Below are 72,089 nucleotides of genomic sequence, written 5' to 3'. Positions count from 1 at the left end.
GTTGATTTCTGAGAAAATTAAAGGATTTTTCAGACGATAAGGCGCACTTAAAATCCACATACGGTCCCATCATAACGTGTTTACAAATGTATTTGTCGCAGAGTGTCACAAAGTGGACGAGCACAAAAGAGACCAACTTGTATTTGAGTTGCTGAATGGTTCCGAGACACTTGAAGGACCCGTTCACCATGATGGCCAAACGCGTGCAGAGCGCCTCACATTCCTCCATGCTGTTAAAGGCACAGCGACCGTTACGTTCCAAAATACTCCCAAATACACATTCAGACGTGTGGTGCACCTGTGTGAGGTGAGGACGACAGCTCTTTTCTCCTGGATCACGCTCACGATGGAGCTCCAGAGGAAGCGCCTGGACAGCGGGTCCATGCCTGTTGTGGGTTCATCCTGACGTGGAGAACAAAAAAAATACATTTTGCTTACGTTATTGGGAGGGTCAGTTTGGGTTTGGGACTCACCAGCAGGACCAGAGCGGGACAGCCGATCATGGCGATAGCTGTTGACAGTTTCCTGCGGTTCCCTCCGCTGTAGGTGCCGGCGCTTTGGCCCGCGTACTCGGACAGACCCAGCTTCTGGATGGCCCACTCCGCAATCTGCAAACAGGCGGTTTCACACTCCTGCATGTAAGTCTTAAGTACGTGGTCCTGCTCCTCCTCACCCTGCTGATCTCCACCTCTGGCACCCCGCGGAGGCGAGCGTAGAGGTGAAGGTGTTCTCTTCCAGTCAGCAGTTCATCGATGGCGTCGAACTGCGGGCAGTAGCCCATGTTTTGGTGGACGTCCAGGATGTTGGTCAAAATGCTGACAAGAGGACAATTGTTGTTATTCTACACCAAAACATCATCCATGTATTATGGGCCTGCTCCAATGCAAGCGCCCATTCACTCAAACGTTATTATAGTTCTTCTATGTCAGGGGTCGGCAACCCCGCATGCGGCTCTTTGATCACTCTGATGCGGCTCAGCTGAATACTTGCCGACCCCCCCGATTTTCCCCGGGAGACTTCCGGATTTCAGTGCCTCAAGCGGAAAACTCCCGGGACAAATATTCTCCGATTTTCACCCTTACAATAATAATAAGGGCGTGCCATGATGGTACAGCATTTAGCGCCCTCTACAACCTTTACAAACAGCGTGCCAGCCCAGCCTCTTGTTATATGCATTTTCTACTTGCACACGTAAGTGACAGCAAGGCATACTTGGCCAACAGCCACACAGGTTACACTGACGGTAGCAAAATAAAACAACTTTAACACTCTTACTAATAATGCGCCACACTTTGAACCAAAACCAAACAAAAATGACAAACACATTTCGGGAGAACATCTGCACCTTAACACAACATAAACACAACAGAACAAATACCCAGAATCCCATGCAGCCCTGACTCTTCCGGGCTACATTATACACCCCTGCTACCACCAAACCCCGCCCCCACCCCAACCCTGCTCCCTCACACATCAACCCCCCCTCTGTGCGTCGGTTGAGGTGGGCGGGGTTTGGTAGCTGGGGTGTATAATGTAGCCCGGAAGAGTTAGGGCTGCATGGGATTCTGGGTATTTGTTCTGTTGTGTTGCAGATGTTCTCCCGAAATGTGTTTTGTCATTCTTGTTTGGTGTGGGTTCACAGTGTGGCGCATTATTAGTAAGAGTGTTAAAGTTTTTTTTTTACCGCGACCGTCAGTGTAACCTGTGTGGTTGTTGACCAAGTATGCCTTGCTGTCACTTACGTGAGCAAGCAGAAGCCCCATACAATGCGTGGCTGGGCCGGCACGCTGGTTGTAGTAGGCGCTAAATGCTGTACCATCACAGTACGTTCGAGAGAATATTTACCTAGTTACTCTGAAATCCGTAGTCTGCCGGAAAAATCGGGAGGAATGACAAATATGACGCTGTCAAGCACCATTCATATAAAACTTGCGGGCCGCATGTCTGAGAGCCTTGGTTTATACATAGCACAAAGCAAAAAAAAAACTTTGTATGCAGTGTTATTTCATTTTAAATTTCAAAAGATTTATGTGGCTCCCATTGTTTTCTTTAATTTGTGCCTGCTGGGTGAGAAGTACAAACCCCGTTTCCATATGAGTTGGGAAATTGTGTTAGATGTGAATATAAACGGAATACAATGATTTGAAAAATCATTTTCAACCCATATTCAGTTGAATATGCTACAAAGACAACATATTTGATGTTCAAACTGATAAACTTTTTTTTTTGTTGCAAATAATCATTAACTTTAGAATTGGATGCCAGCAACACGTGACAAAGAAGTTGTGAAAGGTGGCAATAAATACTGATAAAGTTGAGGAATGCTCATCAAACACTTATTTGGAACATCCCACAGGTGAACAGGCTAATTGGGAACAGGTGGGTGCCATGATTGGGTATAAAAGTAGATTCCATGAAATGCTCAGTCATTCACAAACAAGGATGGGGCGAGGGTCACCGCTTTGTCAACAAATGCATGAGCAAATTGTTGAACAGTTTAAGAAAAACCTTTCTCAACCAGCTATTGCAAGGAATTTAGGGATTTCACCATCGGTCCGTAATATCATCAATGGGTTCAGAGAATCTGGAGAAATCACTGCACGTAAGCAGCTAAGCCCGTGACCTTCCATCCCTCAGGCTGTACTGCATCAACAGGCGACATCAGTGTGTAAAGGATATCACCACATGGGCTCAGAAGCACTTCAGAAACCCACTGTCAGTAACTACAGTTGGTCACTACATCTGTAAGTGCAAGTTAAAACTCTCCTATGCAAGGCGAAAACCGTTTATCAACAACACCCAGAAACGCCGTCAGCTTCGCTGGGCCTGAGCTCATCTAAGATGGACTGATACAAAGTGAAAAAGTGTTTTGTAGTCTGATGAGTCCAGATTTCCAAATTGTTTTTGGAAACTGTGGATGTCGTGTCCTCCGGACCAAAGAGGAAAAGAACCATGCGGATTGTTCTAGGCGCAAAGTGTAAAAGCCAGCATGTGTGATGGTATGGGGGTGTATTAGTGCCCAAGACATGGGTAACTTACACATCTGTGAAGGCGCCATTAATGCTGAAAGGTACATACAGGTTTTGGAGCAACATATGTTGCCATCCAAGCAACGTTGCCCCTGCTTATTTCAGCAAGACAATGCCAAGTCACATGTTACATCAACGTGGTTTCATGGTAAAAGAGTGCGGGTACTAGACTGGCCTACCTGTAGTCCAGACCTGTCTCCCATTGAAAATGTGTGGCGCATTATGAAGCCTAAAATAGCACAACGGAGACCCCCGGACTGTTGAACAACTTAAGCTGTACATCAAGCAAGAATGGGAAAGAATTCCACCTGAGAAGCTTCAAAAATGTGTTTCCTCAGTTCCCAAACGTTTACTGAGTGTTGTTAAAAGGAAAGGCCATGTAACACAGTGGTGAACATGCCCTTTCCCAACTACTTTGTCACGTTTTGCTGGCATCAAATTCTAAAGTTAATGATTATTTGCAAAAAAAAAAATGTTTATCAGTTTGAACATCAAATATGTGGTCTTTGTAGCATATTCAACTAAATATGGGTTGAAAATGATTTGCAAATCATTGTATTCCGTTTATATTTACATCTAACACAATTTCCCAACTCATATGGAAACGGGGTTTGTAAAAGTTGGCCTTTGTATGTGAACTGCTACCCGGCGACACCTCTGTGTGTCGCCAAAGTATCTCCAGCATGTAGAGACGTACATGTGGCAGCAAGCGCACATTTCCACGTCAACGTCAGTCTCGACGCATCTCAACTTTGCCATGAAAAAGGGCGTACGGCAGGTTTTTGTGTGTAAGTAAGCTTTTTTACGCAGTATAATCAACCTGTTTTGAGCCAAGGCACATTTTTTGCGTTGAAAAAATGCGGAGGCACACCACCAGCAGAAATCATTAAAAAACGAAACTCAGTTGACAGTAAAAAGTCGTTGTCGCAATTGTTGGATATGACTTTAAAGCATAAACCAAGCATGCATCACTATAGCTCTTGTCTCAAAGTAGATGTACTGTCACTGTACGAAAGCCTATTGTGTGTCTTTAACCAGTTTTGTAATGTTCCTGTGTCTTAGGTCAATCTGTGACGTCATTTCCCCTTTAAAGCACGTCTTTGTCAGAATAGCCGGTTTCAATCAATGGTGGCAGCCAGCCTTGTGTGCGTTGACGACTAAATGTAAGTTTTGTCACATACTGTTACAGCATTTGAACTGAATGTCGTGCCTTGCTACTTCTGCAAATGTTTGGTGCATCGTGTGCTAAGTTCAGTTGTGTTTGGGTCAATTGAGAGATAATTAGTCTCGTTGACGGCGTTTACATTCACGTGTAGTTTATTTAACGTCATTGCAACTGCGATGGCGGAGTTTGGCCGATAGAGACCACATAATCGCCATGTATGGCTCTGAAGCTTAGAAACTTGTTTGAAGTTCATGCATAGTTAAATGCAGTATATATGTTGTTATTATGCACACCTTTATATTATATTATCTTATGTTATATTATGTATGCATATCCATGTATATTGCTGCATATTAATGACTATATAATTGGATTGTAATTTTTCCTCTTTTCTCTATTTGTTTACACCACACTAAATACCACACACACACACACACACACACACACACACACACACACACACAACCACACACATTCACATCTACCTTTCAGCAATAAAGATGATTAAAGGATTCTCTGGCCGGAATCTGTCCATTGTGTCCCAACTCTAAAAGAACTACTATCCCTTCCTTACATCGGTCCTTCGAGCCGGATAGAGTTCCACCATCAGACACTATGGAGTCATCACCTGCTGATCACCAGCCCTCTGTCAGGCCAAAGAGAGACATTCGACTACCACAGCATTTGGCCCCTTACGATGTCACCCTCCTTCCCTCTCAACTGCCTGCTGCCCAAATCTCCTCACTACCAGTAGGACAACACGGTGAAGCAAGGCCAACCAGAGCTAGGAGTGCGTCAGAGTACCAGTCATCTGCTTCATCACGTCGATCCTCTCGGCGATCGCATGGGCTTCAACTGCTCCAAAATATTCCGGATGTTCAAACAGCTGCCCTAGAGGAGCAAATTAAAGGTTTGGAGCTTGCTGACCTACAGCAAGAAATAGAGGAGGAAAGGAAAGCTGACTTGGAGGCGAAGAGATTGGATGCACAAGCCAAAGAAGGACAAAGACTACAAGAGGATGCTCACCTTGCCAAGGAGAATATGGCAAGGGAAATGGAACGGCGCAGACGTTTAAAGAAACTGGAAAAAGACTTACACATTGCCCGTATTGTCAAGTCTTTCCTGTCGGAGTCTGAAGATGATGCAATGTCAACGACGTCAGCTCTGCCCTCTGCTGACATGCTTCAGCTCCCATCAATAACTCCAATGAAATCCGCTGCCACTATCCCGATTACACAGCCATTGACAACGATTCCCATTCCTGTCCAAGGTGCACAAACTTGTGTCCCCACTTTAGTAGCCCCCACTACACCTCCTGTCTCTGTCACCTTGCCTGCATCTGTGTCTTTCACAGGTCAACATATGCCAGTCTTTCCCACATCTAGTTATGCATCAACAATGACACATGCATCCGCAGTGCCACAAACCATGCAAACTTCTGTGCCACAACCACCAGTTCCAGCTGGTGCACCTCCTCCTGCTGGGCAGTATGTTCAATACACATTACCATCTGCTACTCCAGCCCCGGCAGCACCACCCTGGTCCTACCCAGGCATCGAGACGCTGATCGCTACATCCTATGGCATTCCCAAACCAGTACTTCCAAGGTTTGAGAGTGGCCGGGAAAGTGATTTCGCCCTACTCAAGATGGCGCTAGAGAACTTGATGAATAGTCATCCTCACCTCAGCGAGCAATATAAATATCAAGTTCTACTAAATCAGCTCAAACTCCCTAACGCTCTGCAGTTAGCCAAGTCATTCATGTATGACCCAAAACCGTACACGGCTGCGCTAGGGGCTCTACAAGACAAATATGGCCAGCCCAGACAACTAGTACAGAGTGAACTAGGAGCTATTCTTAACTCACCAGCCATCAGAGTGGGGGATGCAGAAGCTTTCGACACCTTCGCTCTCTCAGTTCAGACCTTAGTTGGTATGCTGCGGACTTTAGAGGGACCCCTTGGATACGAGCTCAAATGTGGTTCTCACGTTGACCGCCTCATAAGTAAAATGCCCCCTGCTCACCGAGATGGATTTATGGAATACTGTCTTTGTCAAGGCATTCTACAGCCAGGTACCAACCAAACTTACACCCTGCCCGACCTGGCATCCTGGCTCCAAGTTAAAGCTCAAGCTAAGCGCCTGGCCAGCCGATTCACTCACCTCTACAACCCGGGGCCTCCTCCTGCCAAGAAGGAGCATAATGATCCATGGCCCAAACAAAGAACAGCATCAGTTCTCCTATGTTCTGGTGAGACCGGTAGGAGCCAGAGCACCAATCTGACAAAGTCACAACCCTTTAAACCTAGTCCTTATTGTCCATTTTGCAACAGTAAGGAGCATTATCTCAACTCATGTCTGGACTTCAAGAAACTGAATACCAGTGAGATCAATAAGTGGATCCAAGAAGGTAACAGATGTTGGAAGTGCGGTCATGGCCACAAAGCTGCAGCATGTACGCTTAAACGCCCTTATTACTTATGCAAAGAGACGCACCTCACAGTACTGCATGACACAATCCAAGAGTCATCTCAACAAGTCTTGATGATGAGTAACCAAAACCCCACAGTCTACCTGGAACAGCCTCAAAGCCCTCAAAGAGTTTTGCTGAAAGTTGTTAAAGTGCTCTTACAAAATGGAGACCGCACTCTAGAGACATTTGCTGTGCTCAATGATGGTTCTGAGAGAACACTCATCCTCCCCTCTGCAGTAGAGCAACTACAACTTGCTAAGCATCCTGAAACCCTTCACCTGAGAACTGTTCAACAAGAAGTGAAAGTGCTCAATGGTTCGTCAGTCAGCCTTCACGTCTCCCCCATCTTCAAGCCAAGCAAGAAATATTGGATTAAAAATGCCTTCACAGCTGAGAATCTGAGCCTATCTCAGCACACATATCCAGTAGCGGCCCTCCAAAAACGCTACGAGCACCTCAAAGACCTTCCTTTGCTGCCTATCCATCGAGCGCAACCGCTACTCCTCATAGGTTCTGATATGTCTCAGCTTCTTGCTCCTACAGAACCGGTGCAAGCAGGCCCATCTGGCGGGCCTATAGCAATCCGTACCAATCTAGGCTGGTCCCTACAAGGTCCGTCTGTGACCTCCGCATCTTCCCATCAGCCTTCCTGTCTGCACGTTACCACTGAATCCCCATATACTGAACCGGAACCGGATGCCACAGAGCTGAGGAAATACACCTTCGTTGGAACTATTTCCAGTGCTTCATCTACTCAGCTTACTGATTTCAGTAAGTTCTCCACATGGAATCAGCTTCTACAAGAGACAGCTAGCTCCCTTCATGGGGCGGCTGATGCTGGTGCTTCATCCCCACCTTCCGCCGTGGATTTTCTGCAAGCCGAAAAGCTTGTATTGCAAAAGGCACAAGGAGATTGTTTTCCAGAAGAGTTGAGAGCGCTCAACGCTGAACGGTCTCTGCCTTCAGACAGTCGACTTGCATCACTTTCACCAGAATACGAAGGAGCCACAGAATTACTCAAAAAACCCTCTGAACTCCTCATGGACAATGGTACCAACTTTGTTGGTGGGGAACGAGAATTATGTGACGCAGTTGCTTCAATGGAACCACAGTTGAGAGAGCAACTTGCAGAGCACCAGATTTCATTCCGATTCAATCCTCCAAGCGCACCACATTTTGGGGGCACATGGGAGAGAGAAGTAAAATCATTCATCTCTACCTCAAGCAATCTACGATCCCTGTGGTCTCGGAAAAAGACGTTGGAGGCACAGCCAAGTCCTAGCAGATCACTTCTGGTCGTCTTTCATCCAGCATTACCTGCCAGGGCTTCAAGAGCGTAACAAGTGGAGGAACGATGGCAAGACCCTTTTGGCTGGTCAAGTTGTCTTGATAGTGGATCCCCAACTCCCCCGAGGATCGTGGCCTGTAGGACGGATCATTCAGACACATCCAGGAGCAGATGGACGGGTCCGGACTGCCAGAGTACAAGTGAAGAATCGCACCTACCTTCGCCCAGTCGCCCGACTGATCATGCTTCCACCTCTTGATGACAAGGACACAACCTCATAGACTTTCTCCTGGTTTCAACTGCCATACGGACAGTTGGGGGCGGCTGTGTACGAAAGCCTATTGTGTGCCGTTAACCAGTTCTGTAATGTTCCTGTGTCTTTAAATTGATAGGTCAATCTGTGACGTAATTTCCTCTTTAAAGCACGTCTTTGTCAGAATAGGCGGTTTCAATCAATGGTGGCAGCCAGCCTTGTGTGCGTTGACGACTAAATGTAAGTTTTGTCACATACTGTTACAGCATTTGAACTGAATGTCGTGCCTTGCTACTTCTGCACATGTTTGGTGCATCGTATGCTAAGTTCAGTTGTGTTTGGGTCAATTGAGAGATAATTAGTCTCGTTGACGGCGTTTACATTCATGTGTAGTTTATTTAACGTCATTGCAACTGCGATGGCGGAGTTTGGCCTTTAGATGGCGACAGAGACCACATAATCGCCATTTATGCCTCTGAAGTTTAGAAACTTGTTTGAAGTTCATGCATAGTTAAATACAATGTATATATATGTTGTTGTTATGCATACCTTTATATTATATTATATTATGTTATATTATGTATGCATATCCATGCATATTGCTGCATATTAATGAGTATATAATTGGATTGTAATTTTTCCTCTTTTCTCTATTTGTTCACACACACACACACACACACACACACACACACACACACACACACACACACACACACACACACAAAACCACACACATTCATATCTACCTTTCAGCAATAAAGATGATTAAAAGATTCTCTGGCCGGAATCTGTCCATTGTGTCCCAACTCTAAAAGAACTACTATCCCTTCCTTACAATGATGCATTTCAGGCTAACTAGCTAACTAAGTAGCAGCATTGTTTTAGAGTGGGAATGTAACTTTTTGTCAAACACAGACCTGGTGTAAAGTGGAGCTAATAGATTTGAATACAAGCAGTGATGAATACTTACTTTCTTGAAAAAGTTTCTTATGTCCATTTTGCATCCGTTCACGTTCTTGTTCTGCAGTGCTGTGTGCTAATGTGCTTCGTACACCTGCAGGACCGCAAGCAAGGTCGCAGAGAAGATGCGGACTGTATTTTGAGTGATGTGGGAATTTTCTATATGAACAAGTCCAAGGACCGCAAGCAAGGTCGCGAAGAAAATGCGGACTGGATTTTGAGTGATGTCGGCATTTTCTATATGAACAAGTGGAATGGATTGGATACTGACGCATGAAAGGGGCTCTCTACCTTACGCTATGAAGTGAGGGGAAACTGAGTGAATAATGACAGGTTACATGATTATTTATTTAAACTCATATTCGGGCCATTTTATAATGAATATGTCGGCATGTATTTGTTAAAAAAAAAAAAAATAATAATAATAATAATTAAAAAAAAATATATATATATATATATATATATATATATATTTTTTTTTTTTACACCAAATTATTTAGGGGGGCTAAAGAATATTTTAGGGGGGCTTGAAACCCCTAAAATAGGCCTAGCAACGCCAATGGATCTAAGAACGTCAGACTCTATATGAGTAAATTGTTGTTTACTTGCTTGTTTGGATGCATCATTCATTTATATGGAGGTCAATTAGGGACAACAGTTTTGTACTTTTGTACTCTGAAACTAAAAGTTCAGATTTTGATGTTGAAAAATACCTCAGTGTATTCAAAATAAAATATATTTTTCAGGATGAATATAATTTTCACACAAAAATATGTTTTTATTAATTCTTTCTTTTCATTTATATATATTTTAATATCAAAGCTTTCTACTTTTTCAGATTCAATTTTTATTTTTTACAGTTTCATTTATTTTTTTCCAAGATTCGCATCTTTTTCAGATTAAAATCTGTTTTTTTCAGGTTCTAAATTTGGCCCTTTTTTACATAATATTGGATATTGAGAACATTCAAACACTCCATTTGAATATAAAATATTTAATTTAATGTTTTGGTGCTTTTTCAAACAGTCAAAATGATGTACAAAGAAAACTAAGTAAAAAGGTACAACAATTCTTCACAAAAATGAAGATAAATATAACCTCAGAGAAAAATGTCATCTAAAAAAAATGGCGATTTTGATATTGACAAGACTTTATTCAGCCCTTCAAAAAAAGAGAGAAAACGTATTTTTCAATACAAAAATAAAGTTATAGACATTGTAAAACCATTCTATGTGAGACATTAATGACTTAGTATATTAATCAATGAATTAATCTCTGCCTTCTTTTTATTCTGTCCTAACTTTTATTCACACGTTCATGCACATATAAACACATTTTATTCGTACTTGTTCAGTGTATTGGTATCTATATTATTACAATTCGGCTAAATTCTTTAAATTAGGGAAAACATGATAAATATTGATTTCACAGTTACCGCATGGGGATATGTGACCACCTTAAGGAGGATTTACAGTAAAAACATACATATACAATTATTTCCAATATTTTAGAGTCATTCTTACCAATACACTGTTTGTGTACATTGAAATGATTCTGATCCTCATCTAATGACAGCTACAAGCAATTATTTTGTTGCTGAAAACCGGAAGCTATTAGTAGACTTCCTGTACTCTGCTGATGGTAATTCACGTTCTGCTGCTCTGCAAAATATTATATATTACACTAAAGCTAACGTGAGATTTATTGTAAGATACAGTTATTTAATAGCAGTTGAAATGCTACATTGTGGAATTTTCGTTTTCAATTGGTTGTTGCTCACGTCAGATGTATTACTATTTTGCATTGAAGTCGATATTATTTCCCCCCTGTAGACATCAAAATCAGCAGACGTGTTAACCACATATTGTGTGTATGTGCGTTCTGATCACTCATTGCAGGTAATAATTGTTGCACTATGTGCGTTTTACGTGTCAAGACGTTCATATTTAAATTTGTATTGTTCGCCATTTTAACATGCGAACAACGTGGTCTGTCATATTCGCTAGTCACCACCAGAGGGTGCTAAAAGTCCATTTAGTTATTTGTGTCATGTATTGTATTTTTTTATTTTTTTATTTTCCATTTCATAAATATTTAGAAAAGGATGATGTTGGTTAAAAACCAAGTTAAAAATATGTTGTATTGAATTAATTGTAATACCAGTAAAGATAAAAGCAAGTTAAAACCACTATACGATCACACACGAAAAAATTAAGTATACTGTTAAAAACCATTGTATTAAGTCACATCTGTAATTGCATTTCATGTAATTGTAAAAATATGAAAATGTTATGTACTTGAGCAGACTTCCTGTACTCTGCTAATGACTTCGAAATCAACATAGGTGTAAACCACATATTGTGTGTATGTGCGTTCTGATCACTCATTGCAGCTACCAGTAAAGAACCACATCACCCAATCCAGCCTGTGTGTGGGTTCTTGGCGGGACGGGTACACAGCAGTTACATATATATGCTTTTATTATTAAATCAACATAAAAAACACAAGATACACTTACAATTAGTGCACCAACACAAAAAACCTCCCTCCCCCATTCACACTCATTCACACAAAAGGGTTGTTTCTTTCTGTTATTAATATTGTGGTTCCTACATTATATATCAATACAGTCTGCAAGGGATACAGTCCGTAAGCACACATGATTGTATTTTTTTATGACAAAAAGAAAATAAAATAAAAATGAAGGATAATAAATGATACAGAGGGAGGTCTCTAACAGCCTACAATGAAGAGAGCTTGGCCATGGCAGAATTCAAGCTGCAGGGCAAGGAGTTTGAAGTGCATTAATGAACTCATATGGTGAATATCTTGGAGAAAGCACACTGTCAGAAAGTGTTTTAGTCTTATCTTAATCTGATGCAGTTTTGAGATGTTAGATTTCCTGTGCTCTTAATTTGGCGATCTAGTCGGAGACGTCATTTCCTGTTTGTAGCGTTTCTGCGTAATATGGGCTCTTGTGTAAACAGCATTGTGTGCGTTCCTGACTAAAATGTAAGTATAGGTCGAATATAGCACTGTTATTAATGCTAAAATGCCTATAATGTGTTAGATGTAGCCTTAAACGAGTGTTTGTTCGGAACAATGTTTCTGCTTGACGACGTAATTCGCCAGCTCAACTTTCGCTCTGTTAATACTTCTTGTTACACAGTAGTTACCCTATCTTACCACGAGAGGGCGACACAGACCACGTTTAAATCACTGTCTAAATCAACAGTGCTTATTCTCCATTCATCTCTTATGGACTGCTTTAATAGTCCATGTACATTTGTTTGTATATTTGTTTTATAACATATTGTAGAGTATATTATATTATATATAATATTATACATATCCTGTTGTAATATTGCATATTATATTGCCTAAATGTATCCTAATCATTATTTGTATGTGTTCCCAGGGGCGTCACTAGCTTTTAAGGACAGGGGGGGCTTAGCCCCCAGGAGATGCACAGGATGTGAGCGAACATAGCGCACGAGCACAAAACCTCACAAACGGCTAACAAAGACTTAGAAATTATTCATTATTATTATTATTATTTCAGTGGGTTTATTTTCAATCCGTGTTCAGTACAACAACAAACATGGGTTTGCACAGTGGCATTTTGTTTACAGCATCAACAAGAAACAATTACTTGCATGATCCTTCAAGATACACTGAAACACAATGAAAGTCATGGCATTAGCCTCTATGTTATTACTTCACAACATAGAGGCTAATGCCACCACTTTCGCTCACAATACAGTAATTGTTTGTGCCCAAATATTTTGAAGTTGCACAGATTACATTTTGGGCACATATGTGACTAAAATGGTTGTAAATTCAAGCCCTGGAAATATTACTTAATTACTTGAATTAAAGTAATATCTGGATCGGAATAATTTGGCTTATATATATATATATATATTATGGCAAGTCGTTAAGTAAATTAAATATATATGGAAGTCTGAATAGAAATGAAAAACGTTTATATATATACTGTAAATAAGAAAGACTTAAGAGTCCGTCTGCTGATCTGAAAAAGAGCCAAAGCTGTCAAAGAGCTGAGGGACCATCTTCAAATTTCAATGCTGAAACAAATAATGCAAACAATAAAATGTAACTTCCAGGGCTTGAGATTAACGTAGTCCCGTCGTCCCGGGCACGGTAAAACAAATGCACGGGACGAAATTAAATGCTCTCCGGGACGATGGCTTTTAAGCATTTTTTTTCTTTTTATGTATTTATTCATTTTACATTTTATATTAAATGTCTTGGTTTTTCCTCCCTCTGAAAATCCTATGAAATGTTTAACAAGCCATCCTATAACAATACAACAGTTATTAATGTAACAATACAATAAAACAAATATATTTAATGATGGTTTTTTTCATTATTTTAACAATAGGCTAATGTATATTACTTTATATGGATTCTACAAGAAACACAAAACTTAAAAACTAAATTATTTACAATTGCAGACACAAGGTTTCGTGTAGCTTCACTCATTGTAAAGGAAGACGGAAGTCCACGCAGGAGAAAAATGACTACAAAGATGGTGTCTGGGTTTTTCATATATATTATATATATATATATATATATATATATATATATATATATATATATATATATATATATATATATATATATATATATATATATATATAAAAAATAAAACAAATGGCTTTTCGATAAGCCATTTTTTATTTATTTATTTATTACAACGCCAAAATAGGCCTAACAACGCCAATGGTTGTAATTCTGTAGCACTTTGAGATTTGGAATCAAATGTAAAGTAGATTACAAATACAATCTATTATATAAATCAATTATATATATATATCCATCCATTTTCTACCGCTTATTCCCTTTGGGGTCGCGGGGGGCGCTGGAGCCTATCTCAGCTACAATCGGGCGGAAGGCGGTGTACACCCTGGACAAGTCGCCACCTCATCGCAGGGCCAACACAGATAGACATATATTTATATATTTATATATATATATATATATATATATATATATATATATATATATATATATATGTCCTTACGTAACATCACCAGAATGATTGACAATTAGGAGGACCAATAGTCAACATGATCCACCCAGAAATAAATAAAACAAACGGCTTATCGATAAGCCATTTAAAAAAAATATGGTTTTAATATTTATTTATATGTATCATTATTCTCCAACTCACCTTTTCAGTAGAGGCCTCTCCCCTCTCACTTTCTGTGCTCCTCTGCCCTGACTCTTACAGGTCAATAGGGGTTGTGGAGTGATTATTATTATTATCATCTACTGATGATAGTCATACGTGAATGAGCTCAGCTCCTGTTCTCCTCCATGTGTAAAGTGAGAAACACAGCTGATGCTCCAGAAGGAAGTAACCCCAAAGATAGCAAATGGTAAAAAAGAGTGCACATTTAACTTTATAAATAACCAGGACCTTCATGATGCATTTCAGGCTAACTAGCTAACTAAGTAGCAGCATTGTTTTAGAGTGGGAATGTAACTTTTTGTCAAACACAGACCTGGTGTAAAGTGGAGCTAATACATTTTAATACAAGCAGTGATGAATACTTACTTTCTTGAAAAAGTTTCTTATGTCCATTTTGCATCCCTTCACGTTCTTGTTCTGCAGTGCTGTGTGCTAATGTGCTTCGTACACCTGCAGGACCGCAAGCAAGGTCGCAGAGAAAATGCGGACTGGAATTTGAGTGATGTTGGCATTTTCTATATGAACAAGTGGAATGGATTGGATACTGACGCACGAAAGGGGCTCTCTACCTTACGCTATGAAGTGAGGGGAAACTGAGTGAATAATGACAGGTTATATGATTATTTATTTAAACTCATATTCGGGCCACTTTATAATGAATATGTAATATGTCGGCATGTATTTGTAAAAAAAAAAAAAATATTATTTTTATTTTTTTTAACACCAAATTATTTAGGGGGGCTCAAGAATATTTTAGGGGGGCTTGAGCCCCCCTAAAATAGGCCTAGCAACGCCAATGGAAAGCACACTGTCAGAAAGTGTTTTAGTCTTATCTTATTCTGACGCAGTTTTGAGATGTTAGATTTCCTGTGCTCTTAATTTGGCGATCTAGTCTGAGACGTCATTTCCTGTTTGTAGCGTTTCTGCGTAATATGGGCTCTTGTGTAAACAGCATTGTGTGCGTTCCTGACTAAAATGTAAGTATACGTCTAATATAGCACGGTTATTAATGCTGAAATGCCTATAATGTGTTAGATGTAGCCTTAAACGAGTGTTTGTTTGCAACAATGTTTCTGCTTGACGACATAATTCGCCAGCTCAACTTTCGCCCTGTTAATACTTCTTGTTACACAGAAGTTACCCTATCCTACCACTAGAGGGCGACACAGACCACGTTTAAATCACTGTCTAAATCAACAGTGCTTATTCTCCATTCATCTCTTATGGACTGCTTTAATAGTCCATGTACATTTGTTTGTATATTTGTTTTATAACACATTGTAGAGTATATTATATTATATATAATATTATACATATCCTGTTGTATTATTGCATATTACATTGCCTAAATGTATCCTAATCATTATTTGTATGTGTTCCCTTTAGACCACACACACACCCCACACACACCTATACTACAATTGTTCAACTTCATCATTAAAGAGTGCCTGAAAGCCTCTCTGTGCCCTACTCTCTGACCGGAGTCCTTGTCCTAAGAAGATATCAGACCAGCATTCCGCATCCAGAGTAACCTACTCTATCACACACACCATCACTTGAAGTAAATAATATTTCAGTTTGAGCACATCATTAAATAGTTAGTTTGACATTTGCATGTAGACTGGAGTAGTTCAGGCAATACATGGGCAATAAGATGGGATGTTGCTATGTGACAGGAATATAAAACCGCTTCGGCTTCTCCAAGTTAGGAGTGCCACATTTGTTGGACTTGACCTCCTCCAGGAACTGCAGTTCTGTATGACCACGCTCGCTTGTAATAAAGCAACTTTTTGTTCAGTCAAGCGTCTCTGACGTCATTTTTGATCCAGCCGCACTGCCGTGTCGCCCTTCTGTCCGGACCAGGATGACAAGACCAGAAATACACGTCAAGTTCAAATTGTTTAGTGCAGTGGTTCTTAACCTTGTTGGAGGTACCGAACCCCACCACTTTCATACGCGCATTCACCCAACCCTTCTTTAGTGAAAAATTAAAAAACAAAAATTTCAAATTGAAGACAAAGTTATATGTTTTTGGTAACACTAAGTAACAAATATTTAATTTAGAGTTTTTTGGACACTAGGGGAACATATTCTAAGTAATAAAAACTTAATTTAGAGTTATTTGGTTAGGGTTAGGGCGAGTGTGGGGGTGTTGAGGTGGGCGGGGTTGGGGGGCAGGGTTTGGTGGTAGCGGGGGTGTATATTGTAGCGTCCCGGAGGAGTTAGTAGTGCAGGGGATTCTGGGTATTTGTTCTGTTGTGTTTATGTTGTGTTACGGTGCGGATGTTCTCCCGAAAGTTTGTCATTCTTGTTTGGTGTGGGTTCACTGTGTGGCGCATATTTGTAACAGTGTTAAAGTTGTTTGTATGGCCACTCCTCCACCTTTTCCAGGACGATGGCATGGGAAGACATTATATGCATTAATAGCAACGTCCTTGTCAGAGACTGCTTTACTTAGCCACCTTAAGATAAGGAAGTCTGCATTTTCTTGCTGGAATCCAGATTTTGACTAAGTCTAATTTTGGCAGGAGACTCCTATTATTGAAATGGAGGCCTGACCCGGCTCTAAATTCATCAGCAGTACTGATGTTATTGAAGCTGGGTCCTGGATTTGGTTGCACATTGCCTGATAGCAGAAGTAAAAGCAATATCAAGATTTTCTGTTTCATTTTGTGAGATAACCCAATGAAAACATTCTTTGGCGGAATTTGCGGCCCGCAGCTAATCTTTTAACGGCCCACGACACATTCTACAAATACTATATAAAAAAACCTAAGTAGTGTAATAAAAGAGGTGAAAACAGGTGAAATGTAACAAAGAAAAGTTGCATTCTTGATTGTAATAAAGCTGCCATGCAGGTTGTTTTCTCTTTAAAGCTGTCATTGCTCAAAAATAATAATGAATCAAACTCAATGTTATCAATTATTTAAACTATTCAAGGCTCCAATTCACTGTAAAAACTGTTGCCTAGATCTAACTCAATAAAAATAAGGCAACATTTTCCAAGCAATTTTTGTTAGTTTAGTCAACTAATTGGTATTTTGAGTAAGTAGAACTTAATAATATGCATTTCGATTTATGCAAAAAGATTAAGTTGCATTTACAGAAAAAGCCAAGAAATTGAGTAAAATCAATGTAAAAAAACACCAGCATATTAAACACACAAGACTTAATTAAAAAAAGTAACATTTAAATGAAAAAATATTTTTTGTACTCAATTTTATTAATTTTGACCAACTTACCCTTTCTTTGTTTTGAAAATGGAAACTGCTTAAAATAATTACTTAGAATAATAATAAGAAAAATCAAGACACATCAAATTCCAACCTTTATTAAATCATTACCATATAAAAACAGTGGCAATGAGCTGGACAGTATGAACAGTCAACATCCATATTTAGTGCATAGAATGCATGACCTCAACTTTTTAAAGTGCTGTATAGAACACTTTCACAGTAGTTTTCTTTTTTTAACCGTATACATATTAAAACGTTTTCACAAGCCATATCCAAACCGTGTCAATAAGCTGGACAGTATTAACAGTCAAGAACATCAGTATTTAGTGCATAAAAGAATGCACGACCTCAGCATCTCAAGTTGTACTTAGAACATTCACAGTATAGTTTCTTGCTAAAACAATTTAACATTAAGATTATCTGTACTTCTGTAACAATTCACAAGCAGAACACCTTCACCATAGTGTCTTTCAGTGTGTATATTTTGAAACATTTGAACTTAAACAACTCACAGATCCCTCCTTCTGACCAGCTGGAGCTTCACAGTGGGGCAATTTAGTGTGTATAAAACATAAAACAACTTCATTTACACACCAGAAATGATGACCTGGAGCTTTGTATAAAACCTGAAGAGGACAAACCGTTACAACATTCTGAAGAATTCCACTCAATGAACAATGTATAATGATTTTGAACAGACAAGAAAATAGCTGTTCAAAAGTGCAAGCTGACAGTCATGGCTCACTGCCTAAGCTAGAAGCTTGTTTTTGAGAGTCATGAATTTGGGGGTTGGTTTTGGGCGCAGTGTGTCGAGTCCCACAAAAAGTCTTTGAAACACCTCAAATGTTTTGGAAAGTTTGGATGGATACTCAAGATTAAGTGCATACGTCAACCCCAGAGGTAGGCAGCAGGCTTTGGCCAGGTTTCCAAGATGAGTAAGGACTGGTACTCCCTCAATGATGATTCCTACTGCATTTGGCTCACGACAGATGTAGATGCTCATATTCTTCATTTCCAGGTCCTCATGAACAGTGGTCTCTGCACTTCCCTTTGAGATACAAAAACAGTAATTAAAAAAAAAAAAACATCTAATTTTATATTTATTATAAGTTGTGTGATTTAATTCAGATAGATTACTTTTGTGAAGACCATTTTGAAAACTTTTGAATTCTAATTTGAGATCTTGTACATTAAACTTGGTACAATAGATGCATTTCCAGCCACATGTTTTTTATTGGCATTTCTAATTTGCATATTAAAAAACCTGAGTAGAACCACCAGAAATTAAAACAAACAAACAGTAATATGTATATATATATATATATATATATATATATATAGTAAATGTTTTAATGCTTGTTTAAGGGGAGTATTTTTTGTTTGCATTGTTTTTTTTAGGGCAAACAGAAACAAGACAGAAAGGCATCACTCTGTGGTGCTATGCTAATTGGCTATCCTGGGGCTCCTGCCAACTAGCTGCATGCTGGACCTCCACCTGACAACTGCTGGTTCAGTCAGTTCACATAAAAGTAAACCCAATTTAAGCTTGTACATCAGACTGATCCAAACCTGCTTTTAAACAATACTTACACAGTAGTCAGAGATTAGCTCCTGTCCACTCTCTCCCATGTAGTCTCCGTGGCATCTCAGAGTCACATCTCTCTTCATCACTGCAGAGGCACTTGGGTCCTAGAGTTAATAGAAGAAGAATAAATAAATGAATTCTGTTGGCAATTTTACTCCAAATCTGTGATACCGTTATTAGAGCATGATTCAGTTTTAAACTTTTAAACCACTTTGAACCCACCTGTATCAGTTCCATCAACAAGTTCTTGATGCGCTGACCAGTCACTCCTCCTTTTGCACTGAAGAGCTCCAGGAGTTTTGGAGTGTACCTGTCCAGTTGGGACATAAATGTTGATTCCAGTGGAACAGCTGTGCACCTTCAGAACTCTTCATTAAAGGGGAACATTATCACAATTTCAGAAGGGTTAAAACCATTAAAAATCAGTTCCCGGTGGCTTATTTTATTTTTCGAAGTTTTTTTCAAAATTTTACCCATCACGCAATATCCCTAAAAAAAGCTTCAAAGTGCCTGATTTTAACCATCGTTATATACACCCGTCCATTTTCCTGTGACGTCACATAGTGATGCCAACACAAACAAACATGGCGGAAAGAACAGCAAGCTCGGATTCAGACTCGGATTTCAGCGGCTTAAGCGATTCAACAGATTACGCATGTATTGAAACGGATGGTTGTAGTGTGGAGGCAGGTAGCGAAAACGAAATTGAAGAAGAAACTGAAGCTATTGAGCCATATCGGTTTGAACCGTATTCAAGCGAAAACGACGAAAACGACACGACAGCCAGCGACACGGGAAAAAGCGAGGACGAATTCGGCGATCGCCTTCTAACCAACGATTGCTATGTGTTTGTTTGGCATTAAAGGAAACTAACAACTATGAACTAGGTTTACAGCATATGAAATACATTTGGCAACAACATGCACTTTGAGAGTGAAGACAGCCCATTTTTCATCAATTAATATATTCTGTAGACATACCCTCATCCGCGCTATTTTCCTGAAAGCAGATCTGTTCAGTGTTGGAGTTGATGTCAGCAGGCCAGGGAAGCTAGGGTCGATATTCTTCTCTTGATCATCTTCGGTGGCATAAGGGACGGTGTGAGCCAAGACATCCAGGGGGTTTAGCTCGCTCGTCTGCGGGAACAAACTGCCGCCATTGCTTGCCGTGCTACCGAGGCCCTTTGTCCCTGAATTGCTCACACACTCCGGCAGATTCAATGGGGGTCTGGCGGCAGATTTCTTTGACTTTATCGTTGGAAATGCATCTGCTTTGAGTGTCGCAGGATATCCACACATTCTTGCCATCTCTGTCGTAGCATAGCTTTCGTCGGTAAAGTGTGCGGAACAAACGTCCAATTTCTTGCCACTTTCGCATCTTTGGGCCACTGGTGCAACTTGAATCCGTCCCTGTTGGTGTTGTTACACCCTCCGACAACACACCGACGAGGCATGATGTCTCCAAGGTACGGAAAACAGTCGAAAAAACGGAAAATAACAGAGCTGATTTGACTCGGTGTTTGAGAAAATGGCGGATTTCTTCCCGATGTGACATCACGTCGTGACGTCATCGCTCCAAAAGCGAATAATAGAAAGGCGTTTAATTCGCCAAAATTCACCCATTTAGAGTTCGGAAATCGGTTAAAAAAATATATGGTCTTTTTTCTGCAACATCAAGGTATATATTGACGCTTACATAGGTCTGGTGATAATGTTCCCCTTTAATCTATAAGACAGCAAATGTTGACCGTTACTGATATTAAGGGTTTTAGTATACATTTTCAGGCAAAAAGTGAGTCTAGTATGTCATGTCCAAGTCACAATGGAAACTTGGTCAGGAAAAATAGAATGATAAATCATTTACCTGGAATGGTTCGAAGAGGGCAGGCCATCTTTCCTTAAATTCTGCCACCCCAGGAGACTTGGCAACCACTTCCTGTCGTCTCCAATTGTATACGTTCTGGCCATCATATCATTGGTGCTCCTGGCACAGTCCTTTTACACAGGGGGCAGGTGAATGAAGGACTTACTTGAGGTGAGTTGAGGAATTTGACTTCTGGGTGGTATCTTGACAGATGAGAGCGAAAGGAAGTCCAGCATTTAAAAGAGCATGGGCAACCTACATGAATGCAAGGCAAGGCATGGCTGTGTCCAAAGGTCCCATGGTGCAGTCTGTAATGCTTTGAAAAATAACTCTTGGTTGGTACAACAGTGCTGCACAATTTACAGGTCCATCCCATCTGTCATTGTAGAGAGAGAGGAAAAAAAGACAAGTTATGGTTCATGTCTAACCTCTTGGATATATAAGCCTGATGAGAGCCCTTTATATCTGTTTTTTTTACACCCTAATATACTCAATTGCAGTGTTTCCTCTAGATTTTTCTGTAGCCGCAGTGGTCTAAGTTGGTAACCTAACAACAGTAGGGGGGTCCGGGGGCATGCCCCCACGGAAGAAAAATTTGAAAAATCACCCTTTAAATGGTGACTACTGGTGAGATTTTTGGGGGGGAAAATGTTGAGATTGAGACTCACACAATGAGTGTTATTCTTACAAGAGTACTGTGTGTAGGAGTGTGCATGGACAGCAGGTCTGAGGGGGCGTCAGATAGCTCTGTCAAGTGTACCTAGCTAGCTGCTAGCAACTTTTAATGGAAGCTAGTGAAGCAGCTTTAATGTAGGGCTGTGTCACGCTAAATTTTTTTCCCCCTACAAAAACCTTCCCCCCCATTTACTTCCGGGGTCATTTCCTCTTACGTCATTGACAGCGATCGATGACACTTCGGCTTTGACTGCCCGTCGCTGGGAGGATACTTGTTTTTTATAATATAGCGTTAACAAAACGTCTGTATTAATCGGACAAATTAACTTGAGGGTATTCCTGACTGCACATTTGACGGAGAATTAATTTTTGATTCGTTTTCCACGGGTCAACACTACTTCAGGGTTAATTTTTCTTTCAGACGGATGGGTTTTAGGTTGATATTGTTGGCAAACACGATTTACTGAGATTCACTCTAACTTCGAGTAAGAACATACCTTTACTGTATGCGGCTGGTCCGTGGTAGCCCAGTATTGAGACGTGAGTAGGAGCAGTTTTTAGCAAATAATAAAAATAATTGCCAACAACCCCGATAATAACCCTGACATGACTTTGAATTCTCTACAATTATAAACTTTGCCCTCCGTGTCAAGTCACTTTCCGTAATGAGCCAATTATCAGTTGAGGTATAATTGAAGCTGCCTAATAATAAGTATATGCCCAATTGTTTGTCCATAATGTAAATAGCACTGCACATATGTACCTCAGTGAAGTCAGATGACCCGTGGTCAGACAAACGACAATATTTAGAGTAAGAACATAAAAATAAAGAAAAACCTTGGGTATTTCTTCAAGACTTTAAAATGAGGCAAAAAACTGCAATGTAAAATGATTTTTTATTGTTTACAAATGTTTTGTTCCAAACATTGTTAAAGTACAGACATTTAACAGTATTATATATCAATTAATATTTTTTGCACGTTACCACGAAGACAGAAGTTCCCAGCAGCGGCCCTAACACTCCGCCTGGAATTTTTCTAAGCCTGCTGGTGTTTGACATAAGTCCCCTGTGAAAGATAAAGACAAATGTCATTCAGTGACACCACCATTTTCAGGAGATTTGGATTCTATCGATCGCTGTCAATGACGCAAGAGGAAATGACGTAAGTAAGAGGAAATGACGTAAGAGGAAATGACCCCAGGAGTTAAGGTTTTTGTAGGGGGAATAAATTTGGCGTGACAGCTGCAACTAACAATTCATTTGATAATCGATTAATCTGTCGATTATTACTTCGATTAATATTCGGATAAAAGAGACAAACTACATTTCTATCCTTTCCGGTATTTTATTGAAACAAACCAGCATACTGGCACCATGTTCTGGACATTGGGGGTGCAGCATACAGCAATAATAACACAGAAATGTAACTCATCAGATCAGAACTGAATCAAATATTGTACACGTTTCTGTTGTGAATAATAAAGGATTCATTTTAGGCTGCCTCTGAATAATAGCATGAAATATTCCAGCACCTTCATAACGTTTAGTTATACTAAAGCAGGGGTGGGCAATTAATTTTTACCGGGGGCCGCATGAGCAACCCGAGCACTGCTGGAGGGCCACACCGACAATATTTCAATTAAATTTTGCTCTAATTATTATTGATATACTGTAAAATAAATAACAATATAATATTTTTATTTAACCTAACTTATCTTTATACAAAAGCAGATGGCTTTTGATGGTTTTATTTTTAACACTTTCTTACACAACACTTCCTGGTGTATATTACAATGCAAAAATGTCAATTTCTGTCACTTTATCCTGCATCCTCTTTGTTGTGAACGTATCACACCTGTAAGGTGATTGATGAAGGAGGAAGCGTTGCTGTTGTGGAAATGATGAGTGAGAATGGACGTGCGTGTGGAAAGAACGAGATAAGTTGAGCTGTGTTAGTATAGGTTGCTCAATAAAAGTTTAAAAAGAGCGTCAGACTTGGTGTGCACTTCTTCTGGACGCTACAATTGGTGTCAGAAGTGGGATGAAATGCCTCCCAGTTCGCCTTGCTATCAAACCTGGGAGTCTTCATTGAGGGCGGAATCCCCCCATGCCAAGCAGCGTGCACTGCACCTGTCGACGCTGCCTCTCTCCTTCCACCCTCTCTCTCTCTCTTTGTGTGAATCCCGGACGTGAGCTCGTCGCAGACATCCCCTCCCGTTCAATCTTGACAAAGTCGCCAGGGAACATCGTGGCACGTACCTCCCGATGACGTAGCAGGCTGAGCACACAAGTTTTACTTCTGACACCAATTGTAGCGTCCAGAAGAAGTGCACACCAAGTCTGACGCTCTTTTTAAACTTTTATTGAGCAACCTATACTAACACAGCTCAACTTATCTCGTTCCTTCCACACGCACGTCTATCCTCACTCCTCATTTCCGCAACTCAAGAACACAACATCAACTTCAGCAGGTCGTTACAATATATTCTTTAAACACAGCAACATGTGTACCACAAATTAAGCACACGGCTTTACCTTTCATTTCTGTGAAGAAATACTTGGCAGTCCATGTCTTGTTGAAAACACGCCATTCGTCATCAACTTTTCTTTTTTTAGCGTCAAAATAAAAGCAGCACAGTTGCATTGCACGCACGACATAGATGTTTTTTTTAAATTTATTTTGTAATTTGGGATTGCCGCTGTTCACATTCACTCACAATCACACACGCGCATACGTCCGCACGGAAGTAATACAAATAACGCTTTTCAAAACAAAAGCAGCACCGTCGTATTGCACACTCGAGATAGATACTTTTTTAAATTTATTTTTGTAATTTATGATTGGCCTCACGCGGGCCGGACAGGGACTTACAAAGGGCCGGATGTGGCCCGCGGGCCGCAGAATGCCCAGGTCTGTACTAAAGCGTCACTCAAATCTAAATATATTTATATAGCTTTACATTGATCCATTATGAAACCAACCTGAGATATTTCTGGCCGTTACGTTTATTTCCAAATTGCTAACCTTGCGTTTTCTCTCTCAAAACGGAGTCAAATGTGCCGGAGACACATTATCAGCCCCGCGTTACAACAAAGGCATAACGTTAACGTTACTCACAAAAAAGCTGAACTCATGAATGCTTGTTGCCACTATGGACTTAAAAAGTTACGTAGCGTGAGTTCTTCCCTTCATCCATGGCTCCAACATGTTTCCTTTTCAGCTGCTCCTGAAGCAATGTTGTACTTCCGTGCCAATTTGCAGGAAACGCTCTTCTTTGAAGTCTTTAAAGTGAAGTGTTCCCACACTTTTGACGACTTAGGTCGTACACTTTTCTCCATCGAAGCAATAACCTCAAGATGTTTCTCCGCTGAACTATCCGTACTGTTTTCCTGCGCCATTTTCGAATGTTCCAGCAAAGGAGACGGCGTCGTCACGTGAGCTGCACATGACACATCATTGGCTGGCTTACCTCCACCTCATGAGACGTAGCCTCAGCGCTGTTTTGTACTTATTTTGATTATTGTTTCTCAGCTGTTTGTAAATGTTGCTGTTTATAAATAAAGGTTTATGAAACAAAAAAAAATAAAAAAAATTAGCCTCCGCGCATGCGCATAGCATAGTTCCAAAGAATCGATGACTAATTAATCGCCAACTATTTAAAACATCGATTAGTTGTTGCAGCCCTACTTTAATGTGGCTGCTTATAAACTGAAGAATAAAATATTAAACTACCACGCAAAGAAAACGCTAACTATAAACTGCACAGCTATAAACAATGTTTGGTTGAAGTTAATGAGCTGTTGGAGGTAAGAGCACATTCGAAATGGCGGTCGGCGGGAAAGGTAGCAAACTAAATATAACGTTGAAACATGCTTTTGAAAATGTATACATTTCAATCCTGGCAAACACTGACTTTTAACAATATAAATTGTTACTTACATGAGTTCTGTCAAGTGTTTTCCTTGGGCTCCGTGAAGAAACGTGTCTGGGCTTGTTCTTCCACAGCTGCATGCAGGTGGGCGGGTCCTGACGTTTTAGGTCTGATATAAACCTTAGAACTGAGTTTTGCTAAATCAATTTATGTTGGAAGTCCAATAAAATTAATTTTATCACATAAAAAATAAGTTACGAAAATATTCACACTTTTATATATATAAATAAATTGATTTATTGGAATAAATATACTTTTAAAAATAAAGTAAAAAGGACAATACCACTGAAAGAGTTTTTACAGTGTACGTCACTTCAAACATTTGACTTCAAAATATTTTTCTGGGAAAATATTGGATATTTTGTGTTTGCCCTAAAAACAAAAGGTTTTTGACTAAAAGGGCAAAAACAAAAACAAAAATGAAGAAGCTGTCACGTACTCGCATGGCTGCTCTAGTTGTGACCCCAAGATGCAGGAGACAGGAGGACGACGTGCAGGTGAGAGTCTTTGAATTCCCACAGGGAGCACAAGGAGGTGCAGCAGGGAAGTGCACAGAAGCATAAGCAGCATACAGCAAACCAGAGTAACCTTTAACAAAACAATCCTTGAGCCCTGACTGGAAGGCGAGGCAGGCATAAATAGAAGCCAGCTGGTTAGTTCAAGTTAAAGTAGCAATGATTGTCACACACACACTAGGTGTGGTGAGATTATCCTCTGCATTTGACCCATCACCCTCACCCCATGACCAGGTGTGGCCAGGCTGCCAATCAGCGACAGGTGAGGAAGGAAAAGCGCTTAGGGAGACAAACAGGAAGTGGGACCAAAATAAGAGCGCTGACTAGGAGATAAACACAAACGCAAGCAGACCATGTGACACCTGACGTGACAGGTCGTCACAGAAACGAGGGATGGATCTGAAGTTTATCGAGAGACTTAAGTGTTGAAAGTAAAAAAATAAATACATTTTTAACATTTTTATGAATTATTGACCTATTTAAGATTGCAATTACGTTTAGTAAAAATTATTATTTAGTGGTTTTGCCATAACAAAACAGGGTTTTGACAAAAAGGGCATCAAAAATTAAAAAAAGAATATGATATGGACGGATAAACCTGAAACTGATCTAGGGATTTAAGTGTTGAATGAAAAAATACAAGATAAATAAAAATGAGCTATTTCTACCATTGTTATGAGCGAGAGCCTTCCTGGTCGCCAAGAAAGCAGTGCGAGGCGAGTGGAGAACAAACGGATTTATTGACAGAGATGTGACACAATGTGATATTGATCATAAGCAGCGGCCATTCAAAGAAAGAAGAAATCCTCGTCATGATGTCAAGGCCATGAAACGTGAGCCCCGAATGATTTTCTAGCCACCAACGTTTGATGTTGAAAGTATTTTAACGGCCAAAGAAGAATAGATGGAATAGCGTGAGGAGCAGTGGGATGAAGAACAAAGCACATCTCCATGACGTCCCTCAGCGATGGAGACATCTCTCTGTGTTCCAGTGCACAAAGCATCCTGGAGGAAGAAGATGACTCAGCACATTCCCAACAGAAGCAAGTTGAACAAAATCTTCACACAAGAACATTTGGAGGTGCAGACTTACTCAGCCTTCAGCCGCCACCTTCTCGGAGAGCTCCACGCCGCTGTGGCGAGCTGCGGGACAAACGCAAACGGTGAAGGAAGAACATCCAGAAGGTGCCTCGTCACTCACATCAGATCTTTGAGGTGTGACTTGGAAACATGAAGAAGCAGAGTGCTGCTCTTCTACTTCCTGACTAGGATACCTTCTTGATGAGTCAGCACACTTGAGGTCTCATTTGGCTGATCCTCATCATGAGGACTCATGTCAAACGTGAGATATGCCACACTTTGTATTGCGTGTGCTCACAGGAGGGTCTTTTATTGTGAAGGAGTCAGCTCAAGTTGGGATTTTCAGGCTAAACTTGTAACAAAGGTCCACATCAGACCTCCATGTGAGTGACGCTTCACCGCGGCTTTGTTTCTTGCGGCTCAAAGAAAAGATGTTTTACTTACGAGCTGGATCGTACTGGGCTGAAATGAAAGTGAAACAAGGTGAAATGGACTTTTTCCTCACGTGTTTCTATGTGAGAGTGTGCGCTCTGTCTCTGTGGATCTTTGAGTGTTTGGCTGGAAGGCAACTAAAACATGCAGCCCGGATGAAAGCATCAACTCACGGCCTGGACCGAGAAGAAGAAGAAGAAGAAGAAGAAGACGGAGGACATTGGTGTCCCTCACCTTGTCTGTTTCTGTGACGCCTGACCATGACGATGATGATGGCCGCCAGGACGGCCGCCACAGCGACGACCGCCGCCGTGGCAGCGAGGGCGACGCTCCAGTTGTCTGTGGAGAGCAAAAAAGCACAAGTGGAGTGACAAAGCATGAAGAGGAAACCTTCATGACTACTTTGCATGCAGACGTCAAGCGTTGTCATGGTGACATGGATCAATAATGGTGACAGGTGGACTTGTGATGGGAAACATCTCCAACTAAATGTGTCTTTCTCACCTTCATGGCTTGCGTTGCTCAGGATGCTTCTTCTCTCCAGCTTGGTGACCAGGTCCTCCTTGACGCCAGACAGCTGGAACACACATTCGTACTTGCCCTCCACCTCGGCCGTCACCTCCACTTTCAGCTCCACCGACATCTGGAAGGTTCCGTCGTGGTTGGGGAGCAGCTCTCCGTGCTCCACGTCCTCGAAGATCTGCTCGCCGTCTTTCCTCCAAAACAGGTCGGCAAAGTCGGGGTAGAAACCTGTCGCCATGCAGGTGACTGGAGAGGATGGCGTCTTCTGGAGGAGGAACACCTCTGGAAGCTCTGCACAGGAAGTGATGTCACGTGTGAACAGAAGACAACGTGGGGAGAAGGTGTGGATGGAGGTAAAGATAGAGGGAAGGTGTGAATGGAGGTAAAGATGGAGAGAAAGTGTGGATGGAGGTAAAGATAGAGAGAAGGTGTGGATGGAGGTAAAGATGGAGAAAAGGTGTGAATGGAGGTAAAGATGGAGAGAAGGTGTGGATGGAGGTAAAGATGGAGAGAAGGTGTGGATGGAGGTAAAGATAGAGAGAAGGTGTGGATGGAGGTAAAGATGGAGAGAAGGTGTGAATGGAGGTAAAGATGGAGAGAAGGTGTGGATGGAGGTAAAGATGGAAAGACGGTGTGGATGGAAGTAAAGATGGAGAGGAGGGGTGGATGGAGGTAAAGATGGAGAGGAGGGGTGGATGGAGGTAAAGATGGAGAGGAGGGGTGGATGGAGGTAAAGATGGAGAGAAGGTGTGAATGGAGGTAAAGATGGAGAGAAGGTGTAGATGGAGGTAAAGATGGAGAGAAGATGAGAACGGAGGTTAAGATAGAAAGAAGGTGTGGATGGAGGTAAAGATGAAGAGAAGGTGTGGATGGAGGTAAAGATGGAGAGAAGGTGTGGATGGAGGTAAAGATGGAGAGAAGGTGTGGATGGAGGTAAAGATGGAGAGAAGATGAGAACAGAGGTTAAGATAGAGAGAAAGTGTGGATGGAAGTAAAGATGGAGAGAAGGTGTGGATGGAGGTAAAGATGGAGAGAGGGTGTGGATGGAGGTAAAGATGGAAAGGAGGGGTGGATGGAGGTAAAGAAGGAGAGAAGGTGTGGATGGAGGTAAAGATGGAAAGAAGTTGTGGATGGAGGTAAAGATAGAGGGAACGTGTGAATGGAGGTAAAGATAGAGAGAAGGTGTGGATGGAGGTAAAGATGGAGAGAAGGTGTGAATGGAGGTAAAGATGGAGAGAAGGTGTGGATGGAGGTAAAGATGGAAAGGAGGGGTGGATGGAGGTAAAGAAGGAGAGAAGGTGTGGATGGAGGTAAAGATAGAGGGAAGGTGTGAATGGAGGTAAAGATGGAGAGAAAGTGTGGATGGAGGTAAAGATAGAGAGAAGGTGTGGATGGAGGTAAAGATGGAGAGAAGGTGTGGATGGAGGTAAAGATGGAAAGACGGTGTGGATGGAGGTAAAGATGGAGAGAAGGTGTGGATGGAGGTAAAGATGGAGAGAAGGTGAGAACGGAGGTTAAGAGAGAAAGAAGGTGTGGATGGAGGTAAAGATGAAGAGAAGGTGTGGATGGAGGTAAAGATGGAGAGAAGATGAGAACAGAGGTTAAGATAGAGAGAAAGTGTGGATGGAAGTAAAGATGGAGAGAAGGTGTGGATGGAGGTAAAGATGGAGAGAAGATGAGAACGGAGGTTAAGATGGAGAGAAGGTGTGGATGGAGGTAAAGATGAGAGAAGGTGTGGATGGAGGTAAAGATGGAGAGAGGGTGTGGATGGAGGTAAAGATGGAAAGGAGGGGTGGATGGAGGTAAAGAAGGAGAGAAGGTGTGGATGGAGGTAAAGATGGAAAGAAGTTGTGGATGGAGGTAAAGATAGAGGGAACGTGTGAATGGAGGTAAAGATAGAGAGAAGGTGTGGATGGAGGTAAAGATGGAGAGAAGGTGTGAATGGAGGTAAAGATGGGGAGAAGGTGTGGATGGAGGTAAAGATGGAGAGAAGGTGTGGGTGGAGGTAAAGATGGAGAGAAGGTGTGGATGGAGGTTAAGATGGAGAGAAGGTGTGGATGGAGGTAAAAATGGAGAGAAGGTGTGGATGGAGGTAAAGATGGAGGGAAGGTGTCGATGGAGGTAAAGATGGAGAGAAGGAGTGGATGGAGGTAAAGATAGAGAGAAGGTGTGGATGGAGGTAAAGATGAGAGAAGGTGTGGATGGAGGTAAAGATGGAGAAGAGGGGTGGATGGAAGTAAAGATGGAGAAAAGGTGTGGACGGAGGTAAAGATGGAGAGACGATGTGGATGGAGGTATAAAGGGAGAGAAGGTGTTGATGGAAGTAAAGATGGAGAGAAGATGTGGATGGAGATAAAGATGGAGAGAATGTGTGGATGGAATTAAAGATGGAGAGAAGGTGTGGATGGAGGTAAAGATGGAGAGAAGGTGTGGATGGAGGTAAAGATTGAGAAGAGGGGTGGATGGAGGTAAAGATGAAGAGAAAGTGTGGATGGAGATAAAGATGGAGAGAAGGTGTGGATGGAGGTAAAGATAGAGGGAAGGTGTGAATGGAGGTAAAGATGGAGAGAAAGTGTGGATGGAGGTAAAGATAGAGAGAAGGTGTGGATGGAGGTAAAGATGGAGAGAAGGTGTGAATGGAGGTAAAGATGGAGAGAAGGTGTGGATGGAGGTAAAGATGGAGAGAAGGTGTGGATGGAGGTAAAGATAGAGAGAAGGTGTGGATGGAGGTAAAGATGGAGAGAAGGTGTGAATGGAGGTAAAGATGGAGAGAAGGTGTGGATGGAGGTAAAGATGGAGAGAAGGTGTGGATGGAGGTAAAGATGGAAAGACGGTGTGGATGGAGGTAAAGATGGAGAGAAGGTGTGGATGGAGGTAAAGATGGAGAGAAGATGAGAACAGAGGTTAAGATAGAGAGAAAGTGTGGATGGAAGTAAAGATGGAGAGAAGGTGTGGATGGAGGTAAAGATGGAGAGAAGATGAGAACAGAGGTTAAGATAGAGAGAAAGTGTGGATGGAAGTAAAGATGGAGAGAAGGTGTGGATGGAGGTAAAGATGGAGAGAAGGTGTGGATGGAGGTAAAGATGGAAAGGAGGGGTGGATGGAGGTAAAGAAGGAGAGAAGGTGTGGATGGAGGTAAAGATGGAAAGAAGTTGTGGATGGAGGTAAAGATAGAGAGAAGGTGTGAATGGAGGTAAAGATGGAGAGAAGGTGTGGATGGAGGTAAAGATGGAGAGAAGGTGTGGATGGAGGTAAAGATGGAGAGAAGGTGTGGATGGAGGTAAAGATAGAGAAAAAGTGTGGATGGAGGTAAAGATGGAGAGAAGGTGTGAATGGAGGTAAAGATGGAGAGAAGGTGTGGATGGAGGTAAAGATGGAGTGAAGGTGTGGATGGAGGTAAAGATGGAAAGACGGTGTGGATGGAGGTAAAGATGGAGAGATGGTGTAGATGGAGGTAAAGATGGAGAGAAGATGAGAACGGAGGTAAAGATAGAGAGAAAGTGTGGATGGAAGTAAAGATGGAGAGAAGGTGTGGATGGAGGTAAAGATGGAGAGAAGGTGTGGATGGAGGTAAAGATGGAAAGGAGGGGTGGATGGAGGTAAAGAAGGAGAGAAGGTGTGGATGGAGGTAAAGATGGAAAGAAGTTGTGGATGGAGGTAAAGATAGAGGGAAGGTGTGAATGGAGGTAAAGATGGAAAGAAAGTGTGGATGGAGGTAAAGATAGAGAGAAGGTGTGGATGGAGGTAAAGATGGAAAGAAGGTGTGAATGGAGGTAAAGATGGAGAGAAGGTGTGGATGGAGGTAAAGATGGAAAGGAGGGGTGGATGGAGGTAAAGAAGGAGAGAAGGTGTGGATGGAGGTAAAGATGGAGAGAAGGTGTGGATGGAGGTAAAGATAGAGGGAAGGTGTGAATGGAGGTAAAGATGGAGAGAAAGTGTGGATGGAGGTAAAGATGGAAAGACGGTGTGGATGGAGGTAAAGATGGAGAGAAGGTGTAGATGGAGGTAAAGATGGAGAGAAGGTGTGAATGGAGGTAAAGATGGAGAGAAGATGAGAACGGAGGTTAAGATGGAGAGAAGGTGTGGATGGAGGTAAAGATGAGAGAAGGTGTGGATGGAGGTAAAGATGGAGAGAAGATGAGAACAGAGGTTAAGATAGAGAGAAAGTGTGGATGGAAGTAAAGATGGAGAGAAGGTGTGGATGGAGGTAAAGATGGAGAGAAGGTGTGAATGGAGGTAAAGATGGAGAGAAGATGAGAACGGAGGTTAAGATGGAGAGAAGGTGTGGATGGAGGTAAAGATGAGAGAAGGTGTGGATGGAGGTAAAGATGGAGAGAAGGTGTGGATGGAAGTAAAGATGGAGAGAAAGTGTGGATGGAGGTAAAGATGGAGAGAAGGTGTAGATGGAGGTAAAGATGGAGAGAAGATGAGAACAGAGGTTGAGATAGAAATAAGGTGTGGATGGAGGTAAAGATGGAGAGAAGGTGTGGATGGAGGTAAAGATGGAGAGAAGGTGTGAAAGGAGGTAAAGATGGAGAGAAGGTGTGAAAGGAGGTAAAGATGGAGAGAAGATGAGAACGGAGGTTAATATAGAGAGAAGGTGTGGATGGAGGTAAAGATGGAGAGAAGGTGTGAATGGAGGTAAAGATGGAGAGAAGGTGTGGATGGAGGTAAAAATGGAGAGAAGGTGTGGATGGAGGTAAAGATGGAAAGACGGTGTGGATGGAGGTAAAGATGGAGAGAAGGTGTGGATGGAGGTAAAGGTGGGGAGAAGATGAGAACGGAGGTTAAGATAGAGAGAAGGTGTGGATGGAGGTAAAGATGGAGAGAAGGTGTGAATGGAGGTAAAGATGGAGAGAAGGTGTGGATGGAGGTAAAAATGGATAGAAGGTGTGGATGGAGGTAAAGATGGAAAGACGGTGTGGATGGAGGTAAAGGTGGAGAGAAGATGTGGATAAAGGTAAAGATGGAGAGAAGATGAGAACGGAGGTTAAGATAGAGAGAAGGTGTGGATGGAGGTAAAGATGGAAAGAGGGTGTGGATGGAGGTAAGATGGAGAGAAGGTGTGGATGGAAGTAAAAATGGAGAGACGGTGTGGATGGAGGTAAAGATGGAGAGAAGGTGTGGATGGAAGTAAAGATGGAGAGAAGGTGTGGATGGAGGTAAAGATGGAGAGAAGGTGTGGATGGAGGTAAAGATGGAGAGAAGGTGTGGATGGAAGTAAATATGGAGAGAAGGTGTGGATGGAGGTAAAAATGGAGAGACGGTGTGGATGGAAGTAAAAATGGAGAGACGGTGTGGATGGAGGTAAAGATGGAGAGAAGGTGTGGATGGAAGTAAAGATGGAGAGAGGGTGTGGATGGAGGTAAAGATGGAGAGAAGGTGTGGATGGAGGTAAAGATGGAGAGACGGTGTGGATGGAGGTAAAGATGGAGAGAAGGTGTGGATGGAAGTAAAGATGGAGAGAAGGTGTGGATGGAGGTAAAGATGGAGAGAAGATGAGAATGGAGGTTAAGATAGAGAGAAGGTGTGGATGGAGGTAAAGATGGAGAGAAGGTGTGGATAGAGGTAAAGACGGAGAGAAGGTGTGGATAGAGGTAAAGATGGAGAGAAGGTGTGGATGGAAGTAAAAATGGAGAGACGGTGTGGATGGAAGTAAAAATGGAGAGACGGTGTGGATGTAGGTAAAGATGGAGAGAAGGTGTGGATGGAAGTAAAGATGGAGAGAAGGTGTGGATGGAGGTAAAGATGGAGAGAAGATGAGAAGGGAGGTTAAGATGGAGAGAAGGTGTGGATGGAGGTAAAGATGGAGAGAAGGTGTGGATAGAGGTAAAGACGGAGAGAAGGTGTGGATAGAGGTAAAGATGGAGAGAAGGTGTGGATGGAAGTAAAAATGGAGAGACGGTGTGGATGGAAGTAAAAATGGAGAGAAGGTGTGGATGGAAGTAAAAATGGAGAGACGGTCTGGATGGAGGTAAAGATGGAGAGAAGGTGTGGATGGAAGTAAAGATGGAGAGAAGGTGTGGATGGAGGTAAAGATGGAGAGAAGATGAGAATGGAGGTTAAGATAGAGAGAAGGTGTGGATGGAGGTAAAGATGGAGAGAAGGTGTGGATGGAGGTAAAGACGGAGAGAAGGTGTGGATTGAGGTAAAGATGGAGAGAAGGTGTGGATGGAAGTAAAAATGGAGAGACGGTGTGGATGGAAGTAAAAATGGAGAGACGGTGTTGATGGAGGTAAAGATGGAGAGAAGGTGTGGATGGAAGTAAAGATGGAGAGAGGGTGTGGATGGAGGTAAAGATGGAGAGAAGGTGTGGATGGAAGTAAAAATGGAGAGACGGTGTGGATGGAGGTAAAGATGGAGAGAAGGTGTGGATGGAAGTAAAGATGGGGAGAAGGTGTGGATGGAGGTAAAGATGGAGAGAAGATGAGAATGGAGGTTAAGATAGAGAGAAAGTGTGGATGGAGGTAAAGATGGAGAGAAGGTGTGGATAGAGGTAAAGACGGAGAGAAGGTGTGGATAGAGGTAAAGATGGAGAGAAGGTGTGGATGGAAGTAAAAATGGAGAGACGGTGTGGATGGAAGTAAAAATGGAGAGACGGTGTGGATGGAGGTAAAGATGAAGAGAAGGTGTGGATGGAAGTAAAGATGGAGAGAAGGTGTGGATGGAGGTAAAGATGGAGAGAAGGTGTGGATAGAGGTAAAGATGGAGAGAAGGTGTGGATAGAGGTAAAGATGGAGAGAAGGTGTGGATAGAGGTAAAGATGGAGAGAAGGTGTGGATGGAGAGAAGGTGTGGATGGAAGTAAATATGGAGAGAAGGTGTGGATGGAGGTAAAGATGGAGAGAAGGTGAGAACGGAGGTTAAGAGAGAAAGAAGGTGTGGATGGAGGTAAAGATGAAGAGAAGGTGTGGATGGAGGTAAAGATGGAGAGAAGATGAGAACAGAGGTTAAGATAGAGAGAAAGTGTGGATGGAAGTAAAGATGGAGAGAAGGTGTGGATGGAGGTAAAGATGGAGAGAAGATGAGAACGGAGGTTAAGATGGAGAGAAGGTGTGGATGGAGGTAAAGATGAGAGAAGGTGTGGATGGAGGTAAAGATGGAGAGAGGGTGTGGATGGAGGTAAAGATGGAAAGGAGGGGTGGATGGAGGTAAAGAAGGAGAGAAGGTGTGGATGGAGGTAAAGATGGAAAGAAGTTGTGGATGGAGGTAAAGATAGAGGGAACGTGTGAATGGAGGTAAAGATAGAGAGAAGGTGTGGATGGAGGTAAAGATGGAGAGAAGGTGTGAATGGAGGTAAAGATGGGGAGAAGGTGTGGATGGAGGTAAAGATGGAGAGAAGGTGTGGGTGGAGGTAAAGATGGAGAGAAGGTGTGGATGGAGGTTAAGATGGAGAGAAGGTGTGGATGGAGGTAAAAATGGAGAGAAGGTGTGGATGGAGGTAAAGATGGAGGGAAGGTGTCGATGGAGGTAAAGATGGAGAGAAGGAGTGGATGGAGGTAAAGATAGAGAGAAGGTGTGGATGGAGGTAAAGATGAGAGAAGGTGTGGATGGAGGTAAAGATGGAGAAGAGGGGTGGATGGAAGTAAAGATGGAGAAAAGGTGTGGACGGAGGTAAAGATGGAGAGACGATGTGGATGGAGGTATAAAGGGAGAGAAGGTGTTGATGGAAGTAAAGATGGAGAGAAGATGTGGATGGAGATAAAGATGGAGAGAATGTGTGGATGGAATTAAAGATGGAGAGAAGGTGTGGATGGAGGTAAAGATGGAGAGAAGGTGTGGATGGAGGTAAAGATTGAGAAGAGGGGTGGATGGAGGTAAAGATGAAGAGAAAGTGTGGATGGAGATAAAGATGGAGAGAAGGTGTGGATGGAGGTAAAGATAGAGGGAAGGTGTGAATGGAGGTAAAGATGGAGAGAAAGTGTGGATGGAGGTAAAGATAGAGAGAAGGTGTGGATGGAGGTAAAGATGGAGAGAAGGTGTGAATGGAGGTAAAGATGGAGAGAAGGTGTGGATGGAGGTAAAGATGGAGAGAAGGTGTGGATGGAGGTAAAGATAGAGAGAAGGTGTGGATGGAGGTAAAGATGGAGAGAAGGTGTGAATGGAGGTAAAGATGGAGAGAAGGTGTGGATGGAGGTAAAGATGGAGAGAAGGTGTGGATGGAGGTAAAGATAGAGAGAAGGTGTGGATGGAGGTAAAGATGGAGAGAAGGTGTGAATGGAGGTAAAGATGGAGAGAAGGTGTTGATGGAGGTAAAGATGGAGAGAAGGTGTGGATGGAGGTAAAGATGGAAAGACGGTGTGGATGGAGGTAAAGATGGAGAGAAGGTGTGGATGGAGGTAAAGATGGAGAGAAGATGAGAACAGAGGTTAAGATAGAGAGAAAGTGTGGATGGAAGTAAAGATGGAGAGAAGGTGTGGATGGAGGTAAAGATGGAGAGAAGATGAGAACAGAGGTTAAGATAGAGAGAAAGTGTGGATGGAAGTAAAGATGGAGAGAAGGTGTGGATGGAGGTAAAGATGGAGAGAAGGTGTGGATGGAGGTAAAGATGGAAAGGAGGGGTGGATGGAGGTAAAGAAGGAGAGAAGGTGTGGATGGAGGTAAAGATGGAAAGAAGTTGTGGATGGAGGTAAAGATAGAGAGAAGGTGTGAATGGAGGTAAAGATGGAGAGAAGGTGTGGATGGAGGTAAAGATGGAGAGAAGGTGTGGATGGAGGTAAAGATGGAGAGAAGGTGTGGATGGAGGTAAAGATAGAGAAAAAGTGTGGATGGAGGTAAAGATGGAGAGAAGGTGTGAATGGAGGTAAAGATGGAGAGAAGGTGTGGATGGAGGTAAAGATGGAGTGAAGGTGTGGATGGAGGTAAAGATGGAAAGACGGTGTGGATGGAGGTAAAGATGGAGAGATGGTGTAGATGGAGGTAAAGATGGAGAGAAGATGAGAACGGAGGTAAAGATAGAGAGAAAGTGTGGATGGAAGTAAAGATGGAGAGAAGGTGTGGATGGAGGTAAAGATGGAGAGAAGGTGTGGATGGAGGTAAAGATGGAAAGGAGGGGTGGATGGAGGTAAAGAAGGAGAGAAGGTGTGGATGGAGGTAAAGATGGAAAGAAGTTGTGGATGGAGGTAAAGAAAGAGGGAAGGTGTGAATGGAGGTAAAGATGGAAAGAAAGTGTGGATGGAGGTAAAGATAGAGAGAAGGTGTGGATGGAGGTAAAGATGGAAAGAAGGTGTGAATGGAGGTAAAGATGGAGAGAAGGTGTGGATGGAGGTAAAGATGGAAAGGAGGGGTGGATGGAGGTAAAGAAGGAGAGAAGGTGTGGATGGAGGTAAAGATGGAGAGAAGGTGTGGATGGAGGTAAAGATAGAGGGAAGGTGTGAATGGAGGTAAAGATGGAGAGAAAGTGTGGATGGAGGTAAAGATGGAAAGACGGTGTGGATGGAGGTAAAGATGGAGAGAAGGTGTAGATGGAGGTAAAGATGGAGAGAAGATGAGAACAGAGGTTAAGATAGAGAGAAAGTGTGGATGGAAGTAAAGATGGAGAGAAGGTGTGGATGGAGGTAAAGATGGAGAGAAGGTGTGAATGGAGGTAAAGATGGAGAGAAGATGAGAACGGAGGTTAAGATGGAGAGAAGGTGTGGATGGAGGTAAAGATGAGAGAAGGTGTGGATGGAGGTAAAGATGGAGAGAAGATGAGAACAGAGGTTAAGATAGAGAGAAAGTGTGGATGGAAGTAAAGATGGAGAGAAGGTGTGGATGGAGGTAAAGATGGAGAGAAGGTGTGAATGGAGGTAAAGATGGAGAGAAGATGAGAACGGAGGTTAAGATGGAGAGAAGGTGTGGATGGAGGTAAAGATGAGAGAAGGTGTGGATGGAGGTAAAGATGGAGAGAAGGTGTGGATGGAAGTAAAGATGGAGAGAAAGTGTGGATGGAGGTAAAGATGGAGAGAAGGTGTAGATGGAGGTAAAGATGGAGAGAAGATGAGAACAGAGGTTAAGATAGAAATAAGGTGTGGATGGAGGTAAAGATGGAGAGAAGGTGTGGATGGAGGTAAAGATGGAGAGAAGGTGTGAAAGGAGGTAAAGATGGAGAGAAGGTGTGAAAGGAGGTAAAGATGGAGAGAAGATGAGAACGGAGGTTAATATAGAGAGAAGGTGTGGATGGAGGTAAAGATGGAGAGAAGGTGTGAATGGAGGTAAAGATGGAGAGAAGGTGTGGATGGAGGTAAAAATGGAGAGAAGGTGTGGATGGAGGTAAAGATGGAAAGACGGTGTGGATGGAGGTAAAGATGGAGAGAAGGTGTGGATGGAGGTAAAGGTGGGGAGAAGATGAGAACGGAGGTTAAGATAGAGAGAAGGTGTGGATGGAGGTAAAGATGGAGAGAAGGTGTGAATGGAGGTAAAGATGGAGAGAAGGTGTGGATGGAGGTAAAAATGGAGAGAAGGTGTGGATGGAGGTAAAGATGGAAAGACGGTGTGGATGGAGGTAAAGGTGGAGAGAAGATGTGGATAAAGGTAAAGATGGAGAGAAGATGAGAACGGAGGTTAAGATAGAGAGAAGGTGTGGATGGAGGTAAAGATGGAAAGAGGGTGTGGATGGAGGTAAGATGGAGAGAAGGTGTGGATGGAAGTAAAAATGGAGAGACGGTGTGGATGGAGGTAAAGATGGAGAGAAGGTGTGGATGGAAGTAAAGATGGAGAGAAGGTGTGGATGGAGGTAAAGATGGAGAGAAGGTGTGGATGGAGGTAAAGATGGAGAGAAGGTGTGGATGGAAGTAAATATGGAGAGAAGGTGTGGATGGAGGTAAAAATGGAGAGACGGTGTGGATGGAAGTAAAAATGGAGAGACGGTGTGGATGGAGGTAAAGATGGAGAGAAGGTGTGGATGGAAGTAAAGATGGAGAGAGGGTGTGGATGGAGGTAAAGATGGAGAGAAGGTGTGGATGGAGGTAAAGATGGAGAGACGGTGTGGATGGAGGTAAAGATGGAGAGAAGGTGTGGATGGAAGTAAAGATGGAGAGAAGGTGTGGATGGAGGTAAAGATGGAGAGAAGATGAGAATGGAGGTTAAGATAGAGAGAAGGTGTGGATGGAGGTAAAGATGGAGAGAAGGTGTGGATAGAGGTAAAGACGGAGAGAAGGTGTGGATAGAGGTAAAGATGGAGAGAAGGTGTGGATGGAAGTAAAAATGGAGAGACGGTGTGGATGTAGGTAAAGATGGAGAGAAGGTGTGGATGGAAGTAAAGATGGAGAGAAGGTGTGGATGGAGGTAAAGATGGAGAGAAGATGAGAAGGGAGGTTAAGATAGAGAGAAGGTGTGGATGGAGGTAAAGATGGAGAGAAGGTGTGGATAGAGGTAAAGACGGAGAGAAGGTGTGGATAGAGGTAAAGATGGAGAGAAGGTGTGGATGGAAGTAAAAATGGAGAGACGGTGTGGATGGAAGTAAAAATGGAGAGAAGGTGTGGATGGAAGTAAAAATGGAGAGACGGTGTGGATGGAGGTAAAGATGGAGAGAAGGTGTGGATGGAAGTAAAGATGGAGAGAAGGTGTGGATGGAGGTAAAGATGGAGAGAAGATGAGAATGGAGGTTAAGATAGAGAGAAGGTGTGGATGGAGGTAAAGATGGAGAGAAGGTGTGGATGGAAGTAAAAATGGAGAGACGGTGTGGATGGAGGTAAAGATGGAGAGAAGGTGTGGATGGAAGTAAAGATGGAGAGAAGGTGTGGATGGAGGTAAAGATGGAGAGAAGATGAGAATGGAGGTTAAGATAGAGAGAAGGTGTGGATGGAGGTAAAGACGGAGAGAAGGTGTAGATTGAGGTAAAGATGGAGAGAAGGTGTGGATGGAAGTAAAAATGGAGAGACGGTGTGGATGGAAGTAAAAATGGAGAGACGGTGTTGATGGAGGTAAAGATGGAGAGAAGGTGTGGATGGAAGTAAAGATGGAGAGAGGGTGTGGATGGAGGTAAAGATGGAGAGAAGGTGTGGATGGAAGTAAAAATGGAGAGACGGTGTGGATGGAGGTAAAGATGGAGAGAAGGTGTGGATGGAAGTAAAGATGGGGAGAAGGTGTGGATGGAGGTAAAGATGGAGAGAAGATGAGAATGGAGGTTAAGATAGAGAGAAAGTGTGGATGGAGGTAAAGATGGAGAGAAGGTGTGGATAGAGGTAAAGACGGAGAGAAGGTGTGGATAGAGGTAAAGATGGAGAGAAGGTGTGGATGGAAGTAAAAATGGAGAGACGGTGTGGATGGAAGTAAAAATGGAGAGACGGTGTGGATGGAGGTAAAGATGAAGAGAAGGTGTGGATGGAAGTAAAGATGGAGAGAAGGTGTGGATGGAGGTAAAGATGGAGAGAAGGTGTGGATAGAGGTAAAGATGGAGAGAAGGTGTGGATAGAGGTAAAGATGGAGAGAAGGTGTGGATAGAGGTAAAGATGGAGAGAAGGTGTGGATGGAGAGAAGGTGTGGATGGAAGTAAATATGGAGAGAAGGTGTGGATGGAGGTAAAGATGGAGAGAAGGTGTGGATGGAGGTAAAGATGGAGAGACGGTGTGGATGGAGGTAAAGATGGAGAGAAGGTGTGGATGGAAGTAAAGATGGAGAGAAGGTGTGGATGGAGGTAAAGATGGAGAGAAGATGAGAATGGAGGTTAAGATAGAGAGAAGGTGTGGATGGAGGTAAAGATGGAGAGAAGGTGTGGATAGAGGTAAAGACGGAGAGAAGGTGTGGATAGAGGTAAAGATGGAGAGAAGGTGTGGATGGAAGTAAAAATGGAGAGACGGTGTGGATGGAAGTAAAAATGGAGAGACGGTGTGGATGTAGGTAAAGATGGAGAGAAGGTGTGGATGGAAGTAAAGATGGAGAGAAGGTGTGGATGGAGGTAAAGATGGAGAGAAGATGAGAAGGGAGGTTAAGATAGAGAGAAGGTGTGGATGGAGGTAAAGATGGAGAGAAGGTGTGGATGGAGGTAAAGACGGAGAGAAGGTGTGGATAGAGGCAAAGATGGAGAGAAGGTGTGGATGGAAGTAAAAATGGAGAGACGGTGTGGATGGAAGTAAAAATGGAGAGAAGGTGTGGATGGAAGTAAAAATGGAGAGACGGTGTGGATGGAGGTAAAGATGGAGAGAAGGTGTGGATGGAAGTAAAGATGGAGAGAAGGTGTGGATGGAGGTAAAGATGGAGAGAAGATGAGAATGGAGGTTAAGATAGAGAGAAGGTGTGGATGGAGGTAAAGATGGAGAGAAGGTGTGGATAGAGGTAAAGACGGAGAGAAGGTGTGGATTGAGGTAAAGATGGAGAGAAGGTGTGGATGGAAGTAAAAATGGAGAGACGGTGTGGATGGAAGTAAAAATGGAGAGACGGTGTTGATGGAGGTAAAGATGGAGAGAAGGTGTGGATGGAAGTAAAGATGGAGAGAGGGTGTGGATGGAGGTAAAGATGGAGAGAAGGTGTGGATGGAAGTAAAAATGGAGAGACGGTGTGGATGGAGGTAAAGATGGAGAGAAGGTGTGGATGGAAGTAAAGATGGAGAGAAGGTGTGGATGGAGGTAAAGATGGAGAGAAGATGAGAATGGAGGTTAAGATAGAGAGAAAGTGTGGATGGAGGTAAAGATGGAGAGAAGGTGTGGATAGAGGTAAAGACGGAGAGAAGGTGTGGATAGAGGTAAAGATGGAGAGAAGGTGTGGATGGAAGTAAAAATGGAGAGACGGTGTGGATGGAAGTAAAAATGGAGAGACGGTGTGGATGGAGGTAAAGATGAAGAGAAGGTGTGGATGGAAGTAAAGATGGAGAGAAGGTGTGGATGGAGGTAAAGATGGAGAGAAGATGAGAATGGAGGTTAAGATAGAGAGAAGGTGTGGATGGAGGTAAAGATGGAGAGAAGGTGTGGATAGAGGTAAAGATGGAGAGAAGGTGTGGATAGAGGTAAAGATGGAGAGAAGGTGTGGATGGAGAGAAGGTGTGGATGGAAGTAAATATGGAGAGAAGGTGTGAATGGAGGTAAAGATGGAGAGAAGGTGTGGATGGAGGTAAAGATGGAGAGAAGGTGTGGATGGAAGTAAAGATAGAGAGAAGGTGTGGATGGAGGTAAAGATGGAGAGAAGGTGTGGATGGAGGTAAAGATGGAGAGAAGGTGTGGATAGAGGTAAAGATGGAGAGAAGGTGTGGATAGAGGTAAAGATGGAGAGAAGGTGTGGATGGAGAGAAGGTGTGGATGGAAGTAAATATGGAGAGAAGGTGTGGATGGAGGTAAAGATGGAGAGAAGGTGTGGATGGAGGTAAAGATGGAGAGAAGGTGTGGATGGAAGTAAAGATAGAGAGAAGGTGTGGATGGAGGTAAAGATGGAGAGAAGGTGTGGATGGAGGTAAAGATGGAGAGAAGATGAGAACGGAGGTTAAGATAGAAAGAAGGTGTGGATGGAGGTAAAGATGAAGAGAAGGTGTGGATGGAGGTAAAGATGGAGAGAAGGTGTGGATGGAGGTAAAGATGGAGAGAAGATGAGAACAGAGGTTAAGATAGAGAGAAAGTGTGGATGGAAGTAAAGATGGAGAGAAGGTGTGGATGGAGGTAAAGATGGAGAGAAGATGAGAACAGAGGTTAAGATAGAGAGAAAGTGTGGATGGAAGTAAAGATGGAGAGAAGGTGTGGATGGAGGTAAAGATAGAGGGAAGGTGTGAATGGAGATAAAGATGGAGAGAAAGTGTGGATGGAGGTAAAGATAGAGAGAAGGTGTGGATGGAGGTAAAGATGGAGACAAGGTGTGAATGGAGGTAAAGATGGAGAGAAAGTGTGGATGGAGGTAAAGATGGAAAGGAGGGGTGGATGGAGGTAAAGAAGGAGAGAAGGTGTGGATGGAGGTAAAGATAGAGGGAAGGTGTGAATGGAGGTAAAGATGGAGAGAAAGTGTGGATGGAGGTAAAGATAGAGAGAAGGTGTGGATGGAGGTAAAGATGGAGAGAAGGTGTGAATGGAGGTAAAGATGGAGAGAAGGTGTGGATGGAGGTAAAGATGGAGAGAAGGTGTGGATGAGGTAAAGATGGAAAGACGGTGTGAATGGAGGTAAAGATGGAGAGAAGGTGTAGATGGAGGTAAAGATGGAGAGAAGATGAGAACGGAGGTTAAGATAGAAAGAAGGTGTGGATGGAGGTAAAGATGAAGAGAAGGTGTGGATGGAGGTAAAGATGGAGAGAAGATGAGAACAGAGGTTAAGATAGAGAGAAAGTGTGGATGGAAGTAAAGATGGAGAGAAGGTGTGGATGGAGGTAAAGATGGAGAGAAGGTGTGAATGGAGGTAAAGATGGAGAGAAGATGAGAACGGAGGTTAAGATGGAGAGAAGGTGTGGATGGAGGTAAAGATGGAGAGAAGGTGTGGGTGGAGGTAAAGATGGAGAGAAGGTGTGGATGGAGGTTAAGATGGAGAGAAGCTGTGGATGGAGGTAAAGATGGAGAGAAGGTGTGGATGGAGGTAAAGATGGAGAGAAGATGAGAACAGAGGTTAAGATAGAGAGAAAGTGTGGATGGAAGTAAAGATGGAGAGAAGGTGTGGATGGAGGTAAAGATGGAGAGAAGGTGTGAATGGAGGTAAAGATGGAGAGAAGATGAGAACGGAGGTTAAGATGGAGAGAAGGTGTGGATGGAGGTAAAGATGGAGAGAAGGTGTGGGTGGAGGTAAAGATGGAGAGAAGGTGTGGATGGAGGTTAAGATGGAGAGAAGGTGTGGATGGAGGTAAAAATGGAGAGAAGGTGTGGATGGAGGTAAAGATGGAGGGAAGGTGTCGATGGAGGTAAAGATGGAGAGAAGGTGTGGATCAAGGTAAAGATGGAGAGAAGGTGTGGATGGAGGTAAAGATGGAGAGAAGTTGTGGATGGAGGTAAAGATGGAGAGAAGGAGTGGATGGAGGTAAAGATAGAGAGAAGGTGTGGATGGAGGTAAAGATGAGAGAAGGTGTGGATGGAGGTAAGGATAGAGAAGAGGGGTGGATGGAAGTAAAGATGGAGAAAAGGTGTGGACGGAGGTAAAGATGGAGAGACGATGTGGATGGAGGTAAAAAGGGAGAGAAGGTGTTGATGGAAGTAAAGATGGAGAGAAGATGTGGATGGAGATAAAGATGGAGAGAATGTGTGGATGGAATTAAAGATGGAGAGAAGGTGTGGATGGAGGTAAAGATGAAGAGAAAGTGTGGATGGAGATAAAGATGGAGAGAAGGTGTGGATGGAGGTAAAGATGAAGAGAAAGTGTGGATGGAGATAAAGATGGAGAGAAGGTGTGGATGGAGGTAAAGATAGAGGGAAGGTGTGAATGGAGGTAAAGATGGAGAGAAAGTGTGGATGGAGGTAAAGATAGAGAGAAGGTGTGGATGGAGGTAAAGATGGAGAGAAGGTGTGAATGGAGGTAAAGATGGAGAGAAGGTGTGGATGGAGGTAAAGATGGAGAGAAGGTGTGAATGGAGGTAAAGATGGAGAGAAGGTGTGGATGGAGGTAAAGATGGAGAGAAGGTGTGGATGGAGGTAAAGATAGAGAGAAGGTGTGGATGGAGGTAAAGATGGAGAGAAGGTGTGATTGGAGGTAAAGATGGAGAGAAGGTGTGGATGGAGGTAAAGATGGAGAGAAGGTGTGGATGGAGGTAAAGATGGAAAGACGGTGTGGATGGAGGTAAAGATGGAGAGAAGGTGTAGATGGAGGTAAAGATGGAGAGAAGATGAGAACGGAGGTTAAGATAGAAAGAAGGTGTGGATGGAGGTAAAGATGGAGAGAAGGTGTGGATGGAGGTAAAGATGGAGAGAAGGTGTGGATGGAGGTAAAGATGGAGAGAAGATGAGAACAGAGGTTAAGATAGAGAGAAAGTGTGGATGGAAGTAAAGATGGAGAGAAGGTGTGGATGGAGGTAAAGATGGAGAGAAGGTGTGGATGGAGGTAAAGATGGAAAGGAGGGGTGGAAGGAAGGTAAAGAAGGAGAGAAGGTGTGGATGGAGGTAAAGATGGAAAGAAGTTGTGGATGGAGGTAAAGATAGAGGGAAGGTGTGAATGGAGGTAAAGATGGAGAGAAAGTGTGGATGGAGGTAAAAATAGAGAGAAGGTGTGGATGGAGGTAAAGATGGAGAGAAGGTGTGGATGGAAGTAAAGATAGAGAGAAGGTGTGGATGGAGGTAAAGGTGGAGAGAAGGTGTGGATGGAGGTAAAGATGGAGAGAAGGTGTGGATGGAGGTAAAGATTAAGAGAAGGTGTGGATGGAGGTAAAGATGGAGAGAAGGGGTGGATGGAGGTAAAGATGGAGAGAAGGTGAGAGAAAGAGAAAAGAGTATAAAGAGACAGAGTGTAATGTCAGTAATGTTCCTATAGGGGGAGTGCTAACATGTTAAAAGGTGAAAGTACAAGGTGTGCTTCTACCTGTTCTCATTAGGACCTTCTTCCCATTCTTCACATACTTCTTCAAGTAAGAAGGACAAAGCTCAGTGTAATAATACTTCTGGTGGTCTAGTATAAATATGTTCTGGTCCCACTTGAGTTTGTCAGGGAAAGCTTGTGGTTTTGCTGCAGTATATGTCCATGTCTTCATGTCCAACGATATGTAATCTTCTCCATCATAACCTTCCTGCTGCCAACCTTTAACCTCATCAGTCTCATCATTCCATTCACATCCATACATCCTCTGGAAAATGTGAACACCTGAGACACACAAAGTGTTGTAAAGCAGTCACACACACACACACACACACACACACACACACACACACACACACACACACACACACACACACACACACACACACACACACACACACACAAACAAACACACACACAATTACACTCACACACAAAAACACACACACACACACAACACTTACACAAACACACACACAACACAAACACACACACACACACAAACACACACACACACACACATAAACACACACACGAACACACACACACAAACACAAACACACACACACGCACACAAACACACACACACACACACAAAGACACACACATTCACAAACACACACACACAAACACACACACAAATACACACACAAACACACACACACACACACACACAAACACATACACAAACACACACACAAACACACACACAAACACACACACAAATACACACACACACACACGCACACACACAAATACACACACAAACACACACACACACAAACACATACACAAACACACACACAAATACACACACACACACACGCACACACAAACACAAACACACACGCACACACACACAGTATTTGTGTAGGTTATTATGGGATGGACAGAGACAAGGTATATCAGTGCAGTAATGTGTGTTTTACTACAGTATAACAAGAGTACATCAAATATATTGAAGTAGTAGAAAGTTCAACATAAACAAACCTCCAGTTTGGTTGAAACGCTTCTTAAGAACTTCAAGGTTGTGTTTGTTAGTAAACTCATTACCAACACTGATCTCTGTTTGTCTCTGCCAGTATTTTGGATCCTCTGCTGTGATTTTGTTCATCCAGTCCTGTTTGGATTCTGCTTTCCTGATGTTGCTGTCATAGTAACTAATCTCAACTCCATCAACATAACCAACAATCACAACCTCTGGGAAGTTTGGAACTTGAGAGGACGCAGTTTGGAAATACTGCAGCGTGTGAATCACTGAAAGAAGAACACAACAACAAGATGACTTTTTATTATTTAGTTTCATGTTCAACAATCTTGCACTGTGAATATTTGAGCTCATTCAGTCTTCAGTGGGGTCTTAAAGTCAACATCAAACACTGCTAGATATCACAGTCAAGACTCACATGGTGTTCTATGACAAGTACAACACATGAATAATATATTTAATTATTGGACATCTGTTGACACTTTGAACATTTTGAAAATAAACATATCTTTTCTCCAATGGAGGCTGAATATGAACACAAGCTGTTCTGCCCATTTGATGTCGACTCTTACTGACACCTTGTGGCGGGATGATGTTACTACACTTGATTACTTTCTGACACTTCCGTGGTTGAAGATTTCAGGAAGTCAGTGTTCCTTCTTACAAGCCTTGGAAAAATAAGTCTTTCAACAAGAAAAACTGAAGCGAAAACAAATAACGGATTTCTCTGCTTCTAGAACTTTCTTGGAACACTTTGAATATTTTGTTGAATGATAAAGAAAAAAGGAAAACACTAAAATATGTTTAAAAAGAACCAGGATGAAGTAATAAAGAGCTGGAATAATATAAGAATGAATATAATTAATAAGTAATAGAAACTCTCAGAAGTCAAATAAGTGAAGGCACAAAGAGGATTGATGAATAATCATTTATAAAGTTATAAAAAAGGACTTACCAGGCGTCACGCTGTGCATTTGCACGACCAGAAGAAAGAATAAAAACAAGTTCATGATGTCAGCACGAAACAAAAAGATGTTTGTCACTTTTAATCCCGCAGAGAAAGACAAAAGTGACGAACACTCGCTTGACTCGCAAACAGGACAAATGAAGCAGGAAATGTCGAGGCTCTTTTAATAATGCTCCACCTGAGCCAATGAGGAGTCAGCATTCCATTTCGCGTCACTGTTACTAGGGAAGACCAAACGCTATTGTGAAGAGAAAAGTGGCAGCAGTCAACTAACAAGAAGTCTTCTACTGGACTCACTAGAGAGCGCCCCTTGTGGCCACGTCAGGTAAATGCTTGTGTGGCTTTTCTGGGAAATCACGTGACTTGACAAACAAAAGGTGTGTCAAGTTTGCCGCCAAACTTGGAAAGAAAAGAAAGAAAGAGGAATGAAGGTGAGATTTAGAGTTGAAAGTAATGACATCCAATCAATGATGGTATTGTAGTCCTCTCAAGAAAGCATCAATACAAATAATGATTGATAGACATAAAGTGGCTACTTCTTTTTATTTCCTCCATTATGTCTCCCAAGCGTGAGGCGTCCCTGGTGGGGTAACGGGACACGCTTCGGCCTCGCATGAGTTGGCTTCCCGGCCAGGGTTGCATCAGGAAGTTTCATCCTGAGTAAAAAGTCAGCAGAAAGCATTCATGCCATTGACTGGCTGTGGCCAAAGTGCTGAACGTGGGGGAAAAGTGTGAGGCAGACGCTTCTGCTGGCACAATATCAAAGAAAGTGAAAGTGAAATTAGACACGGTGAAGCCAAACATTGACTGCATGCTTGTTTCTAAACGCAGCGACCGTCACGAAAGATAAAGATGTTTTTTTATGACAAATAAATCATTTTTATTATGTTTTGACTTTTATTTTGTCGTAGCTGTCAAAAGTGAACACACTTATCCACATAGGTGAGTAGTAACCAGTTACATTTGCTTAGATAAGAAACACAACTTTTACTTTGCTATATAACATTGTTACATTTATTGATATCATAGTTATTTATCTCCTCTCTGAGCTGCCACCTTAACGTGGTAGAGGAGTTTGCGTGTCCCAATGATCCTAGGAGCTATGTTGTCCGGGGGCTTCCATGCCCCCTGGTAGGGTCTCCCAAGACAAACAGGTCCTAGGTGAGGGATCAGACAAAGAGCAGCTCGAAGACTTCTATGGAAATGCAAGAACCGAGACTCAGATTTCCCTCGCCCGGACGCGGGTCACCGGGGCCCCCCTCCAGAGCCAGGCCCGGAGTTGGGGCACGATGGCGAGCGCCTGGTGGCCGGGCCTGTCCCCATGGGGCCCGGCCGGGCACAGCCCGAAGAGGCAACGTGGGTCCCCCCTCCAATGGGCTCACCACCCATAGCAGGGGCCATAGAGGTCGGGTGCAATGTGAGCTGGGCGGTAGCCGAAGGCAGGGCACTTGGCGGTCCGATCCTCGGCTACAGAAGCTAGCTCTTGGGACGTGGAACGTCACCTCGCTGGGGGGGAAGGAGCCTGAGCTAGTGCGCGAGGTAGAGAAGTTCCGGTTGGATATAGTCGGACTCACCTCGACGCACAGCAAGGGCTCTGGAACCAGTTCTCTCGAGAGGGGCTGGACTCTCTTCCACTCTGGCGTTGCCAGCAGTGAGAGGCGACGGGCTGGGGTGGCCATTCTTGTTGCCCCCCGGCTCAGAGCCTGCATGTTGGAGTTCAACCCGGTGGACGAGAGGGTAGCTTCCCTCCGCCTTCGGGTGGGGGGACGGGTCCTGACTGTTGTTTGCGCTTACGCGCCAAGCAGCAGCTCAGAGTACCCACCCTTTTTGGATTCGCTCGAGGGAGTACTTGAGAGTGCTCCCCCGGGTGATTCCCTCGTTCTACTGGGGGACTTCAACGCTCATATTGGCGACGACAGTGAAACCTGGAGAGGCGTGATTGGGAAGAATGGCCGCCCGGATCTGAACCCAAGTGGTGTTTTGTTATTGGACTTTTGTGCCCGTCACGGATTGTCCATAACGAACACCATGTTCAAGCATAAGGGTGTCCATATGTGCACTTGGCACCAGGACACCCTAGGCCGCAGTTCTATGATCGACTTTGTAGTTGTGTCATCGGATTTGCGGCCTCATGTTTTGGACACTCGGGTGAAGAGAGGGGCGGAGCTTTCTACCGATCACCACCTGGTGGTGAGTTGGCTGCGATGGTGGGGGAGGATGCCGGACAGACCTGGCAGGCCCAAACGCATTGTGAGGGTTTGCTGGGAACGTCTGGCAGAGTCTCCTGTCAGAGAGAGTTTCAATTCCCACCTCCGGAAGAACTTTGAACATGTCACGAGAGAGGTGCTGGACATTGAGTCCGAGTGGACCATGTTCCGCACCTCTATTGTCGAGGCGGCTGATTGGAGCTGTGGCCGCAAGGTAGTTGGTGCCTGTCGTGGCGGTAATCCTAGAACCCGTTGGTGGACACCGGCGGTGAGGGATGCCGTCAAGCTGAAGAAGGAGTCCTATCGGGTTCTTTTGGCTCATGGGACTCCTGAGGCAGCGGACAGGTACCGACAGGCCAAGCGGTGTGCGGCTTCAGCGGTCGCGGAGGCAAAAACTCAGACATGGGAGGAGTTCGGGGAAGCCATGGAAAACGACTTCCGGACGGCTTCGAAGCGATTCTGGACCACCATCCACCGCCTCAGGAAGGGGAAGCAGTGCGCTACCAACACCGTGTATGGTGCGGATGGTGTTCTGCTGACCTCGACTGCGGAAGTTGTGGATCGGTGGAGGGAATACTTCGAAGACCTCCTCAATCCCACCAACACGTCTTCCTATGAGGAAGCAGTGCCTGAGGAATCTGTGGTGGGCTCTCCTATTTCTGGGGCTGAGGTTGCTGAGGTAGTTAAAAAGCTCCTCGGTGGCAAGGCCCCGGGGGTGGATGAGATCCGCCCGGAGTTCCTTAAGGCTCTGGATGCTGTAGGGCTGTCTTGGTTGACAAGACTCTGCAGCATCGCGTGGACATCGGGGGCAGTACCTCTGGATTGGCAGACCGGGGTGGTGGTTCCTCTCTTTAAAAAGGGGAACCGGAGGGTGTGTTCTAACTATCGTGGGATCACACTCCTCAGCCTTCCCGGTAAGGTCTATTCAGGTGTACTGGAGAGGAGGCTACGCCGGATAGTCGAACCTCGGATTCAGGAGGAACAGTGTGGTTTTCGTCCTGGTCGTGGAACTGTGGACCAGCTCTATACTCTCGGCAGGGTCCTTGAGGGTGCATGGGAGTTTGCCCAACCAGTCTACATGTGCTTTGTGGACTTGGAGAAGGCATTCGACCGTGTCCCTCGGGAAGTCCTGTGGGGAGTGCTCAGAGAGTATGGGGTTTCGGACTGTCTGATTGTGGCGGTCCGCTCCCTGTATGATCAGTGTCAGAGCTTGGTTCGCATTGCCGGCAGTAAGTCGGACACGTTTCCGGTGAGGGTTGGACTCCGCCAAGGCTGCCCTTTGTCACCGATTCTGTTCATAACTTTTATGGACAGAATTTCTAGGTGCAGTCAAGGCGTTGAGGGGATCCGGTTTGGTGGCTGCAGGATTAGGTCTCTGCTTTTTGCAGATGATTTGGTCCTGATGGCTTCATCTGGCCAGGATCTTCAGCTCTCACTGGATCGGTTCGCAGCTGAGTGTGAAGCGACTGGGATGAGAATCATCACCTCCAAGTCCGAGTCCATGGTTCTCGCCCGGAAAAGGGTGGAGTGCCATCTCCGGGTTGGGGAGGAGATCTTGCCCCAAGTGGAGGAGTTCAAGTACCTCGGAGTCTTGTTCACGAGTGAGGGAAGAGTGGATCGTGAGATCGACAGGCGGATCGGTGCGGCGTCTTCAGTAATGCGGACGCTGTATCGATCCGTTGTGGTGAAGAAGGAGCTGAGCCGGAAGGCAAAGCTCTCAATTTACCGGTCGATCTACGTTCCCATCCTCACCTATGGTCATGAGCTTTGGGTTATGACCGAAAGGACAAGATCACGGGTACAAGCGGCCGAAATGAGTTTCCTCCGCCGGGTGGCGGGGCTCTCCCTTAGAGATAGGGTGAGAAGCTCTGTCATCCGGGGGGAGCTCAAAGTAAAGCCGCTGCTCCTCCGCATCGAGAGGAGCCAGATGAGGTGGTTCGGGCATCTGGTCAGGATGCCACCCGAGCGCCTCCCTAAGGAGGTGTTTAGGGCATGTCCGACCGGTAGGAGGCCACGAGGAAGACCCAGGACACGTTGGGAAGACTATGTCTCCCGGCTGGCCTGGGAACGCCTCGGGATCCCCCGGGAGGAGCTGGACGAAGTGGCTGGGGAGAGGGAAGTCTGGGCTTCCCTGCTTAGGCTGCTGCCCCCGCGACCCGACCTCGGATAAGCGGAAGAAGATGGATGGATGGATGGATGGATAGTTATTTATCATCTATTTAATATTGCTAGTCAAGGCCCTTGCTGGGAATTGTGGTCCCTCTGAAAGAGTATCTTTGTGGGCCCCTATACCCCATTCATTGCCACCTTCAATCTTTGTCTTTTTTACTCTTCTTGACAGTGCCTGGCGTCATGCACACAATTTGTTTCATTTTCTTTCATGATGAACACTTAACAAGTCAGAGTATTATTATGTAAATGCTGTATTATTATTCAATGACACATTTTACAAGAGCACATGAAACACATCATGATAAGGTAACTAAGGTCATGACTCAGTAATTATTAAGAACAATGTTTCTTACTGAGTAGAAGTTGAATGTGTCACAATACAATTGTGTGTAACACACATGCACAGTCGCATCCTTGCTCTACAATCAACTGCCGACTCTTTTTTGTAATGAACTAGTGACTTGTCCAGAGTGTAGCACAGCCAGGTGACAGCTAACGTAGGCTCCAGAGCAGTGGTTCTTAACCTTGTTGGAGGTACTGAACCCCACCAGTTTCATATGCGCATTCACCGAACCCTTCTTTAGTGAAAAAAATAAATAAATAATTCTTTATTTTATCTTAATGTATAACTATTAATCATGAAATGATGTTATTATATTAAATAAATACTAATAAAGATATATTTTACAAACAGAAAGTCACAGGAATGTACACATGATCCCATGTTTACATCTCATTGTGCAACATGTGAATGTTTTAGTGGGAACTAAATGCGATATCGGAAAGGGGTACAAATTATTTCCAAAGCAGGACCCTCACCCAGACATACAATACTAGTACACAGCTCATGAAAAACAATATGTTGTGTTACTGTCATTGTAAGTGGGCCAAAACACTTATTTTAGAAAATAATCTCATGGAAATGACTTATGTCATTTGATTATAATAATAAAACATTGAATTTGGTATTTAGTCAGGTTTGGGACAGGTGTGTTCCTGGTGTGGCCTCAGTGTGCACATCTAAGTTAAAGTACCAATGATTGTCACACACTAGGTGTGGTGAAATTTGTCCTATGCATTTGACCCATCAAATGTTTGTTCAGCCCCTGGGAGGTGAGGGGAGCAGTGAGCAGCAGCGGTGCCACGCTCGGGAATCATTTTTGGTGATTTAACCCCCAATTCCAACCCTTGATACTGAGTGCCAAGCAGGGAGGTAATGGCTCCCATTTTTATAGTCTTTGGTATGACTCGGCCAGGGTTTGAACTCACAACCTACCCATCTCAGGGCGGACACTCTAACCACTAGGCCACTGAGTAGGTCCATGCATATGGAAAATTAGAGGGAACGTTGTTTGGGGGTATCCGTAATACGTAAGGGAGAAGTTTTTATTTACACGATGAGTCGGGTGTGTCCTGACCTCCGCGGTGGAGGCTCCGCCGAACTCCTGAGGCCGACTCACCGAACCCCTAGGGTTCGATCGAACCCAGGTTAAGAACCACTGGTCCAGAGTCCAGCCTGCGCCCTGTCAAAGCTCATTCTACACACATTATTGTATGAACAAGTAGACTCATTGTTTCACTACTTTAACTCTCTCACTATTCTCAAAAAAAGTTTTTAATGTTACAAACCACACAAAACAAGTCAAATGTTGAATTATAATAATCAATTAACGCCAGTCATTTTTATCATAATATTTTCTAATATAAATGATATGAAAAATATCTTGTTTTCATGAGCTGTACAAGATGGCGCCGCTGTAGTGGCTGCTGGTGGCAGGAGCTCTGTGCTCTTGTGTCATCCTTTTGTGTTCCGGATGTTTCCCTCTTCTTTTCATGTGGGCTTGTTTTTGCCTTTTGGGGCTGTGTGACAAGGGGTGGCACTTTCATGACTTCTGCGGTGCTTTTTTGTGAACTCCTGGATCTGCCTCCCGGGAGCCTTTTGGCCATGGAGACCAGCTGCTGGGTCTCTGCCACACCAGAGTCCGTTTGGAGAGACTGGAGGAGATGTGGATGAAGAGACATGGCTGCGGAGCTGGTGCTGAGCGCCGGGAAGGACAAACTTCACAGTGTCTTGGCTGAATGAGCAGGTATCGGACACCTCGGTCTCCTTGGACGTATCCTCGCTCATCCATGCAGACCAGGACACTGGCCGAGAGTTAGTGGGCGGCCGAGGGTGGAGTCGGCTCTCTTGGTTGCTTTGTTGGGTCTGCTCCTGTCTCTGGCCATGCTCCGCCCACCCCAGCAGACGATGTGTAGAACACCACAGAGTGTATATGTTTGTTTTTTGTTGTTGTTGTTTTACTTTTGAGGCTGTGTGTAGAAGTGGCTGGTTGCATCAGCTCTGCTCTTTTAATGTTTTTAATGTCCTTTGTGGTCTTTGACGTTTCCCTCTTACACACATGCTTATTTGTGCTATGGCTATGAGTTGTTTTTCCCTTGGCCTCAGTTTGGACCCCCTCTCCAGGGGCCCAGGTTTACACTGATTTTTTTTTCTCACCCCCCAGCATTCACCTGTTTCTCACCTTTTTTTAAAGAGGCGCCGAAAGTTGGCAGACCCATCAGTGATCCTGTTCTGTCTCCCTGTAAAGTTTGATCCTGTTCTGTCTCCCTGTAATGTTTGTTTACTCCTGAATGGAATTGTGCTGAAAATCTGTATTTCCCCTCGGGGATTATTAAAGTATTTCTAATTGTGATTCTGTATGTGGTATGTCTGGGTGGGTGTCCTACTGTGTAGAATTTGAGACATGTAAACCTTTCAGAGATCACATTTTGTTCCCCTTCAAACATTCACATTTTTCACAATGAGATGTGTGCTGTTGCACAAGCATGGGATAAAGCGTGTAACTTTTTGTCTGTAAAATACATCATTGCAATTTTTTTTATTAGCATGTATGTAATCTAGGAACAACATTTCATAATTAATATCCAAAACCCCAAACCAGTGAAGTTGTCACATTGTGTAATTCCTAAAAAAAAAAAGGAGAATACAATAATTTGCAAATCCTGTTCGACTTATATTCAATTGAATAGACTTTCAAATAGATTTTCAATGGTAGACAGGTCTGGACTACAGGCAGGCCAGTCTAGTACCTGCACTCTTTTACTATGAAGCCACATTGATGTAGCACGTGGCTTGGCATTGTCTTGCTGAAATAAGCAGGGGCGTCCATGATAACGTTGCTTGGATGGCAACATATGTTGCTCCAAAACCTGAATGTACCTTTCAGCATTAATAGTGCCTTCACAGATGTGTAAGTTACCCATGTCTTGGGCACTAATACACCCCCATACCATCACAGATGCTGACTTTTACACTTTGACCTTAGAACAATCCGGATGGTTCTTTTCCTCTTTGTTCCGGAGGACGCGACCACAGTTTCCAAAAACAATTTGAAGTGTGGACTCGTCAGACCACAGAACACTTTTCCACTTTTTATCAGTCCATCTTAGATGAGCTCGGGCCCAGCGAAGCCGGCGGCGTTTCTGGGTGTTGTTGATAAATGACTTTCACTTTGCATAGTAGAGTTTTAACTTACACTTACAGATGTAGCAACCAACTGTAGTTACTGACAGTGGTTTTCTGAAGTGTTCCTGAGCCCATGTGGTGATATCCTTTACACACTGATGCCGCTTTTTGATGCAGTACCACCTGAGGGATCGAAGGTCACAGGGATTCAATGTTGGTTTTCAGCCTTGCTGCTTACGTGCAGTGATTTCCCCAGATTCTCTGAACATTTTGATGATACCATACCATACCATACCAACTTTATTTATAAAGCCCTTTAAAGACAAGCACAGTTGAAAAACAAAGGGCTGTACACCACAAAGAAATGAAGGCAAAGGACAGACTAAAAAATAACGTTTAAAACAGAAATAAAAATACACATTTAAAAAGCAAATATAAATTACCCTAAGAACAGTTTGTTAAATAAAAAGAGTTTAAAAGTTAAAAACAGTTCAAAAAGTTAAAAGCTAAAAACATGATGATGTTACAGACAGTGGAAGAGTGGCCGTGCGCGACCCGAGGGTCCCTGGTTCAATCCCCACCTAGTACCAACCTCGTCATGTCCGTTGTGTCCTGAGCAAGACACTTCACCCTTGCTCCTGATGGGTGCTGGTTAGCGCCTTGCATGGCAGCTCCCTCCATCAGTGTGTGAATGTGTGCGTGAATGGGTAAATGTGGAGGTAGTGTCAAAGCGCTTTGAGTACCTTGAAGGTAGAAAAGCGCTATACAAGTACAACCCATTTATCATTTATTTATAACTTGACAGTACACGCTACACAGAGCAGATTGACAATTGTCTGTCAGAGTTTGACAAACGCTTTCAAGACTTTTCTTTGCTCGAGCCAGTCGCTACATTCATGTGCTATCCTTTTCGGGAAGATGCTGAGGTTGATTCCCTCGCATCACAAATTGCAACACTATTTCACCTGAACTCTTCTGGAGTGGAAGATGAGATTTTGACACTGCAAGCCGACATTGAGCTGAAGTCCAGAGCTCATGGACAGTTCTGGAACTTACTCACAGAGGTAAAGTACCCCAACATCAGGAAATGTGCTACCTCCTTGACTGCATTATTCGGCTCCACTTATTTATGTGAGTCAGCCTTTTCCCACATGAAGATCATTAAGTCCAAGTACCGTTCCACCATGACTGATGAACATTTGGAAGTGTGCTTGAGGCTGGCTGTCAGCAGCTACTGTCCGGACTATGCATCCCTGACTGATTCAATTCAGTGCAAGTCATCAGAGTAAACTCGGGTAATGACAAAAAATGTACATAGTTAATTGTGTTGTGTTGTGCAATATTGGCTCATGCGGTTATGCATGTACATCAACATACATTGTTGATATAAAGAATCCTCAATATATTTAGAAATAAATATATGTTTTGCATTTTTGTAGTAGGTACATCATTTTGACTTGATCATTTTATAAGTAGCTTGCATGCTGAAAAAGTGTGAGCACCCCTGATTCTTGTATTATCATTAAACACCTTTAATTTATTAACAATATTAACTATATGTGTTAAACATGCTTGCATTATCATTAAACACCTTTAACTTGTTAACAAAAACATATATTTCATAAATAAGTAAATATATATTATATATATGAATGAGGTAGATCCCCACGACTTGATCAATTGAAAAGTAGCTCGCCTGCAGAAAAAGTGTGAGCACCCCTGCCTTAGATGGTGAAATCCCTAAATTCCTTGCAATAGCTGGTTGAGAAATATTGTTCTTAAACAATTTGCCCACGCATTTGTTCACAAAGTGGTGACCCTCGCCCCGTCCTTGTTTGTGAATGACTGAACATTTCATGGAAGCTGCTTCTATACCCAATCAAGGCACCCACCTGTTCCCAATTAGCCTGTTCACCTGTGGGATGTTCCAAAAAAGTGTTTAAACATTCCTGAACTTTCTCAGTTTTCCAGTTTGAACGTTTATTATTTTGTCTTTGCAGTCTATTCAATTGAATATAAGTTGAAAATGATTTGTTGTATTCTCTTTTTGTGTACCATTTACACAACGAGACAACTTCACTGCTTTTGGGGTTTGTATATTGAAAAAAAGAACATTAAAAAAATAATAAAGTCCACAAAAATGCATCCATCAAATGTGTTTTGATTAGCCCCTTAAGTCGTTGAGCAGCTATAAAATGATGTTGCTGAAAAGAGGATATGTGTCAAATGTGTGTGTGTGGAGCACAAGCACTGATCCTGCAGCTGTGTGTGGAAGTGTCAGTGTGCACACTTACTAAATAAAAGCTAAATAGTGCTGGCACCACAGCGATGAGTGTTGATAAATCATATTGGGCGTGATAAATCATTATATTGGCATTTTCTTCCAGTATCGTGGCTGTTTTAATGATCAGCATATATTCTGCATATTATTTTGCATATTCTGCTCACTTAAGAGACGCCATCCACTTTGCACAGGTTTAGTAGATCAGCTCTGCGTGTGCCATCAGGTTTGCACCTGTTTTAGTACACGCAAACCTTTAACAAATCAGGCCCTGTGAGTCCAACTCCATCCTGGAGAAGAGGATTGTACTTTGTCACACCTGTGCAACTTGGGTGTGCCACCTGAAGACTAAGCTCCTGCTGGTAGCTCTTAACCACAATAAGGTGACAATCTCAGATATGAAAGTGAAATCAATTCAATAAAGTATCCTCGATCCACATTTTTCAACCCATTTATCTTAACTTGATGGCCTAATTCTTCAACTGAATGTTCACCTTTAGTAGGACTTCACACACAATAGTCAATATTTACAAAAGTGACAAGTACAGTCCACTTATGAAGAAAACAAAAACATTCTTCTCAAACTAGTTCATCAACAAGTCAGCTGCATCATGCCTCAAAGTTTCCGCATTCTCCACTTATTCACACACAGAGAAACTTAACAGCACTGCCTACACTCTAGACATAGTCATCTTTTTTTTCAGCTTGTCTTTTACTCTACCAACTAACATGGAGTCATCAGTTCCCCTCTTCTTTGACATTATTTTCATTTCATTGTGTTGTCTGACCAGTAAACACTTGCAGCGTGAGGAAGTCCACATTGACACAAATAATGATAGCCTGCATCTTACTTTTCATCAACAGCAATAACAACTGACAGCTCTTTTCCACACACTGGGTGTGTGTGTGTGTGTGTGTGTGTGTGTGTGTGTGTGTGTGTGTGTGTGTGTGTGTGTGTGTGTGTGAGTCTGACACAGAGATGAGGCTGTGCATTTGGGATGAAATGCATAACTGATGCTACTACAATTGACACTGGCCAGTGAAGCGGCCGAGAGTCACACTGCAAAAAGTCAGTGTTCAAAAACAAAAACAAAAAAAATACAAAAATGAGGGGTATTTTATTTGAACTAAGCAAAATTATCTGCCAATAGAACAAGAAAATGTGGCTTGTCAAGACTTTCCAAAACAAGTCAAATTAGCTAACCTCAATGAAGCCAAAAATACCTTAAAATAAGTATATTCTCACTAATAACAAGTGCACTTTTCTTGGTAGACAAAAAAGACACCTTTTTGCTCAATATGTTGAAAAATATTCCTAAATGAAGTAAATGCTAGTGCCATTATCTTGACATGATATGCGCTCAGCATTACATTTCTTGAAACCAGCAAACTTATACTAAAAACTAGTTTATTGTTCTTAATGGAAAGAAAACAAGGCAAGCGCTTGTTACTCTCGGGGTCTCCTAGCCGCTCAGGCAAATCATATTGTCTAAAAATGCATTTTTCCATCCATAACAGGACATCATCGCGCCAAGTGCGTGCTCTTTCAGTCAATTAGTGCACATATATACAGCCCGGCCCCCGGCCAAAATGTTTTTAATTGTCATTTTGAAGGATTTATCTGAATGTGCATGAACTATTTCTGTTCAAAATTGTTAGAAATGTGAAATGTTTAAATATTAACTGTCAGTTTACTGTACTGTGCCAACTGTACTACTATATGAGTACGTGTTTTCTATTGTTTCATTGAAAATAAAACAGCAAAGTCCATTTGGCTGTCATCTGTTTTAATTATGAGACAACAATTGTGTCAAAGTCATGATTTTTTTATTTCATGCTTGAAATAAGAAATGATTACTTTAAAAAAAAGTAGTTTTATACTTGTGAGTGTTGATGACACAGCTTTGCAACACTTGATATTCTAGTTTCAAGCATGTTTTACTCAATATAGGTCATCAAATCTCAGCAACAAGCTGTAATATCTTACTGAGATCATTTAGGACCAAAACACTTAAAACAAGTAAAACACATACAATCTGCTTAGTGAGAAGAATGATCTTATCAGACAGAAAATAAGCAAATATCACCCTTATTTGAGATATTTCATCTTACTTAGATTTCAGTTTTTGCAGTGCACCCCCTGGTGGCGCTATTGCTGAAAAGTGGCAGCAGTCAACTGACAAGAAGTCTTCTACAAGCGCCCCTTGTGGCCACGTCAGGTAAATGCCTGCGTGGCTTTTCTGGGAAATCACCTGACCTGACAAGCACAACAGGTGTGACAAGTTTGCCGCCGAACAAACAAAAAACATAAACAACAATAAAACTTATAATTGATGGATTGATCTGAAGTTGATCTCGAGACTATTGTGTTAAATGTAAACAGTAAAAAAAAATTAAAATGTATTTTGTAACACTTTAATGAGTAGGACCCTTTTGGATCCCCAATCATTTTAGTGTGATTTGTTTTTAAGTGTCATTGCTCAAAAAATAATAATTAATTAAAATCAATGGTCTTATTGACCCTTTTAAGGCTCCAATTATTATATAATCTCAAATATTCCACTTAAAAATTTTATTGGGTGAAAATATTGCATATTTTGTGTTTTTTCCATTAAAAAAAAAACATGGTTTTCTTTGACAAAAAGAGCATACAACTTAAATCTTTAAAAACTTTATATTGACAGATAGACCTAATGTTGATCTAGAGATTTAAAACTTGAATAATAATACAAATAATAATACTGAATAATGACACATTTTTTATATTTTTTTGACCAAAACCCTTTTAGTGTCCCCGGGATAAAGCCCGAGTGGAGGCCTAAATGTATATTTTTTATACATATATTGTATTGGTTTTTAAAATAAATGGCCCCCGCTTGCTTTGATTTTTCAGTGTGCGACCCTCAGTGGAAAAACTTCGGACACCCCTGCTTTACATGGACTAGCACCGCAGTATATCTCAGACCTCATCCACATTTACACTCCTGCACGCGCTCTGAGGTCCGAGAGCCAGCTCCAGCTCGTGGTGCCCAAGACCAGACTTAAAACCAGGGGAGACAGGGCCTTCTCTGTGGTCGGCCCTAAGCTCTGGAACACTCTGCCCCTCCATGTTCAAACTGCTCCCACAGTGGACTGTTTTAAGTCTCGTCTTAAAACCCACTTTTATTCTCTGGCTTTTAACACTACGTGAGTTGTGTGGTCCTCTGTTGTCCTCTGTGTTTTTAAAATGTTGATTTCTATTTACTGCTTTGATTAGTTTAACCCTTTAAAATCGTTTTTAATCATATTTATTTTGTATTTTTTTACAGTTTCATTTAATTTTTCCAAGTTTCGCATCTTTTTCAGATTCAAATCTGTTTTGTTTTTTTCCAGGTTCCCACATTGGCCCTTTTTTTTTTTTTTTTTTTTTTTTTTTACATAATATTGGATATAGAGATCAATTCAAACACTCCATTTGAATATAAAATATTGAATTTAATGATTTGGTGCTTTTTCAAACAGTCAAAATGAAGTAAAAAGAAAACTAAGCAAAAAGATACAACAATTCTTCACAAAAATGAAGATAAATATAACCTCAGAGAAAAATGTAATTAAAAAAAAATTGCGATTCTGATGTCGACAAGACTTTATTCAGCCCTTCAAAAACAATGAAAACATATTTTTCCATACAAAAATAAAGTTATAGACATTGTAAAACCATTCTATGTGAGACATTAATGACTTAGTATATTAATCAATGAATTAATCGCTGCCTTCTTTTTATTCTGTCCTAACTTTTATTCACACGTTCATGCACATATAAACACATTTTATTCTTACTTGTTCAGTGTATTGGTATCTATATTATTAAAAATCGGCTAAATTCTTTAAATTAGGGAAAAACATAATACATATTGATTTCACAGTACAGCATGGGGATATGTAACCACCTTAAGGAGGATTTACAGTAAAAACATACATATACAATTATTTCCAATATTTTAGAGTCATTCTTACCAATACACTATTTGTTTGTGAACATTGAAATGATTCTGATCCTCATCTAATGACAGCTACAAGCAATTATTTTGTTGCTGAAAAAAAAAGGGGTTAAAAAAGAGCCATATATCCAATGTCCAGAAGGCAGTTGCAGAAAGAAACACAACAGGAAGTAAAAGAGGGCCTACAGTGACCCCTGCTGGAATTATTAAGATAGTGGCAACAAATCCTGGAAAGAAACTAACACCATAACCATAGCCGGAAGCTATTAGCAGACTTCCTGTACTCTGCTGATTGTAATCCACGTTCTGATATTGCTCTGCAAAATATTATATATTACACTAAAGCTAACGTGAGATTTATTGTAAGATACACAGTTATTTAATAGCAGTTGAAATGCTACGTTGTGGAATTTTCGTTTTGAATTGGTTGTTGCTCACGTCAGATGTATTACTATTTTGCACTGAAGTCGATATTATTTTCCCCCTGTAGACATCGAAATCAGCAGAGGTGTTAACCACATATTGTGTGTATGTGCGTTCTGATCACTCATTGCAGGTAATAATTGTTGCACTATGTGCGTTTTACGTGTCAAGACGTTCATATTTAAATGTGTATTGTTCGCCATTTTAACATGCGAACAACGTGGTCTGTCATTTTCGCTAGTCACCACCAGAGGGTGCTAAAAGTCCATTTAGTTATTTGTGTCATGTATTGTATTTTGTATTTTTTTATTTTCTATTTCATAAATATTTAAAAAAGGTTGATGTTGGTTAAAAACCAAGTTAAAAATATGTTTTATTGAATTTATTGTAATACCAGTAAAGATAAAAGCAAGTTAAAACCACTATACGATCACACACGAAAAAAGTATACTGTTAAAAACCATTGTATTAAGTCACATCTGTAATTGCATTTCATGTAATTGTAAAAATATGAAAATGTTATGTACTTGAGCAGACTTCCTGTACTCTGCTAATGACATCGAAATCAGCAGAGGTGTTAACCACATATTGTGTGTATGTGCGTTCTGATCACTCATTGCAGCTACCAGTAAAGAACCACATCACCCAATCCAGCCTGTGTGTGGGTTCTTGGCGGGACGGGTACACAGCAGTTACATATATATGCTTTTATTATTAAATCAACATAAAAAATATAATATACACTTACAATTAGTGCACCAACAGAAAAAACCTCCCTCCCCCATTCACACTCATTCACACAAAAGGGTTGTTTCTTTCTGTTATTAATATTGTGGTTCCTACATTATATATCAATACAGTCTGCAAGAGATACAGTCCGTAAGCACACATGATTGTATTTTTTTATGACAAAAAAAAATGAAGGATAATAAATGATACAGAGGGAGGTCTCTAACAGCCTACAATGAAGAGAGCTTGGCCATGGCAGAATTCAAGCTGCAGGGCAAGGAGTTTGAATTGCCTTAATGAACTCATATGGTGAATATCTTGGAGAAAGCACACTGTCAGAAAGTGTTTTAGTCTTATCTTAATCTGATGCAGTTTTGAGATGTTAGATTTCCTGTGCTCTTATTTTGGCGATCTAGTCTGAGACGTCATTTCCTGTTTGTAGCGTTTCTGCGTAATATGGGCTCTTGTGTAAACAGCATTGTGTGCGTTCCTGACTAAAATGTGAGTATACGTAGAATATAGCACGGTTATTAATGCTAAAATGCCTATAATGTGTTAGATGTAGCCTTAAACGAGTGTTTGTTTGCAACAATGTTTCTGCTTGACGACATAATTCGCCAGCTCAACTTTCGCCCTGTTGATACTTCTTGTTACACAGTAGTTACCCTATCCTACCACTAGAGGGCGACACAGACCACGTTTAAATCACTGTAAATCAACAGTGCTTATTCTCCATTCATCTCCTATGGACTGCTTTAATAGTCCATGTACATTTGTTTGTACATTTGTTTTATAACACATTGTAGAATATATTATATTATATATAATATTATACATATCCTGTTGTATTATTGCATATTATATTGCCTAAATGTATCCTAATCATTATTTGTATGTGTTCCCTTAGACCAGGGGTCGGCAACCCAAAATGTTGAAGGAGCCATATTGGACCAAAAATACAAAAACAAATCTGTCTGGAGCCGCAAAAAATTAAAAGCCATATTACATATAGTGTGTCATGAGATATAAACTGAATTAAGAGGACTTAAAGGAAACTAAATTACCTCAAATATAGCTACAAATGAGGCATAATGATGCAATATGTATAGAGATGTCCGATAATATCGGCCTGCCGATATTCTCGGCCTATAAATGCTTTAAAATGTAATATCGAAAATTATCGGTATCGTTTTTTTTATCGTTTGTTTTTATTAAATCAACATAAAAAACATAATATACACTTACAATTAGAGCCCCAACCCAAAAAACCTCCCTCCCTCATTTACACTCATTCACACAAAAGGGTTTTTTCTTTCTGTTATTAATATTCTGGTTCCTACATTATATATCAATATATATCAATACAGTCTGCAAGGGATACAGTCCGTAAGCACACATGATTGTGCGTGCTGCTGGTCCACTAATAGTACTAACCTTTAATAGTTAATTTGACTAATTTTCATTAATTACTAGTTTCTATGTAACTGTTTTTTATATTGTTTTACTTTCTTTTTTATTCAAGAAAATATTTAAAATTTATTTATTTGATTTTATTTTATGAATTTTTTTTAAAAGGACCTTATCTTCACCATACCTGGTTGTCCAAATTAAGCATAATAATGTGTTAATTCCACAACTGTATATATCGGTATCGGTCGGTATCAGTAATGAAAGAGTTGGACAATATCGGAATATCGGATATCGGCAAAAAGCCATTATCGGACATCCCTAAATATGTACATGTAGCTAGCCTAAATAGCATGTTAGAATCGATTAGCTTGCAGTCATGCAGTGACCAAATATGTCTGATTAGCACTCCACACAAGTCAATAACATCAACAAAACTCACCTTTGTGCATTCATGCACAACCTTAAAAGTTTGGTGGACAAAATGAGACAGAAAAATAATAGGCATAAAACACGTCCTAGAAAGTCGGAGAAAGTTATACCTGTAAACAAACTACGGTGAGTTCAAGGACCACCAAAATTAGTAGGACAAAACGGCGCTCACCAAATACTCGAATCAGTGAAGCATGTTTAATACAAACAGTGTGCTTTATAACAATTAGGGAGGTTTGTGTAATGATTGTCCTCCAATACACTATTTGTTTGTGTACATTGAAATGATTCTGATCCTCATCTAATGAAAGCTACAAGCAATTGTTTTGTTGCTGAAAATAAAAAAAGTGTTAAAAAAGAGCCATAAATCCAAAGTCCAGAAGGCAGTTGCAGAAAGAAACACAACAGGAAGTAAAAGAGGGCCTACAGTGACCCCTGCTGGAATTATTAAGATAGTGGCAACAAATCCTGGAAATAAACTAACACCAAAACCATAGCTAACGTTGCTAGCTAGAAAACATGGACATAAAACAAAATGAAACTACATTTATACGAGGTGACGCTTGAGTGCGACGGCGTGCAGGACGATGAGGACAGTGGTAGATGCGATGCTCAGCTTTTCCGCAATATAGACTGTAGGAGCCAAATAGAGAGCCATACTTGAATCTATGTTTATTTTATTATTTTGAGTGATTGATGTGTGTACGTCAGTGTGAACCCTTTGCAGGTGGTGAAAAGTTCCCACGCAAGCCTATAAGGGGCAGGAGCGTGCTGGGCGCGTGATTGGCAGTCGGGCACCAGCATACCGTCTTTGACCTCACCTGTCTGTAGACCTCAGCTTTATATAGGCTAACATTTATTTTGTTTCCCGAGTATTCTGTTCCTTGATTTTTGTAAATAAAACAATCTTCAATTGCGCTGCTGGATCAGTTTGAATTAGTGGATGGATAGCGGGAAAAGGAAGAATTCGTGACAAGGAAGGCTGTGTATATGGTGTGAGTCAGACAAGATGCCCGCGCCACAAGTGGAACAAACATTTGAAACAAAGGGGTTATAGGAACAATCACTTTCAGTGTTTTACGCCACTTCAAGTTGTCAAAGACGTGCTGTGGAAGTACAGCCGACAGGATTGCGCACCAAACAGGAAGAAAGGCCAAAAGCGCATGCTTGGTGCAGAAGAACAAAGGACTTCTTTCATTTAAGGTTTGTGATAAACCATCAAACTCATTCGTTAAAAGGACTCTATAGTAATATAAAGTGAGTTTTTCTGGACATTATCATGCAAGAAAAGTTTATTTTTGGGACCGCGATCACTGCGTAATGATTTTTAAAGGTTGCATTACAAACATTTGGTGATGGGCTTGCGCGCGCGCGCGCGCCCGACGGCCCGTGAACGGACATTTAATTCCCCAAAAGGATAAAGACTGTTATTGAAACCTTTTATATTCGCTTGGAAGTGTAAATGTTTTTTGATGCACACCAAGTGAAGGATTTTTGTTGATTAAAAGAGGAAAATGTCAGCTAATAATTCAGCTGAAGGAGAGGAAATGACGTCAATTGCGCAGGAGGCTTCTCGTGTGCGCGCCGCCAGAATAGGCAAAATGTCACACATAACAAGGCGAATGAACATTGTGCGCAATTTGATGGTGGATGCAAAGGCTTTAAAAGAAGTGAAAATAAATATGAGCAAGTTTAATGAATTCCTAATGGAGTTTAAATCTCTGCACAGATCATATTCTGAAGGTTTAGAGCCAGACGAGCGAAGGGATGATGACCAAACATGGTATCAGCCTAAAATTGCTCTTATAGATGCCTTTGAAGCTGAGGTGTCCCGATGGATATCAGATCTTGAAAACCCCTCAACCCACACCTGTGGTCCTCCACCTGAGGACATTGCTATATTTAAATACAATGATTTATTAACTGGTCATTTTAAGGACAATTTAGAAGCGGCGGACAGCCTATATAGGCATGAACTAACTGGTCACCCAGGCATAGTGTCAAGCAGGGAGGCATCAGTCAAGTCCTCCAGTTCAGGACGGTCATCCAATAATTCCTCTTCATCATTGCGGATTAGAGTGGAGGTGGAGAAGGCTGCTTTGACAGCCAGGGCAGCAAGGTTGCAGGAAAAGCATGGTATTGAAGAACAGGAGTTAATGTGCAGGAAAAAAAGAGAGGCTTTGGAGTTGAAAACAGAAATAGAGGCGGCTAATGCTAAAATTAACTACTTGAGGGAAGTAGAAGGTTTAGTGGTGCATGGTGCAGATCAGAGAGCAGTGGTTACAGGGGTAGCATTTGATCCATCAGGGTGTGGTTCACCTGTGGGAGGCCCAGTGGTTAGGCCCAAGGAAGGAGTTCAGATGCAGTTCCCCACTACTCTGTTCGATGCATCTATACCCCAAGTTCCACCTGCCAGCTTCCAACCTCAACAGGCCCCAATTCAGCATGCCAGCCTCCAACTCCAACCCCAACCTCAGCAGGCCCCAACTCAACTGCAGCAGGTCCCAGTTCTACCTCTGCAGGCCCCAGGTCAGCCTGCCGGTCTCTATCCCCAGCAGGCCCCCGTTCACCAAGCTGTTCCTGCCAGTTTCCAGTTCCAACCTCAACAAGCCATCCCCAGCTCAACACAGAACAATCAGCTGATCAAAATTCTGGAAGCCCAAAATGAACTGACAAAAATTCTTGTGAAACAGCAGCTTCTGTCCACTCTCCCACAAGGAAGTGTTCCCCTCTTTGATGGACAAATCTTGGAGTACAAGTCATTCATCCATTCCTTTGAACACATGGTCGAAAGTAAAACTGACAATGACAGGGACAGGTTGCAGTTTCTCATCCAGTACACAAAAGGCCATGCTCAAAAGCTAGTCAAAAGTTGTGAATATATGTCACCAGATAGAGGCTACCAGAAAGCCAAAAGGTTGTTAAAAGAGAACTTTGGTCATGACTTTAAAATTGCCTGTGCTTATCTCGATAAGGTCCAGACCTGGCCTCAAATCAGGGCAGAGGATTCCAAATCTTTGCAGGAGTACGCCATGTTCCTCAGGAGCTGCTGTAATGCCATGGAGGAGACGGAGTACATGGACGAACTGGACACAGTGGCCAATATGAAAAACATTGCGTTTAAGTTGCCCTTCAAGCTGAAGGAGAAATGGCGCAACAAAGCCTATGAGCAGCAGGAAGAGCACAACCGCAGGGTGAGGGTTTTAGACCTGGTTAGCTTTATAGAAAAGCAAGCTCGTGTGGCAGCCCATCCAGTCTTTGGAGAGCTAAGGGGACAGGAGCAGTCAGCCAGCATAGGAAAGGCTAGCGCTAGACCCTCTGTAAAGCCACAACACTCAAAGTTAGCTGGTAGTAGTTTTGCTACGAGTATTACTATTAGCCCAATGGAGTCCAAGCCAGAGTCTGAGTCAGAGCCCATTTGTCCACTTTGTAAAAACAAACACCCACTAGAGTTGTGTAGACTGTTCATTAAGAAGCAGCACAGAGACAAGCTTAGTTTCCTAAAGAGCCAGGGCATATGCTTTGCCTGTCTTTCAATAGGGCACATGAGTTCTGTTTGTCCAAGTCGTCACACATGTAGCATGTGTAAAAAATCTCACCCAAGTGTCTTACATTATGACAGGAAAGACAAGGTATCAAAAGAGATAGAAACGCCCTCTAGAGATGTAAGCAGTGCAGGAACAGAGCTATGTGGCCATATAGGGGCCGGGAACCAAGAGAGTGTTCTGTCCATTGTCCCAGTCAAAGTTAAGGCCGGGAAGGGCAGCCAGGTCCTTTCAGTTTATGCCCTCCTTGACCCTGGATCCTCCGCTAGCTTCTGTTCTGAACAGCTTATGTCCCAGTTGAACATAAAGGGAGTAAAGACCCACATCCTACTAAGGACCATAAATCAGAAAAAGTCTGTCTCAACTCACATGGTAGCTGGGCTGGAAGTGTCTGCACTGGACAACAATCATTTCCTACCTCTTCCTGTTGTCTTCACACAGAAAGAAATGCCAGTCACCACAAGCAGCATCCCCAAACAGGAAGACATAGCACCATGGCCATATTTAGGCAACGTTATACTCCCGAGCATCAGTTCAAAGGTGGAGCTGTTGATAGGCACAAATGCTCCAAAACTGTTAGAGCCATGGGAGGTTATAAATAGCCATGGTGGGGGTCCATATGCAATGAGAACGCTATTGGGATGGGTGGTTAACGGGCCATTTAGAGGTCGGAATAGTGAGGCAGTGAGTGCAACTGTGAACAGTATTTCAGTTGCAAATCTGGAGGAGCTTCTAATTTCCCAGTATAACCTGGAATTCAGTGAGGTAGTGTCAGAGGAAAAGACTGAGCTGTCAGTAGAAGACAAACAGTTTTTAGAGATAGCCAATGAGGCAGTGCTACAGGACGGACACTACAACCTGAAATTACCCTTCAGAAAGCCCACGGTCAACCTGCCCAACAATTGCCCAAGTGCCGAACAGCGCCTCCAAAGCCTGAAAAGAAAAATGGAAAGGAACCAGCAACTCAAACAGAAGTGTGTTGCATCTCTCAATAACATTCTGGAAAGCAACTATGCTGAGGAGGTGCCAGAGGAGGAGCTCAGCCAGACAAAAGTTTGGTACATACCACACCACAGAGTGTACCACCCCAAAAAGAAGAAACTCAGGATGGTCTTTGACTGTGCAGCCGCCTACAAAGGTGTGACCCTCAAAACAAAGCTGTCTCAATGGAGGTATGTGGGCAGTAAGGACAATCCAGCTGACGATTCCTCCAGAGGACTGAGTACAGGCAGATTCATGCAGCAAAGGAGATGGATATATGCCCCTGACTTCTTATGGAAAGTAGAGGAAAGCTGGCCTGCACAGGAAGCATTGGACTCCAAGTCAGTGTTACAGGATGACCCAGAAGTCAGAAAGAACACTACTGTCTCCACTACAGTGGTAAACACTGAACCCCCCACAAGCCAGCTGCTTTCCACCTTTTCAAATTGGAAAAAGCACCTTAGAGCAATGGCACGTTTACCCCAAGAGAGAATCGTCAACAGTCGTACCCTCTCCACAGTCTCCCAAGATCCACAGGACTTAGAGCCGCTGACCGCAAACCACATTCTCCTTCTAAAAACTCAATCCATCATTCCCCCTGGCACCTTCGAGAAAAAGGATCTCTACGCCAGACGCCGCTGGAAACAGGTCCAGTATATGGCTGACCTTTTCTGGCACAGATGGACAAGGGAGTACCTGGCGCTTCTGCAGGAAAGACAGAAATGGACCCAAGTGAGGAACAACCTGCAGCCAGGAGATGTGGTCCTGGTGGTCGACCCCACAGCCCCACGGGGCTCCTGGCCATTGGGCAGAGTACTGGAGACTCGGCCAGATGGAGGAGGCCTGGTCCGGTCAGTCAAGCTCCAAACAAAGACTTCAGTCATCGAAAGGCCTATCACCAAGCTGTGCCGCATCCTGGAGGCTGAGAGCTGACTCGTCAGTCATGGAGACCAGACCACAAGACACGCACTAGGGGCGTAATGTATATACTTTATTTTCTCTCAAGGCTTTGCCTTTTGTTTGTTTATTATGGAATAGGCTCCTTTTTTCATTAAATTAATGTATGTGATTGAGTCTGTAAAGATCAATCAGGGGCCGGTGTGTAGGAGCCAAATAGAGAGCCATACTTGAATCTATGTTTATTTTATTATTTTGAGTGATTGATGTGTGTATGTCAGTGTGAACCCTTTGCAGGTGGTGAAAAGTTCCCACGCAAGCCTATAAGGGGCAGGAGCGTGCTGGGCGCGTGATTGGCAGTCGGGCACCAGCATACCGTCTTTGACCTCACCTGTCTGTAGACCTCAGCTTTATATAGGCTAACATTTATTTTGTTTCCCGAGTATTCTGTTCCTTGATTTTTGTAAATAAAACAATCTTCAATTGCGCTGCTGGATCAGTTTGAATTAGTGGATGGATAGCGGGAAAAGGAAGAATTCGTGACAAGGAAGGCTGTGTATATGGTGTGAGTCAGACAAGATGCCCGCGCCACAAGTGGAACAAACATTTGAAACAAAGGGGTTATAGGAACAATCACTTTCAGTGTTTTACGCCACTTCATAGACAAAGCAGAAGACGAAGGCGACGATCTCTCTCTGCTTGAGAGAGACGATTCCCTCCAAGCTGCATGGGTTCCTCCTCCCGTGATATCGGCAAGGCATCGACAACGGGTATCGGTGCGGACGTTGTTTGACGAGCTCCATGGCCACGCCCACTATACGTCGAGGTGCGAAGTCCTTGCCGTCGGAATCTCTCTCTCTCCCAGTCAATGAGGCGATTCTCAACCTCCACCGCCAATGCGACGAGCTACTGCAATTTAATGTTGGCCCCCGGGTCTTGGCTTTGACAGCCGTGCTCTACATCAGTGGTCCCCAACCACCGGGCCGTGGATCGATTGTTACCGGGCAGCACAAGAAATTTAAAAAATAAAACAAAACAAATATATATATATATATATATATATATATATACAGTGGGGCAAAAAAGTATTTAGTCAGCCACCGATTGTGCAAGTTCTCCCACTTAAAATGATGACACAGGTCTGTAATTTTCATCATAGTTACACTTCAACTGTGAGAGACAGAATGTGACAAAAAAATCCAGGAATTCACATTGTAGGAATTTTAAAGAATTTATTTGTAAATTATGGTGGAAAATAAGTATTTGGTCACTTCAAACAAGGAAGATCTCTGGCTCTCACAGACCTGTAACTTCTTCTTTAAGAAGCTCTTCTGTCCTCCACTTGTTACCTGTATTAATGGCACCTGTTTGAACTTGTTATCTGTATAAAAGACACCTGTCCACAGCCTCAAACAGTCAGACTCCAAACTCCACTATGGCCAAGACCAAAGAGCTGTCGAAGGACACCAGGAAAAGAATTGTAGACCTGCACCAGACTGTGAAGAGTGAATCTACAATAGGCAAGCAGCTTGGTGTGAAAAAAATCAACTGTGGGAGCAATTATCAGAAAATGGAAGACATACAAGACCACTGATAATCTCCCTCGATCTGGGGCTCCACGCAAGATCTCATCCCGTGGGGTCAAAATGATCATGAGAACGGTGAGCAAAAATCCCAGAACCACACGGGGAGACCTGGTGAATGACCTGCAGAGAGCTGGGACCAAAGTAACAAAGGTTACCATCAGTAACACACTACGCCGACAGGGAATCAAATCCTGCAGTGCCAGACGTGTCCCCCTGCTTAAGCCAGTGCATGTCCAGGCCCGTCTGAAGTTTGCCAAAGAGCACATGGATGATACAGCAGAGGATTGGGAGAATGTCATGTGGTCAGATGAAACCAAAATAGAACTTTTTGGTATAAACTCAACTCGTCGTGTTTGGAGGAAGAAGAATACTGAGTTGCATCCCAAGAACACCAAACCTACTGTGAAGCATGGGGGTGGAAAC

General features: G+C 42.6%; 2 protein-coding genes across 2 annotated transcripts in view; both read right to left on the bottom strand.

Annotated features, from left to right (window-relative positions):
- Positions 1–213, bottom strand: part of LOC140678940 (retinal-specific phospholipid-transporting ATPase ABCA4-like) — a 3,699-nt gene extending 3,486 nt beyond the window's left edge. Inside the window, exon 1 of the mRNA XM_072913417.1 lies at positions 138–213. Coding sequence (XP_072769518.1) covers positions 138–190 — 53 coding nt within the window. The 5' untranslated portion in view covers positions 191–213. The remainder of the gene's footprint in view (positions 1–137) is intronic.
- A 27,073-nt stretch (positions 214–27,286) lies between these two features.
- Positions 27,287–58,532, bottom strand: LOC133609135 (major histocompatibility complex class I-related gene protein-like). The gene is made up of 6 exons (XM_072913593.1): positions 58,475–58,532; positions 46,596–46,862; positions 28,210–28,518; positions 27,971–28,044; positions 27,732–27,735; positions 27,287–27,336 (listed from the first exon to the last, which is right to left on the bottom strand). The coding sequence occupies exons 1-6, from the start codon at positions 58,530–58,532 to the stop codon at positions 27,287–27,289; spliced, it is 762 nt and encodes a 253-aa protein (XP_072769694.1).
- Between the last annotated feature and the right edge of the window lie 13,557 nt (positions 58,533–72,089).

The sequence above is a fragment of the Nerophis lumbriciformis genome, linkage group LG07 (assembly GCF_033978685.3).
Source record: "Nerophis lumbriciformis linkage group LG07, RoL_Nlum_v2.1, whole genome shotgun sequence".
Taxonomy (NCBI): domain Eukaryota; kingdom Metazoa; phylum Chordata; class Actinopteri; order Syngnathiformes; family Syngnathidae; genus Nerophis; species Nerophis lumbriciformis.
Note: the sequence above shows the minus strand (reverse complement) of the source record. Positions and strands in the feature narration are given on the sequence as shown.

Bases quoted from the DNA above. Each gene is read 5' to 3' on its own strand.
- LOC133609135 (XM_072913593.1), bottom strand. From the start codon at position 58,532: ATGCAGGCTATCATTATTTGTGTCAATGTGGACTTCCTCACGCTGCAA. The intron at 46,863-58,474 runs GTCAGACAACAC...TTCTTCTTTCAG, and splicing joins CACGCTGCAAGTGTTTACTG to TGATTCACACGCTGCAGTAT. The intron at 28,519-46,595 runs GTTTGTTTATGT...CTTCCTGTGCAG, and splicing joins GCGTTTCAACCAAACTGGAG to AGCTTCCAGAGGTGTTCCTC.